The sequence below is a fragment of the Symsagittifera roscoffensis genome, chromosome 6 (genome assembly GCF_963678635.1).
Source record: "Symsagittifera roscoffensis chromosome 6, txSymRosc1.1, whole genome shotgun sequence".
Classification (NCBI taxonomy): domain Eukaryota; kingdom Metazoa; phylum Xenacoelomorpha; order Acoela; family Convolutidae; genus Symsagittifera; species Symsagittifera roscoffensis.
The window spans coordinates 54,094,058-54,159,831 of record NC_087067.1 but is presented as its reverse complement, the minus strand read 5'-3'; the positions used below and the strand labels follow the sequence as shown (position 1 = coordinate 54,159,831).

Here is a 65,774-nt window from a genome sequence, read left to right as displayed (position 1 = left end):
TTGTTCTTCTTCAATGGGTACCTTTGCTGCGATGTTAGGTCCAAACTTTAAATCCTATGAATGTTGTGACTACGGCAACAAACCAATACATTTGCCATTCCTAAGTTGGAATGTCGTCAAGTTTTCATCTCCCTTTGCTTTAAGAAGTTTTTTTTACATTGCTTATTATATCTATATCTTATTAGTGAAATCAGTTTTAGTTATGATATTTATTAGTAGTTTTTGCAAAATCGTTTTTAAATATTTTCGGTTATTTTAAAGAGTTGCTCACTCTGAAGCCAATCTAAACAAAAATTGGGAATCGGGGTCGTAGCCCATGGTTGTCGCATGTTTTTCGAGCAACGTCGTTCTGGTGAGTTAGGCCAGAAGGGGATAATTATTACAGTATCTCTGAGCAGGGTCTCTTTTCGTGTTCAACTTTTTTGTTCTTTTTTATTAGGTGTTTTTCACTTTTCTATATTTGGTTGTGTCCTTTCATCAAAAACAGATTGTTGTGTTTTTGGTTTTTCTTTTGATATTATGGCGTTTTAAGTGGTTTCAATAAAACTTGAAAGTGGGTTTCAAAAGAATAATTTATCCCGTTTAAATCTGGGTTTAATCTGGTCTGAGTACCGTGGGACTTTCCTAAACATGCGGTGGGTTTTGTGGTGTTAGTAAGCTGCGTTGGTTAGTTTTAAGCTTAATTATAATTCCTTCCAACCGGGTTGAGGGACAGTTTGAGACGAGTGAAAATGAGTTAAAGTTGTTATCAGTTAGTGCTGGAATTTGAATTTCATTTATTAAACAATTCTACATTTGCGAGTTGCGCAATTTTGGTAAAAAGACTGCGTGAAATGTGGGCGAGTGAATAAGAATTATTCGTTTATAAGAGAAGCACACAAAAAAAATTAGTTTTTAGTAATTTGTTTGCATTATTAGTTTACTACTACGTATTTTGAATTTTACTAGAGAATTATGAATTCATTGCACTTTTATTAAATTTACTTCGCCAGGATAATTCAGTTTCATTGTTAGATTAAAATTGATAAACATATAGGAAATTTGTGTTGTTTAAGTTGGTTTTATTCTGTAGATGAGTGACCGGTCAAATCTTAAGAATAAAGGTGAAAAACACGTGTAAGATTGGTGGGTGTCTTTTTTATTCGCAATAGTAATCCTAACAAAATTCATACTTACGAGGGTTCGGTTCCAGGGAAAAATCCAAGGGGGAGGCTAGTTTTAATAGTGCTTGATGTATCTAAAAGCTTGGCAAGCATGCGAATTACGTTTTTAGTGCGAAGCAGTGGCCAACGAAGTTCAAGTGCTCTGATGATATTTACTTGTTGGTAATTGTTGAAAACTCGTGATTTGTGTTTTCGATTAGGTTATGAAGCTTGAGATTAAATTTGATGTTGTGGCTATTATCGAGTAGCAATACTTCAACGAGTTGTATAAATTTGTGGGTAATGATGATTGGACGGGCGTCGTCTAGTGAGAAGGTGTTAGTCAAGGGGCAAATTTTATACCTTTGCCGGACATGATCATAACTACGGAGGATGCCGAGCAAGTTGGTATAATAAATGCAATATGTGAAGTTTAGGAAACATGGTGATGTGTATTTTGAGTCAATGAACATAAAGCGAGGATGTGGGTAACGGGATGGTGAACTATGTAAATAATGTTTTTGTATGAATTTAGAATGTGTATGAGTGGGTTAGTTTTGTTTTTAACAATATGTTATGTGAGCAGTGGATATTTCTTTCCTTTGGCGTGAAGAAGTTAAAGGTTTGTGCGAAGTGATCAAACTTATTAAAGATAGACTTATAAGCTTTGGTGCTTGTTAGTGCGTGAGCGATTATATGATCGAGTATTTTTATTAGTGCTGTCTAGATAAAATATGGATTCTGATTTATTGAAAAAAAAATTCAGTTAGTTGAGGATCATAGTTAGGGTCGTCGTCGTGTGGATAATCTTCCATATATTTGGTGACAGCGTGATCGTAATGGTTAATAGAAAATCGATTATTATGTGGTGCTACGAAACTGTTTAGTGTTTGGCTTAAACATATGCTGGTGAATTGATTTTTGTGAAGTGCGGTAGTGAGTTGGTGAAAGATGGAGTCACAAAGTTCGTTATCATCGGGGTTGTTTTTCAAAGGATGTTTTCATGGGTTAGTAAATTTGTAGTAGGTGATTCAGGAGAGTGTAAGGAGTAGGATAAATTCATTGACGTATGGTTTGTATTGGTTTTCATAATCTGCATTGTAGTAAAAAACATTGGAGGGAAAATGTTAATTATAAAACAAAAGTTCTGAGGCATTAGTGTCTTGGTCTTGAAGGTGGTGGCAATATAATCCAGATGAATGTGGGCGATTAATAAAAAATTGCGGTATGGTGTTAGGGTGCTTTCGTTTAAAAACTCTTTGTGCTCATGTGGGTGCAATTTGAACAGAACGGGTAGAGGATTCGGATGTTAAGGCTGAGTGGGTTAGTTGGTGAATTGTTAATGCATTAATTGTGTCATGAATTTGTTGATGTTGAGTTATAAAGTTATCTAAGTCATGCTCAAAATGATTGTCTGTGAAGGGACTGGGCACGTCTGGTTCGTTACTTGACCAAGGGAAAGGAGAGAGGCTGGCTCAGTGTGTGAAGAGGGAGAGAGAGGGGTTTCATCAGGAGTCGGTGGGCGGGAAAGGCGGTTGAGAAAAATTGGTAGGGCTGGGTTCGGAGTCGAGGAATTCGTCAAGAGTTCTTGAAATTAGAAATAATGTTACAAACTGTTTGATTTGAGTCTTCTGAGTCCGTTCGTGGTGAGTTCGAAGAAAAAGTTGGATATGGGAGAAGAGGTGAGGTCTGAAATTGAAATGAGGGAGACTTGGCGTTGGACATTTGACTGATTGGAAATGTAACGATTGAGGGATCCAATTTGTTGGTTCATTGTGGGCCAATTTATTGTGCGTGGTTGTTCTACAAATTGCTCAAACGTGTCGTCACTATCCGGTTGGTGGAAGGTTTTATGAGATACTAGCTTCGTTGGAAATTATTAGATTGAGATAAAAGTTCAGTGATTAGAATCGTGTTTCTATAAATTTGTGGGACTTAACACAAAGGATGAGTATTAAGTAGACTGTGTAATTGTGATGGTGCTGTAGGTGTTGTTTTCGTTTTATTGTGTGGTGTATCGTATGTGTTCGGTTTTGTAGATAGTTTTTCATTATCTTCGCTAATAAATTGCGTGCTACGCTTACGTGTCTATGGACTTGTGTATGTATTGCACATGTATTATAGATTCCTTTTAGTAGTGAAAAGTTAAATCCAAAAAAAAAAATTAAACATTTCCTATAATTTAGTCAATCTTTCTGATATAGAGTAGGGTCATCCAAGAAAAAAAAGGAGTTCGTTTTTGATATTTACAAAACTAAAAATATTAATTGGTGAAACATCTTGAGGACGGTATTTTTTCCGTTGAGACATATGGAGTCTTCAATGTCTTTAAAGTTTCCAATAAAGTCTTGTTTGTAAACATCTGAGAAACCTGCAGTTGCAGCGAGTTTTCGTAAACTTCGGCCAATTGATTGTGTTCGTTTTGTATCCATTTTTGTGAAAAGTTCTTGAAATTGTTGTTCTAATGTGATGCTGTATGTCGGATTTAGAGTAAATATTTTTTGATTGTAGGTCTAGGTTTGGGTTACGAGCAACTGCGCGTATGCTCTCGAATGGAAGTTTCTTTAAAGGTGACTTTAATGTAGGGTATGGAGTGAGAAAGAAGATACTATTTATCGTCGTTTGGGTTGAGTTTTACTACATTGTGGCTAATTTCAGATCCACACGCGACAGCTGTATCCCAAAAAAAGTTTCGTCGTTATTGGGTATCTATAAAACATACCTAACTTTTTAAAATAAAATATAGCTATTCGTTGGTAACATCTTTTGTCTTCAAAAATATAGAGTGGTCAAAATTTATTGGTGCATGTGTAATTTTAAAATAATGTTCCTTCCTAGTCAATGAAGTTAGAGCGGTTGCCTGTTAATAGGTATCCTGCGTACGGTATTTTAAGTACTGCTTAAGCGAGAGATTGTAGTACTTGTGTCCTTTCTAGCTCATATAAATAAGGAAGTGTTTGGATTTCGGAGAGTGACCTTTCTTGAAAAATTCTCTTTTTGTGTAATCTAAATTCATATCAAGATGAATATCTTAATCGATCGCGTCAAAAAAAGTGTTACTCATTGGTGAAAGTTCTTGTAATCTTGTACTGTCTTTGTTTACTGGATGAATTTTGCCAACAGTGTTACCGGTATTTTTGTAACATTTTATTAGTGTATAGTATTTTTCGTTTTCTCTATTTTGATAAGGGTGTGTCATATCGAGTATTAAAATGCCTTTTTTCAAATCAAAATCTTTTCCGATTTCATCAAAAATTTCTGAATAATGTGTTCGGAAAAGTGGTTTGGGGTAATTACATGTTACTTCTGTTTCAGGGTAAACTTGAAAACAATTTAATTTTGTTTTCTATACCATCTACTTTTTATAATTGTTTGGAAATGATCTGATTCGATCAGATTTGATTTTATCAAATGGTATAGATTCTTTTAACTACTTTTTTGTAAAATTTTATCTTTTTTGTGTGAATTTTAGCAACTTGAAAACTGGTGCATGTGTCTTCAGGGAACCAAACAATGATTGCCTATGTTCGTGTAATAGGAGCGCAATCTCCTTGATCGCTTTTACAAGGCAAGCGGGCGGACTCCTTGATACAATGTGGTGTCATCTTTCAAATCTCGTGTTAATTGTATTTTTGCTAACTGAATTTGCCAATCGAAAAACAATAATTTCTTGTAGCCTGAGTTTTTGGTGTCTGTTTCACAGTTTGACGGATTATTTTTCCAATGTGTGGTATCCAATTTTTATCGCGTAAATCATATATTAAAAGATTGTGCGTCCCGAATCCTGAGCGTCGTGATACGGGAACTTATCGTCTAGTTGAATATGACATTCGTGGTGTTCAAGTTAAGCTTGGTGTGAAAAATCTGGAAAAAAATGAAAGTTTACTAATTTGGTTTTTTCATTTTTATTTGTAACTTTTTGTAGACATTGTAGTTCGTTTCTACAATCTTCGGGGTTGAGATGTAAAAAACTTTCGAATTTACTTTGGTAAAAGGGTTCATGGTCGAGTCTGTTTTTGTTACTATTTGAAACTTGTGAACAATGTGATTTCTTTTCTGAGAGAATTTGGCTGTAACTTAATACCCTGTGAAAATTGTAGCTCGGGCTTTTAAACAGAGTGTCGTTGTTGATTCATTATCTCTTGTGCTTAGATTCGCATTGTGTTACTTGATTAATCGCATATTTATTTAAGGTTTATTGTTGTTATCTTCATATTCGTAATGTGTGACAAGGTCTTATGGTCTTATGGGCCAGTTCGGGGAGAAGAGTTTTGATTAGTTACGGGTTCGAGATGTAACAGAAGGTAAAATGTTCTTATTGAAAAAAAACTAATAGAAGGTACATCTGAACGATAGTCCGGAAAAGGGATGACAGAATGTTATATAACCGATAGTCTTTTTTGTAAACCTATCGTATTTGTAGATAAGTTCTGTGGTGATAAAGGGAGGAGGCAAAGATTGAGCTGTTATTTTCGGTGGAGATAGTTGTAATGGATGATGTACTAAATTAATTAGCTTTACTGCTATTTCAAATTTAAGGGTTAAGTTAAGTTGGGAAGGATTTGTATATTATGTTCTTGAATGTCCTTATGAACATCAGGTCGATATTGTAGTCTGTTAAGTGCCCACTTGTGAAGTCGATTGCTATCGAGGTATTGACCAAAAAGGAGAGGGGGCGCTACAAAGGATTTCTAATCATACGTGTCGTCAATACACGGTAGGTGGAGGGTTTTATGAGATACTGGACTGCGTTGGAAATTAATAGATTGAGATGCATGTTCAGTGATTAAAAGCGTGTTCCTATAACTTTGTGGGACTAAAGACAAAGGATGAGGATTATGTAGACTGTGTAAATGATGAAGTGTTTCTAATTCAGAGAGTGGCATTTCTTGAAAATTTCGACTCATTGTGTAATCTAGTTTCATATCAAGATGAATGTCCTGTGGATCGCGTCAAAAAAAGTGTTACTCATTTGCAAAAATTCTTGTAATCTTTTACTGACCTTGTTTTCTGGATGAGTTTTGCCACCAGTGTAACCGGTATTTTTGTAATATTTTATTAGTATAAAGTATTTTTCGTCTTCTCTATTTTGATAATGGTGTGTCATATCGAGTATTAATATGCCTGTTTTCAAGTCGAAAATTTTTCCGTATTCATCAAAAATTTCTGAATAATGTGTTCGGAAAAGTGGTTTGGGATAATTACATGTTACTTCTGTTTCAGGGTAAACTTGAAAACAATTTAATTTTGTTTTCTATACCATCTACTTTTTATAATTGTTTGGAAATGATCTGATTCGATCAGATTTGATTTTATCAAATGGTATAGATTCTTTTAACTACTTTTTTGTAAAATTTTATCTTTTTTGTGTGAATTTTAGCAACTTGAAAACTGGTGCATGTGTCTTCAGGGAACCAAACAATGATTGCCTATGTTCGTGTAATAGGAGCGCAATCTCCTTGATCGCTTTTACAAGGCAAGCGGGCGGACTCCTTGATACAATGTGGTGTCATCTTTCAAATCTCGTGTTAATTGTATTTTTGCTAACTGAATTTGCCAATCGAAAAACAATAATTTCTTGTAGCCTGAGTTTTTGGTGTCTGTTTCACAGTTTGACGGATTATTTTTCCAATGTGTGGTATCCAATTTTTATCGCGTAAATCATATATTAAAAGATTGTGCGTCCCGAATCCTGAGCGTCGTGATACGGGAACTTATCGTCTAGTTGAATATGACATTCGTGGTGTTCAAGTTAAGCTTGGTGTGAAAAATCTGGAAAAAAATGAAAGTTTACTAATTTGGTTTTTTCATTTTTATTTGTAACTTTTTGTAGACATTGTAGTTCGTTTCTACAATCTTCGGGGTTGAGATGTAAAAAACTTTCGAATTTACTTTGGTAAAAGGGTTCATGGTCGAGTCTGTTTTTGTTACTATTTGAAACTTGTGAACAATGTGATTTCTTTTCTGAGAGAATTTGGCTAAAACTTTATACCCTGTGAAAATTGTAGCTCGGGCTTTTAAACAGAGTGTCGTTGTTGATTCATTATCTCTTGTGCTTAGATTCGCATTGTGTTACTTGATTAATCGCATATTTATTTAAGGTTTATTGTTGTTATCTTCATATTCGTAATGTGTGACAAGGTCTTATGGTCTTATGGGCCAGTTCGGGGAGAAGAGTTTTGATTAGTTACGGGTTCGATATGTAACAGAAGGTAAAATGTTCTTATTGAAAAAAAAACTAATAGAAGGTACATCTGAACGATAGTCCGGAAAAGGGATGACAGAATGTTATATAACCGATAGTCTTTTTTGTAAACCTATCGTATTTGTGTCATCTTTCAAATCTCGTGTTAATTGTATTTTTGCTAACTGAATTTGCCAATCGAAAAACAATAATTTCTTGTAGCCTGAGTTTTTGGTGTCTGTTTCACAGTTTGACGGATTATTTTTCCAATGTGTGGTATCCAATTTTTATCGCGTAAATCATATATTAAAAGATTGTGCGTCCCGAATCCTGAGCGTCGTGATACGGGAACTTATCGTCTAGTTGAATATGACATTCGTGGTGTTCAAGTTAAGCTTGGTGTGAAAAATCTGGAAAAAAATGAAAGTTTACTAATTTGGTTTTTTCATTTTTATTTGTAACTTTTTGTAGACATTGTAGTTCGTTTCTACAATCTTCGGGGTTGAGATGTAAAAAACTTTCGAATTTACTTTGGTAAAAGGGTTCATGGTCGAGTCTGTTTTTGTTACTATTTGAAACTTGTGAACAATGTGATTTCTTTTCTGAGAGAATTTGGCTGTAACTTTATACCCTGTGAAAATTGTAGCTCGGGCTTTTAAACAGAGTGTCGTTGTTGATTCATTATCTCTTGTGCTTAGATTCGCATTGTGTTACTTGATTAATCGCATATTTATTTAAGGTTTATTGTTGTTATCTTCATATTCGTAATGTGTGACAAGGTCTTATGGTCTTATGGGCCAGTTCGGGGAGAAGAGTTTTGATTAGTTACGGGTTCGATATGTAACAGAAGGTAAAATGTTCTTATTGAAAAAAAAACTAATAGAAGGTACATCTGAACGATAGTCCGGAAAAGGGATGACAGAATGTTATATAACCGATAGTCTTTTTTGTAAACCTATCGTATTTGTAGATAAGTTCTATGGTGATAAAGGGAGGAGGCAAAGATTGAGCTGTTATTTTCAGTGGAGATAGTTGTAATGGATGATGTTTTAAATTAATTAGCTTTACTGCTATTTCAAATTTAAGGGTTAAGTTAAGTTCGGAAGGATTTGTATATTATGTTCTTGAATGTCCTTATGAACATCAGGTCGATATTGTAGTCTGTTAAGTGCCCACTTGTGAAGTCGATTGCTATCGAGGTATTGACCAAAAAGGGGAGGGGGCGCTACAAAGGATTTCTAATCATACGTGTCGTCAATACACGGTAGGTGGAGGGTTTTATGAGATACTGGACTGCGTTGGAAATTAATAGATTGAGATGCAAGTTCAGTGATTAAAAGCGTGTTCCTATAACTTTGTGGGACTAAAGACAAAGGATGAGGATTATGTAGACTGTGTAAATGATGAAGTGTTTCTAATTCAGAGAGTGACATTTCTTGAAAATTTCGACTCATTGTGTAATCTAATTTCATATCAAGATGAATGTCGTAGTGGATCGCGTCAAAGTAAGTGTTACTCATTTGCGAAAATTCTTGTAATTTTTTACTGACCTTGTTTTCTGGATGAATTTTGCCACCAGTGTAGCCGGTATTTTTGTAATATTTTATTAGTATAAAGTATTTTTCGTCTTCTCTATTTTGATAATGGTGTGTCATATCGAGTATTAATATGCCTGTTTTCAAGTCGAAAACTTTTCCGTATTCAACAAAATTTTCTGAATAATGTGTTCGGAAAAGTGGTTTGGGATATTTACATTCTACTTCCGTTTCAGGCTAAACTTGAAAACAAGCTAAGCCTGAAATACGTGTCGTCAATATACGGTAGGTGGAGGGTTTTATGAGATACTGGACTGCGTTGGAAGTTAATAGATTGAGATGCATGTTCAGTGATTAAAAGCGTGTTCCTATAACTTTGTGGGACTAAACACAAAGGATGAGGATTATGTAGACTGTGTAAATGTGATGGTGCTGTAGGTGTTGTTTTCGTTTTTTGCTAAAAATCTTGCAATAAATTGCGTGATACGCTTGCGTGTCTATTGACTTGTGTTTGTATTGCACATGTATTATAGATTCCTTTTAGTAAGGAAAAGTAAAATCCAAAGAAAGTAAACATTTCGTGTATTATAGTCAATCTTTCTGATATAGAGTAGGGTCATGCTAGAGAAGCTAGGAGTTCGTTTTTGATATTTACAAAACTAAAAATATTAACTGGTGAAAAATCTTGAGGTCGGTATTTTTCTCCAATGAGACGTATGGAGTTTTCAATGTCTTTAAAGTTTCCATTATAGTCTTGTTTGTAAATATCTCAGAAGCCTGTAGTTTCAGCGAGTTTTCGTAAACTTCGGCCAATTGATTGTATTCGTTTTGTACCCATTTTTTGAGAAGCTCTTGAAATTGTAGTGTTCTAATGTGATGCTGTAAATCGGATTTAGAGTAAACACCTATTGATTGTAGGTCTATGTTTGAGTTACGAGCAATTAGGCGTATTCTCTCGAATGAAAGTTTCTTCAAAAGCGACATTAATGTAGGGTATGGAGTGAGTGGGAAGATCATTTTTATCTTCGTCTGGGTTGAGCTTTACTACATTGTGGTTATGTTCAGATCCACATGCGACAACTGTATACCAAAAGTAGATTCGTCGTTATTGGGTATCTATAAAACATACCTAACTTTTTCAAATAAAATATAGCTATTCGTTGGTAATATCTTTTGTCTTCAAAAACAAAGAGTGGTCAAACTTTATTGGTGCATGTGTAATTTAAAAAAATGTTCCTTCATAGTCAATTAAATTAGAGCAGTTGCCTGTTAATAGGTATCCTGCGTACGGTATTTTAAGTACTGCTAAAGCGAAAGGTTGTAGTACTTGTGTTCTTTCTAGTTCATAAAAATGATGAAGTGTTTCTAATTCAGAGAGTGACATTTCTTGAAAAATTCGATTCATTGTGTAATCTAGTTTCATATCAAGATGAATGTCCTAGTGGATCGCGTCAAACTAAGTGTTACTCATTTGCGAAAATTCTTGTAATCTTTTACTGACCTTGTTTCCTGGATGAGTTTTGCCACCAGTGTAACCGGTATTTTTGTAATATTTTATTAGTATTTAGTATTTTTGTGTTCTCTATTTTGATAAGGGTGTGTCATATCTAGTTTTAATATGCCTGTTTTCAAGTAGAAAATTTTTCCGTATTCAACAAAATTTTCTGAATAATGTGTTCGGAAAAGTGGTTTGGGATATTTACATTCTACTTCCGTTTCAGGGCAAAATTCAAAACAAGCACATTTAGTTTTTATACCATCTACATTTTATATTTGTTTGGAATTGATCTAATTCGATCAGAGTTGCTATTATCAAATGGTATAGGTTCTCTAAACTACTTTTTTTGTAAAAATTTATCAATCTGGCGTGAACTTTAGCGACTTGAAATGCGGTGCACGTGTCTTCAGGGAACCAAACATTGGCTGCCTGAGTTCGCGTAATGGGAGCGCTATATCCATGATCGTTTCTACAAGGTAAGCGGATTCCTTGATACAAAATGGTTTCATCTTTTATGTCTCGTGTTAATTGAACTTTTTCTAAATGAATTTGTCAATCGAAAAACATTATTTCCTGCTAGCCTGAATTTTTGGTGTCTGTTTTACAATTTGACGGATTATTTTTCCAATGTGTGGTATTCAATTTCTATTGCGTAAACCATAAGTTAAACGTCCGTGCGTCGTTACACGGGATTTTATTGTCTAGTTGTATATGACCTTGGTGGTGTTCAAGTTGTGCTTTGTGTACAGAATCTGGAAAATGTTGAAAGTTTACTAATTTGCTAGTTTTAATTGAAAAGGGTTTATAGAATGTTTAGTAATCGATAGTCTTTTTTGTAAAACTATCGTAATTGTAGATAAGCTTTGTGGCGATAAAGGGAGGAGGCAAAGATTGAGCTGTTATTTTTCGTGGAGATAGTTGTAATGAGTGATGTACTAAATTAATTAGGTTTACTGTTATTTCAAATTTCAGGTCAAGTTAAGTTGGGAAGGATTTGTATATTATGTTCCTTGATACAAAATGGTGTCATCTTTTAAATCTCGTGTTAATTGAACTTTTTCTAATTGAAATTATCAATCGAAGATCATTATTTCCTGGTAGCCTGAATTTTTGGTGTCTGTTTTACAGTCTGACCGATTATTTTTCCAATGTGTGGTATCCAATTTTTATCGCGTAAATCATAGATTAAATGATTGTGCGTCGCGAATCCTGTGCGTCGTGATACGGAAACTTATCGTCTAGTTGAATATGACATTCGTGGTGTTCAGGTTGTGCTTGGTGTGCAAAATCTGGAAAAAAAATGAAAACTTACTAATTTGCTATTTTCATTTTTATTTGTAACTTTTTGTAGACATTGTAGTTAGTTTTTACAATCTTCGGGGTTGAGATGTAAAAAACTTTCGATATTACTTTGGTAAAAGGGTTCATGCTCGAGTCTGTTTTTGTTCCTATTTGAAATTTGTGAACAAGGTACTTTCTTTTCTGAGAGAGTTTGGCTGTAACTTTATACCCTGTGAAAATTGTAGCTCGGGCTTTTGAACAGAGTGTCGTTGTTGATTCATAATCTCTTGTGGTTCAGATTCGCATAGTGTTACTTGATTAATCGCATATTTATTTAAGGTTTATTGTTGATTATCTTCATAATGGTAAGGTGTGACAACGTCTTATGGTCTTGTGGGCCAGTTCGGAGAGAAGGGTTTTGATGAGTTACGGGTTCGAGATGTACCAGAAGGTAAAGGGTTCTTATTGAAAAAAACTAATAGAAGATACATCTGAACGGTAGTCCGGAAAAGGGATGATAGAATGTTATATAACCGATAGTATTTTTTGTAAACCTATCGTATTTGTAGATAATTTCTGTGGTGATAAAGGGAGGAGGCAAAGATTGAGCTGTTATTTTTGGTGAAGATAGTTGTAATGGATGATGTACTAAATTAATTAGCTTTACTGTTATTTCAAATTTAAGGGTTAAGTTAAGTTGGGAAGGATTTGTATATTATGCTCTTGAATGTCCTTATGAACATCGTGTCGATATTGTAGTCAATTAAATCCCCAATTGTGAACAAAGGAGTTTCAATAAAACCGTAAAGGTGTGCTTGTACCTTGTAGTTCACGAAATCTGTCGTCTAGGTGATTTAAAAACTTGTAGGAAATGTAAATGATGGGGTTTGACCTGTGACTGAAGGTGTTGATGGAAGTGATAGAGTTTTTGGTAAAGATAAGTAGTTATCTGATGAGATATCTACAAGATCGTTTACCAAACTCAGTCCACCTTGGAAAAATGCTTGTGTCATTCAAAATAGAATTCTGTGTGATGAAAGTGGGGGATCAAACGGATTTTCACGACTTTGTTCAGAGGTTGGTGTTGATCCTTAATATTCTAATGGAATATTTGAGATTTTTGTTGGGAAAAATTTTGAAGTGATGGAGGGGTGCTTTCTAAACTATTGCTAGAGAGGTCTAGGGAGTCGATGATGGTAATGAGATTATTTAAAAAGGAACTCTCGTTGTTGTTAGATTCAGTTATGTCGAGAGTGAATAATTTGTCTTTCTGTTGTAATTGTCAAATTTTGGTTTTAGCTCAAGTGTCTGGTTCTGTTAAAGTCTTGTTGGAGTGAGAATTAAGGTTGGTTATATGTTGTTCGTATTGTGGTTCACTTAGGGGTGCTTGCCGAAAAGCTGGTATTAATGGTTCGGATGGTGATGCTCGTCTTTCTTCAAAGGTGTAAGGATTTTCTACAAATGAGATACGTGTTGATGGTTGGGGTTGATTTGTTTGGCTAGATGTCAGTGTTGTCGGGCGGTCTTGCGAAGTATTGGTTGATGGGATTCCTTAATGGGGTTTGATTTAGCAATATAAAATATAATTTATAAACTTTGATTTACGTAGTTTATTTTCTTTAGTATTCTTCTGCAAATATAAATAGCAAAATCTAAAGGCGATTATTGCCTTCCTTATGCATTTGGGAAATGTTAGAATTAGAGAAACGGGAAAAATGAGGAAAATTGTAAAAGAAAAAAAAACCGTTTTTACTTAGAAGACTTTGTATCCTTTATGAAATTGTTATGTTTTTGCAATGGTTTTGGAGAGCTAAAAGTAAGATTCTATGAGGAAATCAAAAAATACAAAATGGCTGCGAAAAAATAAGAAAAAAGAGGACTATAAGTTCTTAGAAGACAGTGATAAAAAAAATACAGAGTTGAAAAAGTGTGATTTGAAAGGTAGAACGGCTTTAGGCTAAGTGATCATGAATTTTGTCTTTAAGTCTAATTAATATTTTTCTTTCGGAGAAATGCGGATTATAAATTGAGACAATTTTGTTGAATTTTCTGTTGATTGATAGGAGGGGGTTGCAATTTTTATATGATATCTATTTAAGTTGTCAAACTTAAGGGTAGTGCTCATTTTCGAATTAGTGGTCTTTCAGTTATAGTAGTTTGAGATCTAGTTGAAGTTTGACATATATCAGCTAATATAAATGGCAGTGTTTATAGAGAGGTAGAATGATATTGAACCAGTTTGTTGGTTGATTTTGAACTAATTATTTTAAGAGAGAACATGAATATTTGTATTTAAAAATTACTTTAAGCTTCTACTAAATTACCATGATTTTGTCTAATTAATCAGGGGGGTTTCGGAAACTCTACCTTCTTTAAAATTTAGGTTGTGGAAAAAGGTTTTGTAAAATTTTTTCGGATGATTTCTAAGACAAAATGATTGGCGTTGTTTTAATTTTTTCTTTATTTCTGGTATTAGGGTTTTTTCTTGTAGTTTAGCAATTCTTTGTTTTTTTGAACTATTTGTTTTGGAAAATTTTCTTGTATTTCTTTTTGGATGATTATGGGTAATGGAGGTATATGAGTGAAGTTTTTTGTTTTTTGTTGTTCATTATTTTCTGTGATTTTGTCAACGATTTTTAGTCCTGTGAAGGAGTATAAATAAAGTAACTCGCGAAGCGCGTACTCTTTCGGGTAATATGGTAAAAAGTTATTTCGATGTTGTACTATTTCTTTTTTGTTAAGATTAATAAGTTTGTATGTGACATCTATAGGTCTTTCGTTTATCTGAAATGGTCTTTCCGGATAAAATGTAGCATTTTGGAGATTCCTTTTTGATTCATCAAATTTGAGTTTGAAACGAATGTTCCTATTTTTAGGTTGGACGACTGTATAAAATTGAACGTTTTAACTTTATAATATATTAAGTTTTTCATCTTTTATGCTATGTTTCTTATGTTTTTGTTATGTTTTTATCTCTGTTTAAAATCCGTTCAGTATGTGCTCTAGAGGCTAATTTTAAAAATTGTACAGGGTAAAAATGATCTTGTTCATGTGTGTGAAGTGATAGATTATAACACATTGAGTCTTTACTGGGTTGACAATAACCTTGTGCGTTCTTTGAGGAGTTTGCTGTGTACATTATTGGTTTATGTGGTTTTTGAGTAAAAACCGTTTCATATGGTGATAGTCTAAACATTAATCTGATTTGAGAATTATACACTAATGGGTAATTTTAAGCCTGTTGACAATTGTGTAATTTTTATCGTTTCCATTTATTATACATCGAAGGTACTCTTGCAGTGATCGGGTCATGCCTTCAACTACTTCATTTATCCATTGGGCATGGGAAGTTCGAGATTTATGTTTGGTATTATAAAGGAGTCATAGTGAAACGATTTCGTTATTTATGAATTCTGTGCCATTGTCTGTGACAAGGATTTCTGGATTGACTTTGTTTAGAGGTTGGTGTTGATCCTTAATGTTCTGATGGAGTATTTGGGTATTTTGTTGGGCAATTTTTTGAAGTGATGAAGGGGTGCTTTGTAAGGTATTGCTAGAAAGGTATTGGGGATTCGATGATGGTGATGAAGTTATAGTAAAATCAACTCACGGTGTTGTTAGATTTCGGTTTTGTCGAGGATGAATAATTTGTCTTTCTATTGTAGTTGTCAAATATTGATTTAAGCTTATGTGTCTGGTTCTGTTAAGATCTTGTTGGAGTGAGGAGTAAAGGTTATATGTTAGTCGTATTGTGGTTCACTTAGTGGTGCTTGTCGACAAGCTGGTGTTAATGGTTCGGATAGTGAAGCTTGTCTTTCTTCAAAGATGTAAGGGTTTTCTACAAATGAGATACGTGTTGATAGTTCGGGTTGTTTTTTTTTGGCTAGGTGTCAGTGTTGTCGAGCGGTCTTGGGAACTTTTGGTTGATGGGGATTCCTTAATGGGGTTTGTATTCGCAATTTTGAAATATATTTTAAATACTTTGATTTACTTAGTTTATTTTCTTTAGTATTCTTCTGCAAATGTAATTAACAAAATTTAAAGGTGATTATTGACTTCTTTATGCATTTGAGAATTGTTTGACTTAGAGAAACGGGAAAGGTGAGGAAAATTACAAAAGATGAAAATATCGTTTTTGCTTAGTAGATTTTGTAACATTTATAAAATTGTTAAGTGTCGTACATGAATAGGTGGTCAATGGTTTTGGAGAGAGAAAAGTAGGTTTGAATGAGGGAATCGAATATTATAAAAAGGCTCAAAAAGTTTGAAAAAAGAGGATTACAAGTTCTTCAAAGACAGTTATAAAAAATACAAAGTTGATAAAGTCGAAATGAAGTCAAAAAAATGAAAGAAGTGTCGAAATTAATATTTTATTTTGTTGAACTGAGTTTGAAAGAAGCATTTGAAAAGTGATTTGCTTTGTCGAAGTATTTTGTACTTTTTCGGTGTTGAAGCCAAGTGTGGTCGACTTTTTTCTTCAGAGTTTTTTTTTCGGAGTTGAAGCCAAGTGTGGTCGATTTTTGACAAGTGGATTGGGCATGAAGAGTTTTTGGTGAAGGAAAGTCTGGGTGTTTAGGTGTTAACTTTCTAAGCTTTGTTTTTCTGTATTGGATGATTAGGGGTTTTTGAAAGGTAGAACGGCTTTAAGCTGAGTGATCATGTTGAATTTTGTGTTTAGGCTTATTTAGTATCTTTCTTTCGGAGAAATGCGGGTTATAAATTGAGACAATTTTGTTGACTTTTCTGTTGACTGATAGGAGGGGGTTCCAACTTTCACAGATATCTATTTAAGTTGTCAAATTTAAGGGTAGTGCTTATTTTTGAGCTTGTGGTCTTTCAGTTATAGTTTAAGATCTAGTTGAAGTTTGACATATATAAGCTAATATAAATGGCAGTGTTTATAGAGAGGTAGAATGATATTGAACCAGTTTGTTGGTTGATTTTGAACTATTTATTTCAAGAGAGAATATGAATATTTGTATTTAAAAATTACTTTAAGCTTCTACTAAATTGCCATGACTTTGTCTAATTAATCAGGGGGGTTTCGGAAACTCTACCTTCTTTAAAGTTTAGGTTGTGGAAAAAGGTTTTGTAATCTTTTTTCGGATGATTTCTGAGACAAAATGATTGGCGTTGTTGTAATTTTTTCGTTATTTCTGGAATTAGGATTTTTTCTTGTAGTTTAGGAAGTCTTTGTTTTTCAACTATTTTTTTTTGAAATTTTTCTTCTACTTCTTTTTGGATGATTTTGGGTGAGGGTGGTATATGACTGAAGTTTGTTGTTTTTTGTTGCTCATGTGATTTTATCAACGATTTTTAGTCCTGTGAAGGAGTATCAATAAGTTAACTCGCGAAGCGCGTACTTTTTCGGGTAAAATGGTAAAATACTATTTCGATGTTGTACTAATTCTTTTTTGTTAAAATCAATAAGTTTGTATGAGACATCTATAGGTCTTTCGTTTATCTGAAATGGTCTTTCCGGATAAAATGTAGCATTTTGGAGATTCCTTTTTGATTCATCAAATTTGAGTTTGAAACGAATGTTCCTATTTTTAGGTTGGACGACTGTATAAAATTGAACGTTTTAACTTTATAATATATTAAGTTTTTCATCTTTTATGCTATGTTTCTTATGTTTTTGTTATGTTTTTATCTCTGTTTAAAATCCGTTCAGTATGTGCTCTAGAGGCTAATTTTAAAAATTGTACAGGGTAAAAATGATCTTGTTCATGTGTGTGAAGTGATAGATTATAACACATTGAGTCTTTACTGGGTTGACAATAACCTTGTGCGTTCTTTGAGGAGTTTGCTGTGTACATTATTGGTTTATGTGGTTTTTGAGTAAAAACCGTTTCATATGGTGATAGTCTAAACATTAATCTGATTTGAGAATTATACACTAATGGGTAATTTTAAGCCTGTTGACAATTGTGTAATTTTTATCGTTTCCATTTATTATACATCGAAGGTACTCTTGCAGTGATCGGGTCATGCCTTCAACTACTTCATTTATCCATTGGGCATGGGAAGTTCGAGATTTATGTTTGGTATTATAAAGGAGTCATAGTGAAACGATTTCGTTATTTATGAATTCTGTGCCATTGTCTGTGACAAGGATTTCTGGATTGACTTTGTTTAGAGGTTGGTGTTGATCCTTAATGTTCTGATGGAGTATTTGGGTATTTTGTTGGGCAATTTTTTGAAGTGATGAAGGGGTGCTTTGTAAGGTATTGCTAGAAAGGTATTGGGGATTCGATGATGGTGATGAAGTTATAGTAAAATCAACTCACGGTGTTGTTAGATTTCGGTTTTGTCGAGGATGAATAATTTGTCTTTCTATTGTAGTTGTCAAATATTGATTTAAGCTTATGTGTCTGGTTCTGTTAAGATCTTGTTGGAGTGAGGAGTAAAGGTTATATGTTAGTCGTATTGTGGTTCACTTAGTGGTGCTTGTCGACAAGCTGGTGTTAATGGTTCGGATAGTGAAGCTTGTCTTTCTTCAAAGATGTAAGGGTTTTCTACAAATGAGATACGTGTTGATAGTTCGGGTTGTTTTTTTTTGGCTAGATGTCAGTGTTGTCGAGCGGTCTTGGGAACTTTTGGTTGATGGGGATTCCTTAATGGGGTTTGTATTCGCAATTTTGAAATATATTTTAAATACTTTGATTTACTTAGTTTATTTTCTTTAGTATTCTTCTGCAAATGTAATTAACAAAATTTACAGGTGATTATTGACTTCTTTATGCATTTGAGAATTGTTTGACTTAGAGAAACGGGAAAGGTGAGGAAAATTACAAAAGATGAAAATATCGTTTTTGCTTAGTAGATTTTGTAACATTTATAAAATTGTTAAGTGTCGTACATGAATAGGTGGTCAATGGTTTTGGAGAGAGAAAAGTAGGTTTGAATGAGGGAATCGAATATTATAAAAAGGCTCAAAAAGTTTGAAAAAAGAGGATTACAAGTTCTTCAAAGACAGTTATAAAAAATACAAAGTTGATAAAGTCGAAATGAAGTCAAAAAAATGAAAGAAGTGTCGAAATTAATATTTTATTTTGTTGAACTGAGTTTGAAAGAAGCATTTGAAAAGTGATTTGCTTTGTCGAAGTATTTTGTACTTTTTCGGTGTTGAAGCCAAGTGTGGTCGACTTTTTTCTTCAGAGTTTTTTTTTCGGAGTTGAAGCCAAGTGTGGTCGATTTTTGACAAGTGGATTGGGCATGAAGAGTTTTTGGTGAAGGAAAGTCTGGGTGTTTAGGTGTTAACTTTCTAAGCTTTGTTTTTCTGTATTGGATGATTAGGGGTTTTTGAAAGGTAGAACGGCTTTAAGCTGAGTGATCATGTTGAATTTTGTGTTTAGGCTTATTTAGTATCTTTCTTTCGGAGAAATGCGGGTTATAAATTGAGACAATTTTGTTGACTTTTCTGTTGACTGATAGGAGGGGGTTCCAACTTTCACAGATATCTATTTAAGTTGTCAAATTTAAGGGTAGTGCTTATTTTTGAGCTTGTGGTCTTTCAGTTATAGTTTAAGATCTAGTTGAAGTTTGACATATATAAGCTAATATAAATGGCAGTGTTTATAGAGAGGTAGAATGATATTGAACCAGTTTGTTGGTTGATTTTGAACTATTTATTTCAAGAGAGAATATGAATATTTGTATTTAAAAATTACTTTAAGCTTCTACTAAATTGCCATGACTTTGTCTAATTAATCAGGGGGGTTTCGGAAACTCTACCTTCTTTAAAGTTTAGGTTGTGGAAAAAGGTTTTGTAATCTTTTTTCGGATGATTTCTGAGACAAAATGATTGGCGTTGTTGTAATTTTTTCGTTATTTCTGGAATTAGGATTTTTTCTTGTAGTTTAGGAAGTCTTTGTTTTTCAACTATTTTTTTTTGAAATTTTTCTTCTACTTCTTTTTGGATGATTTTGGGTGAGGGTGGTATATGACTGAAGTTTGTTGTTTTTTGTTGCTCATGTGATTTTATCAACGATTTTTAGTCCTGTGAAGGAGTATCAATAAGTTAACTCGCGAAGCGCGTACTTTTTTGGGTAAAATGGTAAAATACTATTTCGATGTTGTACTAATTCTTTTTTGTTAAAATCAATAAGTTTGTATGAGACATCTATAGGTCTTTCGTTTATATGAAATGGTCTTTCCGGATAAGTTGTAGCATTTTTGAGATTCCTTTTTGAATCATCAAATTTGAGATTGAAACAATTGTTCCTATTTTTAGGTTGGATGACTGTATGGAACGTGAACTTATTTGAGATTGAACGTTTTGTCTTTATAAAATGCTAAGTTTTTCATGTTTTATGTTATGTTTTTTGTCTTTATGTTATGTTTTTTATCTCTAACAAATTGTGTCTTTAGTGGGTTGACAAAAACCTTGTGCGTTCTTTGAGGAGTTTGCTGTGTACATTATTGGTTTATGTGGTTTTTGATTAAAAAACCGTTTCATATGGTGATAGTCTAAATATTGTTCTGATTTGAGAATTCTACACTAATGGGAATAACTTTACGCCTGTTGACAGTTTGTGTAATTTTTATCGTTTCCATTTATTATACATCGAAGGTACTCTTGCAGTGATCGGGTCATGCCTTCAACTACTTCATTTATCCATTGGGCATGGGAAGTTAGAGATTTATGTTTGATATTATAAAGGAGGCATAGTGAAATGATTTCGTTATTTATGAATTCTGTGCCATTGTCTGTGACAAGGATTTCTGGGAGTCCAACACTTGCTGTCCAATGTTCATAAAGTGTTGTGTAAGCGTAATAAGCATTACAAGTAGGTACAGGGTTGAGTCCTACATAATGCGTAGACGAATCAACAATCATCAATATATCCGAATTTCCTTCTGAGGAGGGTGATATCGGGCCTTTGGTGTCAAATGAAGTTCTATGATTCAAGTAAAGACTTTGTCCCTTAAAATCTTGTTTTTCTGCTATTTGTTTATGATGTGGAGAATTTTTGTTTGTTTGACATATTACGCACTCATTACAAAGTATTTTTTATCCAAATTGGTGCATTTCCAAAAAAATTGGGTGAAATTTGAAAATGTTTTTTTTTGTGATCCTGCACGTCCTTTTGTAAGCAAGGATTTTGAAGTAAGAAAAACAATTGAGCTTTGTGGGAGACTTGGTACTTTTGTATCTTGAGAGTGGTATTCTAAGAGGTCAATTTTTTTTATCGTCGTTTTGTTAAGTTTTCGGAAATATCGGAGTAAGGTTTTATTTCTTAATATTGTGATATCGGCTTTGAGAGGTTTGGTTTTATTTGTGTGCCAAGATTTAAGTTGTCGGATGACAAAGTCAAGATTTTGCTATTTTTGTAAAAACTGAAGGGTGATTGAGTCTGTGTTTGGACGGAAAATATTTTGAATTTCATTTTTTGAAGGAGGTATATTATCTAAGGGGTATTGTGAATTAAAAATTCTATTGACTGTATATTTTTGATCTAGTTCGGGAGGGCCTGGCAAAATTTTGATTTCTATTAGGTTTTCGTTTTCTTTTAGTGGGAATGATTTGTTGCGTTGTGGTTGTTGTTTAGGTGTTTTCTGCTGTATAATATTTTTTATCCATGATGAATATGGTATTGGTTTAAATGTATTTTTCGTGAAATTTCTACTTCATAGTGGTTGTACTGGCAGTCTAGATACAATTGAAAAATCTTCTAAGATGTTTACTTGTTTAGTATCAGAGACAGCTTTTAGTGCCTTTTATATTCTAATCATGATGATGCCGCGTCTTCTGCGAGAAAGAGTTTTATATTTTGTGGTATTTATACAGTTGTTTTTCGTGTTCTCAGTTTAGGTGGTGTTTTACGACTGAGTTTATCTGGTAAAGCAAGGCTTTTGCCTGCTGTCCGAACTACATGTAGGTTTGGAAATTTCACAAAAATAAGTCGAAATCTATATACTCTATGGTTTGAGTTAGATTTTTATGTAAAGAGAAAAATTATAGGTTTATGATATGTGAATAAAACTGTTGGGTATTGTGATCGAAGAATTAAGAATTCATTTTCTGTTAATGCATATTTTTTGGCTGTACATTCTCGCATAAGGATAGCGAGTACCTATATTTGATTGTAAGACTGCTGCACCAATTCCAAATTTGAGTGCATCGGACATAGCGTAGATTGGTTGTTTTGTATCTGAGGTTGTGTTTTAAGTTTATTCTGTGAGAACGGTTTTTATTTCATCAAAGTATTTTAATGTTCTAATGTCCATTCAAAATTATTTTGTTAAGAACATTATAAAATGATCTGAGATAAAGTTGCATTTTTTAAATATATTTACTTAAGAAATTAAGCTTTGCGAGAAATTTTTTGGATTTTATTTTTATTCGATAGTGGTTGAAGTTTTAAAACTTTACCTATTCGTGGTTTTGAAGGTGTGGTTGTGGTGCCTTCAAAAACATGGGTCTATAACAATTCTTAGTGTTTCGCCCTTAGCGAGAACAACTACAGGATTGATGACTGTGTTCCTTTTGGTTGTTGTTTTTTGTTTACTGGTGAGATATTTTCATTTTGTTCGAGAATGTCTAGAAGTCTGTATACTTTGTCGTGTAAGTGAAATGGTTTTTCACTTGCGCGTTGGTTTTTGAAAACTGTGTCGGTTTTAAGGGGAAGATGTAGTGGCGAAAATATTTTTCCAACATCAAATTGGGATGTGGCATAAACCATAAGATAATTTTATAATAATACTGCTATTTGTTCAAATTCTTGTTGATTGATTTGAGAAAGTTGAAAATTGAACACTGTCAAGAGTTGTTGTTGTTCATTTGTATTTGTATATTTTGAGATGTCGAATATTGGTTTAAAATAGGGGGTTTTGGTGAAATTATCTATGTTTCGTTTTGAATGATTTTTAATACTATTAAACAGATAATTCTTCATTAGGAATTGTTGAGCGACAAATATTTAAAAAATTTCAATGATCATTTACTCTGAATGCTCTTTCCTGTACAGGGTGAAATATTGCATTTGTTTTGCAATATCCTACAAGTCCTAAAGGTAAAGTACATTTTTATGGTGAATTAAAATATACATGTAGTGCTATCAAATCTGTATTTGTATCTTTAGCGTTTTCGATATATGATATCGTTACCCTAAAAAGTTTGTGGAACGGCTTACATTCAAGATCAGACATTTAAAGTTTTTCTGTATTTTGATTATTGTTATATTGATGTGCTTGATTGATAGCAAAATCATATACATGTCTTGTTTATGCTTTCAACTGTTTTCTTTGATAATTATATATTGGGTAAAACCTTGAAAAAAAAGGAAATTGTTTGTTTATTCTTTAAAAAAAGTAGGGGATGTATTACTGAGTTTTGTATACTTGTCTTGGATTTGTAATTTGCTGTTTAAAATCTTGATAAATGGGATATACTTAGTTATAAATGGGATTCCAACTATGTTATTGTCCGGTACTGGTAATCTGGCAGAGGTAATTTGGCCATTAGAGGCGTATCTGGTTCCAGGTATAGTCGTCGGCATGGTAGGCATTGTCGGATAATTTTTTTCAGAATTTTCTTTGAGTGCAGAATCCAGAAGTCCTCTTGCACGATGATGCGGCTGTGTTTTAAGCCACAATTTCCATTGCTGTGGTAAATATGCTGCAGAGAGAGAGAGAGAGAGAGAGAGACGAATGGTTTGTTGTTCTGCATCTATGATTACAGGGTGGCGGCTGAAAAGGAGAATTGTTGCTTTGCTAAGTCGTCTTTTGGTTCAAAGAAAATCATTTTTGTCGATTAATGGGCAGAGTGGTTGTAGTCGGCTGCGGGCTGGTATTGATGTATTTTCGAGAAGGCTGTCAATTTCCTTGAGGAAACTGTTTATTTGACATTTTTTCACAATAGAAGCAAACGCATTGGCGAGGTCCTGCAGTGTGACCTGGCGGCGTTCTTTCGCTTTTGAGATTCTGCACAAAGAGGTTGACAAATGCTTTCACTTACAGAGATCGAGTCCTTATGCTGAATCGGCTGTAGTTAATAACTGTTAAGATTTGATGTCTACTGAGGCTTGCTGTCGACTGATTTTGGCTGGCTGTCGTTGGGACATCTGTCGGAGGCTGTAATTTCCTTTGATCCATCGGGAATCGGCTGTCATGTCGAATGCTTTGTATCCACGTGTTCCATCGTCGGCAGGGTTGTCTTTGCTGGGTACAAATCTCCAATCCTGTTGCCATGTCGAGTCCAAGATGAAGTTGAGGCGGTTTAGCATGTAAGATCAGGTGACGCTGATTTGAAGAATTGATCCAAGGTAAGACGCTCGTGTTGTCCATCCAGAATAAAGGTTATGCTGTCAATTTTTATGTCGTGCCATCCTTTGACGAATCGTGCAAGTTTGGCTCCATTTGTCGTAGCTTGTAGTTCCAAGTTCGGTATTGTCATTCTTTTGAGGGGGCTACTCGTGCCATTCCAATGATGAACTGTACTTCCACTATAATGTCGGCGTAGTTGACCCTAAAATGACCAAGTGATGCCAGGGCAATCTCTGAGGCGTCGTTGAAGACAAGAAATTGCATGTCGAGAAAATTTTTTCCTGTGCTGAAGTAATTCCGGGGCAGGTGAATGCCGTTGAGCTGGTTGCGTTCGTCAACCCATTCGCAGAGATCATTTATAGGGTCTAGGTTGTGGGGTTTGTTCCACTGAGGTCGAGTAGTCCACGCAAGTTGAAGTGACTTCCGAAGTGATATAATCAAAGGCATGGTTATTCCAATTGGGTTGAAAATTGGAGATACAAACTTCAGTAGTTGCGCTGTGTGAGGTCATTTTTGTCGATCGTCTCAAATTCATTGGTTTCAACAAGAAGTAGGTCTTTGCCGGGCTTCCTTTCGAACCCTAGAACTCTTTCGAGAGGACTTTTGTTTGATGTGAGGCTGTCGCTGTTTCCTACGTTGTTTTCCTTAACGGTCCTTAGAAACTGCTTAGAGAAGCATGTCCAGTTTGTCAGGTTAAAACGTCCACGGCAAAATTTAGTTTGAAGGTCTTTCTTCAATATGGTGGCTTCGGCAGGTGTTGATACGGCTTTGTGGGGGTCGTCCATTTAGATGTTCTCTAGTGTGCTTTGCACCAAACTGGGGTCTTTGGCACATTGTCGGGTAGCGTAGCAGGCCACACAAGGTGAGTCCGTTGCACCAAAGATGTGGCGAAAATACTGGTAGTTGATAGGCTTGTGGTGATCGTCTTTCCATAGTATTCGTAAGTAGGGCTGATCTTGTGGCTTAACGAAGAATTCCATGAACATTACTTTGATGTCTGCTAAGATGGCAATCTGGTCTTCACGAAATCTAATGACAATTCCGGTGAGGTTTGTGAAGAGTTCCGGTCCAGTAAGAAGGGTGCTCTTGAGAGAGACTCCTTTGAAGATGCTGGAGGCGTTTAGTACTCGGCGTACTTTTCCAGGCTTGTTGGCATTTGTTACTGGGTGGTGAGACAATTGCCATTTTCCAGTCGCGTTGTCCAGGGGGTCGTCTACTTCGATAAGTCCTTTCTGAAGATCCGTGTCGACGGTTTCCTGGTACATGACTTCCATGCCGCGTTTTCTTTGTGGTCGCTGTAGGAGTCTGTCGAGTTGCTTATTGGCAAGCCATCAGTTGTTGGGTAAACCTCGATCGCATTTCCAAAGCATTCCAACCTCGTAGTATCCATTGGGTAGTCGGTGAGCGGAAACCTCTAAAATGTCCAGGGCTTCCATGTCGTCTTCATCCATTCGGCCATATGTTGAAAGAGCAAATTGTCCGATGTGAAGTGAATGGTGTTGGCATCGTTTGGTTTAGTTGCAATTTCTCTTCCGCAAAGAGACTGTCCCAAATGTGTTTTCCATCCAATCGGTATACTCTGTTTTGATGAGATTGTTTCTGTTGCTGTCAATAATTCGTCGAAGTCGCATCCTTTGATGAGTCCATTTTCCTTTGAAGGCAGTGTTGCAATGTGCAAATGTTGTAGTAGTTGATTTCTTTGGCAGATGGAGGTGACAAGCTCAGGGTCAAAATCTGAGACATTCCATTCCAATATGACGTCAAGGTCGTTGAGCTGAAAAGATGATTTTAGCAAGGTGAGTTTGCTAACGCAATCAAGCATGGCATAGGCATGTGCTACATGATTGTCATAAAAAATAATTATTGGGAATGTCAGAATGTGGCGAGTCGATTTCCTTGTTTTTGAGCAGGAGGTGCAATTTGTTGCATCATCATGCCGGTTAGCGTTCCTTTTTGTAATCTTCTTGGGTCTTGTCGAGGTGTTTGAATTGTAGTTGTTACTGTTATGTATTGACGTGTGGTGCGTCCTGTTGCATCTATGTGTCCTACAGGTCTGAGTTGATTGACAATTTCCAATTTGTGAGGGCTGAGGCAGTTAAAGCAGAGTTAAAAATCTCTGGCATGCTGTAGTCGGTCCTTGGGTTTCATGGCTATAAAGTGCTGGCACTTTCCGAGGTAGTTACGACTGCGTTCCTCCGGGCAAAAACCCTTTCGAGGCTCATTTTGTCCTGGCTGATGTTGTATGCCATGAACATTCGGGATGTTGTTGTGATTGTTCAGTCGGCTGGCTGAAAAGGCTTGTTGATTGCTGCTGGGCAGGTCGATGCAGGCTTCGGCGTAGACGTTGAAGCATATGCTCAAGTCAGTGAGCGAGGGCTGTCGTTTTTAAAGTTGCAGCGATTCAATTTCAGTCGGCAGGGTGTCGACAGTTTTCGCAAAACTGTCTGAAAATTTGTTGTAGAGTAGAGATCGTGGTGGGATCCAAGCGTTGTGAAGGTGTCAACCATTGTCTGCAGAAAGTTAACAAAACTCTTGTAGCTTCTGTTGTGTCGTAGAGGTCCGGCTGCTGATGTTGCCCAGTCGTCGAGTCGAAGGAAGGAAGGTACTATCTTTGTCGGGTTTCCAATCTCGTTTTCAAGGCGTTGGAGAGCTGAGTTGTACATTGATACGTTGTATCCATATCCGCAGATGAGAGATTCAGTATCTCTGGAGACACGTCGGTGCAGATTGGTCATTTTCTCCGATTGGACATGTCTCTGGTGTCGATTCTCGCGTTGCAAATTCTGATCCAATCTAACCATTGTTGCTGGTTTCGGTCGAATACAATTGGCTTGACAATTAATAAAGATTTTCTGAAGGTCTTGGAAATCTTCTACTGGTTGCTTAAGTCGTGCAGTACTGCTTCTTGCGTATGAGTCACGTTATCAGGTGCAATGACAGCTGGTAGGTTCTGATATGCTGTTTGTTGATATTCATGCTGCGGTGAGGGTTGTCGGCTGAAAATTGGCTGGGCTATTTGATTAGGCTGGTGCTGGCGGCTGCTGAGCATATCATTCATGCATGGTTCTGACTGCATTATTTTTGGGTTGATTATCGATGCATGTCCTGAGTTGATCGTTTGTAAATCCTGATGTGATCGTATGAGGGGCTGTGTTTGTTCCAAATATCGGTTCTGGCTTCCCGCCCATGATGTCCTTGGTCCATAAGCTCTGCTGTCGAAATTAAGCTTGAAGGCTGGCTGGGTTGTTGACTGTAGTATCGATTCAATGACGGGGTTTTTAACTGTCCGCTGATGTCGTTTGTTAAGGCTTAGTGCGTTACTGCGGGTACAGTGTGTTCTCTGGTGAAAAACATGGGAGTCTGAAAGCACTGAACTGATTGGGAAAATTTGGCTGTTTACTTGAGATCAGAAAGTCTGCAATAGGGCAGTTGCTTGTATGGATGTGATTTCCATGAAGATGATTCGATGTACTGGCATGAAGATCGTATGTTACAGGTGTATGTTGCTGATGAGTGGGAAATTGTTGTTCTGTTAATTGGGGTTGAATTCCGATTGGGGGCATTGATGAAGGCTGAAAAAATGGTACTGAAGGGTTCAGTAACCGCGTCGTTTTAGCTTCTGTCTGTCTTTTGTTAAATTGAAATTGAGCTCCGAAGTTGATGTCGTATTGCGTTTCATGAAGTTGAGCTTATGGGATGCGCGAATGAAGAGTCAAACTTTCTGACTTGTATGCAATGGATTGCGGCATTGATGCGGTGTCCTGAAACATGCTACTGTGGAGTTGAGTTGAAGTGGCTCATCGTGAACATTAGTCAATGATGAAAACTTCGTGTTGAATGTGGGTGAAGTTGACAGGGGTGCTCTGGAAAAGTAAGGCAAGAAGATTGCTGACGGTGGCGGCGGGTGGCGAGTAGGCAAAATTTGCTGTTGTGTGGGCTGATCGCCATGAAGTGGACCGTAGTCGGTGTTGTGCTGTTGGTTCATTGTACAGAGCGATGTAGTGGCTTGATGGGTCGGTTTGTTGTTGATAGCACTGCGAATTGTAACGGGCGTAAACACGTTGCTGTTCAGTTGTGAAGAAACTGAGGAAGTTGAAGGGTCAATCGAAGAGACTTGTCGTAAGTAAGTAGCGTGTAAGTAATTAGCGCGTCTAAATCGCTCTAAAAACTAGAAATTTCGTCGACGTTATTGCGGCATGAAATGAGTTCGGTCATTTTAGAGGATATGGATGCTCGAGTTTAATTAATTGCAAATTTTTGTCGTAATTACAAGATAAAGTGTTGTCTATTGTATTTTGCAGTGGTTTTACCTGAACTTTTTCTCTTACTTTGTGTAGTAGGCATGCTTAAGGCGTAACAGAAGTAGAAAGCAGTAAAAATTGTGAAAATCCTTTGCGATAGAAACGAAACAACTTGTTGTATTAGGAAAATGGACTAACCAACAATAAATTGATGCAAAGCAAAACAGAATCAATAACAAATTTTGTTTTTTTTCTCTGAAGGATACATTAACAATAACAGCAATGATGAAAAATAGTTGGAACAAACAAGGCTAATTAAAGTCGTAGGCTTGAAAAAAAACGTGGGCGCATTAATGTCCCGTACTTATTCTCTAAAGGCAGCATGAGTTTATAAATTAGTGACGAGAGAACTAGGAGGGGGACAGTGAGGAGTGTGGGGGACAGTTACAGTACCAAATATTAAATATCTCACAGGAGATGAGAGAGAGGGAGATTGAGAGTACTTATAATGGTGTACGTATCGTTCTTTACCCAACATTCTTGTCTACATTAGACATGTGAATTATAAAACATAAAAAAGCTACTTAGCTGAGTGACTACTGGATCTTTTTGCTAAAGTAATTCAAATAGTCTTTTTGGGATTTGATTTTAATTGATTTAGTTGAGACTTGACTTTTGTTCATTTGGCAATTGACTTTTGTTATGTTTCTATTGTTGTCTGGAACGTTTTTGAAACGTGCATCAAAGTGGTGCGAACAAAGGTTCATCCGGCGCCAATTGGCGCAATTTGCTTTTCCGGTATCAAGTATTTTTTTTCGGTAAATTTTCTGATTTTCTTTCGCAGAAACTCAGTTATTGGGGTCGTTATTGTGATAAAAACATAAAAATTACAACAATTTTATTAATCAGAAATCTGAGACGAGATTATTAGCTTAGGATGAGCTTGTGTGAGATGAGCAAGGATTTTTGTGCTAAACATAGTCTTTTCAATTTGTTCTTGTTTATGATTATTTTTTTTTGAAGTTAAAAAAGTTAATTATTTAAAGTTAACTAAGTTTTTGCTATATTACAAAAGCTCACCATGTAATTTGTAGTGTGCGTTCGATTTGAACCCGCATTCATATGGTTGCTGGGCACCATCACTACCGATGCGCTACAACGCCACATGCGTATGATGCGTCGTTGGTGTCTGGTTTCAAAACAAAGCATTCAAAGCGCTCACCAAATGGCACCAAAACTCGGAAGGGTGACTATTGTCACTTACATGATTGAAGAACTGTCGAAAGTTTCCAAAAACAAAATCTGGGTGCACTATAAATCATATTCTGGAAATCCACAGTATAGAAAAAAATCTATTAGACAAACGAGAGGACGACATTTTTTCAAAAGAATTTTATTTTCACGCAGGCCTTCGCAGATTTGATCTCCGAACATTTTTCCTCCCATGCATAGATTTCTTCGGTAGGCCAAGTGGCAGCAGAGTGTGCGAAGTTTGAGTTTTCAAGGAAATTGAACACCCAAAATTGTGGAAAATCCAAACAGCCAAAAATTAATTTTAAACTTAATCTGAAAGATAAAAACAAAAAACGTGTAAGGCACCTGTGAAAAACATGTAACCTGAAGATGTGAAATTTGAACTTCAAACTTATTTTTATTTTAAAGTGGAAAAGAAAGATAATTAACTTTAAATTAAATCTGGAGGAGAATGATAAACCAATAGCAACAAAATTTTAAGGCTTCTATATAAGTTATATAAAATAGTGCATCAGAAAAGGCAGACTCGTGAATCGAAACAGAGGCAAAAGGGAGTTTCTTATCACTTCTTATACAACATAAACATAAATAAAAGCCATCGGTCGCAAAAAAAAACGAAATGTTGAAACAAACTAGGTGAGCCAAAAATTTTATGTCTCGATAAAAAGCAACTAGGGCCCAACTAAGGCTGGAGTTACGTGTATGCATTTGTATTATTGTATGAATTTGATAGAATGATTCGGGGCGAAAAAGATTTTTTCAAAAATTGGACTTTGATTAAAACTTCAGTTGTTTCTCTACTAAAATAAGTGAAAAAAGTAAACAAAAAAAAACTGGAAATAATCAATTTTCCCCAGGAGATAACGTTTCTCTTAAAAAAAATAACGGAGTCGCTGTTTCTGTAGAAAAAAAATCAAAGTTCTTTCAATTGAATTTTTCATCTCAGAATTGATGGGTAAATATTAAGAAAATTCAAAAGTTTCTAAAAAACAGTCAAAAGTTCTAAGATACAGTCAAAATAATTTGCAAAATTGATGTTTTTTTACAGAAAGCAAGCTGCCGCTTACGCAGAAAAGGTTCCTAAAATCAGCTTCTCGATTGAGCACAACCTGAGAATTAGCCCGCTAATTTTCCTATTAATGCATTCCGTTTCCAAAAAACAGTCAAAGTTAGCAAGATAGTTAGCAAGAAAAGTCTTAAAAACGGCCAACAAAGCAAAACTTTGACATATCCAAGGTTCATAGATTTTTTTGTCAGAAAATGAGGGCCTCGCATATGTGCAGTAGACATTCACGCAATCTGTAATTTCGATTGAACCCAAAATCTCAGATTTGGGAAGATAATTCTCGAGAAAAGTCTGAAGTTAATTTTTAAAGTTTATTTTAAAATTTTTTCAGGCGTCTGTGAAAACCATGTTGACTGAAGATGTGAAATTTGACTTTAAAACTTAATTTTCAACTTAATATGGAAGAGAAGGATAAGTAACTAATCTGGAAAGAGTGATAACAAATAGCAAAAAAACTTTTAAGGATTCTATGTAAATTATATAAATTATTGCCTCAGAGCAGACAGACCCATGAATCAAAACAGAGGCAAAAGGGAGTTTTGTATCGCTTGCGATCCAACCCAAAAATAAATAAAAAAACATATCAATCGAAAAAAAAATGATTTGTTGAAACAAACTAGTTGAGCCAAAAACTTTGTGTCTCGATAAAAAACAACTAGGGCCAAACTAAGGCTGGATGTACGTGTTTGACATTTAAAGAATTTGATACACTGATTCGGTATAAAAAGTTTGATTTCAAAAAATGAACTTTGGCTAAAACCTTAGTTGTTTCGCTACTAAAGTAAAAGAAAAGTGTAAAAAAAATTGGTGATAACCAACGAATAAAAAAGGTTCCAAGGATCATAGGACATTTCCAATGACATTTCCAAGGATCATAGCTTTTTGTGTAAAAAAAAGTACGAAGTCATATATATGCAGTAGAGGTTCCCGCAACCTGTAATTTTGATTGAACCCAAAATCTCATATTTGGGAAAGTAATTCTCGAGAAAAATCAAAAACTTTTTTAAAAAATCAGCAAAAAAGTCAAATTTTTGACTTTTCCGAGGGTCATAACTTATGATGCGACCAAAATTTGGCCTTAGTCGCATAAACAATTGGGCTTCTCACAAGCCGAGATTTGAATTGAAAATGGCAGGGAGTTTTTGAAAATATTCAAAAAGTTTGAAAAACGGTAAAAAAAAATGAAAAAACTTGCGTTTCCGACCGTGATAATTTTTTTTATAAAATCTTTTAAAAAAACCACTAATTCAGGAAACCTTTCATCACAAGTTAACTCTCTTGAAACCACACCTTTAGATTTGATAGGTTGTTTTTCTAGAAGAGTCAAAAAGATTAACAAAACGGTCAAAAGACAAAAAAATTGACTAATTCGAGATCCATAGTTTTGTGTCATAAAAATTTAAGCGTAACGGAGAAGGGAACTTTTCAAAACCGTTCTTCTCAAGGAAACCAAAAACTCAGATTTGAGACGCATACTTTTCGAGAAAACAAAAAAAAAACATCAAAAAAATATGGGTCAAATTTTCAACCACAGGTTTTTCGAAGAGGGGTCAAATAAAAAGAGGCCTTAGGGGAAAAAGCAGGCACGCAGGGGTGCAGGCATTCTTTCAATTGATACCACCTTTTTGAAAACAAGTAAAAGTTTGTGATAAAAACTAAACTTTCAACAAAACATCAAAAAACAAAACTTGCAAAAACCGATTGGTTAAGATACAACCATTTAAAAAGTGCGAAGGGGAAAGTCAAAATTGTGTTTTCTTTGAAACGACCCACAATTTGGTCATTAAACCAATAAAAAACTAGGTCAAAGTAACTTTGGCCGAGGATGAAGTTTTTTTTAGCGAAACGAAAAAAAAAGGAAATTGAAGTAAAGGTAAGTAAAACTAAAAATTGCCGAAATAAATCAAACACAAAAACGATGTTAAGAAAATGCGCGCAGCAAAAAAAACGATTCCGAGATGTCACAACTACGCCGAGAACTTTTAAACGGACAAACAATTGGCCGACAGTTTTCTTTGAAACACAATCTTTCCCGTTTACAAAGAACAGGTCCCGGTCAGATACGAACTCAGGACTTTTCCGTCGTAGTAAGGTTAAAATTTTATCATAGAAATCAAAAAAGAACGAAAGAACACAAAAAAACGAAGGGAGCGTTCAAGTTGCGGAATCCACTTACAATTCAAAAATATACACTTCGGCATGATAATGCTGAAAAGTAAAAAAAAACTACCAAAAACTGTTATTTACCAACCGGGAACTGATATATAAACACATTGGTTGTGTTTCTACTGCAAATGTTGCACCGTTTAACAAACGGATGACTTTTCAGGCCTCGCTGGTCAAGACGAGTAATGACTTTAAGTATAGAGATATTCCCAACAGTTTTTTTTTCATCTTTTATTATTCTTAAATCTAGAAAAATTGAATACTAGTATTTCGAGAGAATGAAGCGAGCAACCAAGCTTATACACAGAGAAGTTTCACTTCGAATAAACAAGCAAAAATATGACCGATAACCCTGCTGGGAAAAACTGAATGAGTAAAACTTTACATAATTTCTTAAGTGACACATGCCAGTTGTGAGTCTACATAATTACTGTGATGCAAGCCAATTAGACGCATTAGCAGTACCAGTCGATTTGAAAAAAAAAATTACCAACTAACATGCCTCTATTCATACAGCGGACACATTTAACTTGTATACGAAAACAATTATCAAAAACATCCCACCCTGCCCAGGCTCAAACTCTTATTTTGTTGGGGTCTCCTTCTCTACCTCTACGCTACAGATCCATGATACCTTGAAGCTTGAGTGCTATTTGTAATATAAAATTCTGTGTTAATATCCTAAGCATTGGCTGTACTTAACAGCTGGTTATTGCTCCGACTTTCATAACGAAAGTAACATAATATTTCTGCTCGGGTTGGGTTTTTTCTTCAGGCAACTGACTTTTTAAGTAGCCATTTTTGACGGGTTTTTGTTAAAATCCTTCAAAAAGTATTGTTGTCCTGAGCTTAAATTGGAAAAGATATTTCACCTGTAATCATTTATTGTTAAGTTAGGGTGGTTTGAATATTGCCATTTTGGGAGAGTTAACGCGCGACATATTTCGCGCAATTAACGCATAAGCGGAGATTTAATCCGTCCTAGAAATCGTTCCAAATTGGTTGAAGGAAGCTTATTTGCCATAACTGATTTGTTCGAGCGAAAATAATCACTTTGTTATCACTCAAATTTAGAAAAAAAATATTTTTTACAATTAATTTTTGATGTTATTACTGCTCCATAGACCTGAAAAGGCAGTCGGAACATTCAAGGCCTCGCCTTGATACGAGCAGTCTTGTTGATCTTATGCTACTACTGCTATTTTTACAGAACATTTTTCATGTTTCACCTTTTTACGAAGACTAATGCCGATTGAGCCAAATTTGCAATTAATATCGAAAAGTTCTAGACTTTAAAAAATCAAAAGTTTTCTTTTCATGGTGGTCAGTGATACGTCTGTGATACTTTTACAGCAAATTTCTGCTATTGCTGATGCTTTAAAATGTTACGGGTGGGACAGAACAAAGTTTGCACAGGAGGCTTGGAAACCCAAAGGCCGTCCCTAGCATGTTTCTAACACTTCCCTCTAAGGGATGATAGATAACAGCCATTATATATTCACAGCATGATGGGTCCATGACTCATTGGTGCTCTTCTTCAGTTAAATAAGTCAAGTCACCATTTTCGATGAACTACTCTGAGATAAGAGTTGCTGGCCGATTGCACATTGACAAAGCTGCACGTCGTAAATTCAAGGGAAAAAAAGGCAAAACTCGGTGTCTAATGTCTTCACAGCTGCCCCATGGCACCTTCCTCTCTTCCAAATCCCAGTCCTCAAATAAGCAATTAAATTGCCAAACTGAAAAGCAGTTCACAGATACTGAAACTGAGCACTAACTTAACCAAGTGAAACTGGCTGGAAAAACTAAACTCTTAATATAGCTCAAGCATTCGCTTGTGTAGAAATATCTGGCTCAGGTCCGCTTTCTAAGCGTAACTTTTCAATTACTTTTCAGAGTCCTCAATATCCAAATCACACATTTGCTTCCATTCAGCTGGTTGCTTTGCTGATTAAGGTTTAGATACTGTAAGCTAAAAACTGATAATACAATTTGTAAATTAGAAATAGTACATTGGTAGGTGTTGCAATTAATATTTGCAAACTGCACACGCACAACTAGTTTGTACATCAGGCCCAAGTCAACTCCCAATCTGATTTAAAAAAAAAACAAATTTCTCAAAAATATTTCAAATATTTAATTGCTTGAAACTTTTAAACCAAAATAGATTCAAATAGAAACCTGTCTTCTTTAAAGGAATAATTGGTATGAGTTAAAATTCCTACCGTTTACTGGACATTTGAAGGTGAGAAGGTGGAAATATTGGTGAGCACCATAATAGACTAGTTAGGTTCGAGGAAAAGTCGGAGGTAGGGTGTGTCTCTAAACAGAGGCGTAGCAGTCTACAATCGATTGCATTTTATTTTAGGCTTTCACTTCATTCCAATTAAATTCAGTTCAGTCTTGACAACACATGCGCATTGATCATCTGTTACGATATCAGGCCTTGGGGTATTTTGGTCCTCTTTTTTTTCTTCTCTGTTCTGTTCGCTCAGTCGTGTCTTGTCTTCTCTTCTCTTCTCTTCATTATGCCTGGCACTCGCCCAACTCCAGCCGGTCGTCTGCCATGGTTATGATGCCATTGTAGTGAACTATGGCTGCCACTACCACCAACACGTGGAATATCTGGTGACTGTGGCCCCAGATGTCCAGCTTGCCCGGCACAAATCTCTCCGGCACTCTACACGCGTAGATCAAGGCACCTAACACATGAAAAAACCCATAGTCACAGTTCACTCATACACACTCATATAGCTTCAGGTGCTGTAAAGTGAGACGAAATTGTTTGCATTTTGCAGGGATATTCTCTTCTATTACTACAGCACTCGTTATTCTGAACCCATTACTGATTGATAGTAATAACTTAGGCATTGGATATTGAATTAATGAATTGAATGTTTCGCTTTCGTCACGAAGGTGACTGTTTGTTTGGTTCGACCACTGAGATGTTTATCATTTGGTGTGTTTCTGTTTGTTGCGTCTGTCTGTCTGTCGGTTGTAAGAGAGTACCTGCAATGTAGAGCAGGGCCACAGTGATGATGTAGGGGAACTTGGTGTGTTCTAGTCCATTCTCCACCACACTGTGTAGGAAGGGCACCACTCCACTGCACCCTAGGGCTATGAAGGTGCCAGTGCGCAGGGGTCTGTAGATGGGGGAGGAGAACCTGTCCCACAGACTCACTATGATGCAGCCAACAGCTAACACAACACAGCACAATAAACTACACATATCACAGCATATTGCACATACACCAACCACACCCCTCGTAGTATATCACACGTCCACGTCTCTATCTTTACACACATCTCCATTCAATACCTGTCTCATGATGCTCTAACAAATGCCATGTTCTTAATAAGGGACCCAACTATTTCCGATCTCTTTTCCTATGTTAAGCTCTATAAAATAAAAAAAAAACGTCTGAATTGTGTCATTTTTTCATAAACCAAATTTCATATACCGAGCCCTTCCAGACAAATGAAACGTTTGCCTACAACTTCCTGCTCCTCATTCGCTATATTGGGCCATGTTGCCACTTATTTTTGTTATCAACAAGTTAATCCCTGTATATGCGTGATCCGGGTAGACCTATCCAACATGACCTTCTCTACTGTGATAGAGGTTCTAATTAATCTGCATGTGTGGTGGGCGAATAGATCATTGCCATAGTGGGGTGGTTGGGGCGGGGCTACTTACAGAGGAGTATCATGGTGGAGATGTAGAAGAGCATCTGGGTGTGGTGGCAGTAGAAGCCGTAGTAGAGCCAGGGCACGAAGGAGCCCAGGATGAGGATGGAGATGCCGGAGTAGTCCAGTTTGGAGAACAGTCTGCTCATCTGCACAGAGTGGCAGTAGAGAGTGTGGTACAGCCAGGAGAACGTCATACACGCCACAGCCGACACGAAAAACGCCAGAAACACCTAAGCATAAACATATACACGAATGAAGTTAGTCACGCAGAGGTATAATTAAACACGTATCCAGATGAGAAAAAAATATATTTTTGAAATTTAAAAAGTTGTTCACATGAGAGGAGGTAAGAACCTCGCTAGATACTGGTCACACACCTGGCGGGATATTTTGGTACTACTTTAATAAGTAAACCTGTCGGGTACGGGAGGGAAAGCCACTGCATGGCGGGGGAAGAGTCAAACAACCGAAAAGCAGCTTAAAGAAAGCCAGCAATCAGATTGAACTCTTGAAAGCAAGTTCCAAAAGGCTCTGTACTGTGGAGTCCTTAGTTAGCTCCTAAATACGGGAAAAATTTTCTCAGAAAGGCAGCGCACTCGGTCCTAACTGCAGAAGAGCTTCTCAGGAAGTTTTTCGTTTCCCTGACCGAACTCCTGAGCGAAAGGAAATCAGCCTGATCGCAAAAAATGAGCTACAACCCCAAGGACCAGATACACGCGAGTGCATCGAAAATTTGAAACTCCCCATAACGGTCAGAGAGAGGAGTCGGTTTTCTGTATTACTTCCACTAGATATGTCAAATTTGTGGCTCTATCGCCCAAAACACTGTAGGTTCGCGGACAAACCTTATGATTGTCGCGTACAAACCTTATGATTGTAAATAAATAAAGTAGTTTCTTCTTCAGTCATTAGTTTTTCGCGCTAACTGATGTCATTTCATAGTTAACGAGTGAAAAATTTAAAGCGTGGACAAATTTCGATCTTGACTTAGCGGTTTTCTCGTCTAATTTTCTTATTTTTCTCCAATTCGCAGTAAAAAACTAAGTCAAGATCGAAATTTGTCCACGCTTTAAATTTTTCACTCGTTAACTATGAAATGACATCAGTTAGCGCGAAAAACTAATGACTGAAGAAGAAACTACTTTATTTATTTACAATCATCAGGTTTGTCCGCGACAATCATAAGGTTTGTCCGCGAACCTACAGTGTTTTGGGCGATAGAGCCACAAATTTGACATATTAACCCTATTCATCGAATTTTTCATTTTTCTTTGCGGTTTTCTCGTCTAATTTTCTTATTTTTCTCCAATTCGCAGTAAAAAACTAAGAAAAATGAAAAATTCGATGAATAGGGTTAATACTTAAACACAGCGGCGAAGCGGAACTTTGCATCACTTGCGATACATAACAATCATAAAAAATGAAAAAAAAATGTTGAAAAAAACTAGGTGAACCAAATTTTCGTGAAACTTGATGAAGGACACCTAGGGCCCAGCTAACGCTGGCTGTACGTGTTTATTATTTCTTGAATTTTTTATACTGATGCGGTACAAAATGCTTAATTTCAAAAATTGTACTTTGCCCAACACCTTAGTTGTTTCTCTACTTAATTAGATGTAGTTGTTTCTCTACTTAATTGATGTAGTTGTTTCTCTACTACTACTTTGCCCAACACCTTAGTTGTTTCTCTGCTAAATTAAACGTAGTTGTTTCTCTACTAAATTAAATGACAAGAGTGAAACTTGAGATTTTAGAATGTTCCCGGAGACAAAATTTTTCTCTTACAAAAATATCAAAAGCATTTTATGCAGGGAAGATTCGCGCAACCGCTTTTTTCGATTCAACTTATCATTTCAGATTTGATAGAGCAGTTTTTCAGAAAAATCAAAAAGTTTCTAAAACAAGGTTAAAGTTCAAAACCTTCGAACTGTCGATATCCGTAATTTTTGAAGAGAGGATTCCCAAAATTCGATTGATTTTTAACGTGAGAATTGGCACGATAACTTTCGAGTAAAGTCACAAAACTTCCAACAAAGGTCAACAAAAGTTTAAAAACTTTTACTTGTTAGGCGGTCACAAATCTTTTTTAAAAAACTGGGCGTAGCAAGTTACAGAGGTAAGCTTCTAACAATCTGTTTGGTCGGTTAAACCTATGATAACAGATTTCGCAGGATAGCTGTCGACAAAACTCTATGAAACAGTTAAAAAATCAGATAGTTGACTTTTCCGAGAATCATTCCTTGTTTAAAAAATTATGGGTGTAGCCGCTTATGTAGAAATGATTCGCCCAACCTTTAATTTCGATTGAACCCAGAAACCCAAGTTTGGCAGGGTAGTTTTCTCGAGAAAAAACGAAAATTTCAAAAAACGGTCAAAAAAATCAAAATATTGACTTTTCTGAAGGCCAAAGTTTTTTGTGTCAAAAAAATTTGGGCATAGTCGAGTATGCTAAGGATATTCCCACAATCCGTTTTTAGGATTGAACCCAACATCTCAGATATGCAAGGTTATTTTTCGGTAAAACTCATAAAATTTAGAAAACCACCGCTCAAAAACCAAAAATTGTGTAAAAAAATTTGTGAGTCACTGCTAATGCAGGAAAACTTCAAACTGTCTGTTATCTCCATTGAAACCTCACGTTTGCGCGGTTAGTTTTTGCGAAAAGGCAGAAAGATTAAAAAAAAACTGTCAAAAAAATCAAAAATTATACTATTCCGAGAGCCATATTTTATTTGTAAAAAAAATTGGGGGGTAGCTGCTACGCAGGAGAGCTTTATAAGCCTTACTAAGCTGTTAATTTTATACTACGCTATCAAAAAGCCGTACAGGTGCCTCAAAAGTCGCACCAATATTTGCGACTTCGGTTAGAAAAAAAAATAGTCATAGTAAAAATGGAAATCTTTTACCGAGCGGAAAAAAGGGACAAACTTTGTGTCGAAATCTTTTGAGCCGAAAACAAAACTTCAAGTTTTAGAAGTTTTTACGACCCATCAAACTGAAACACATAGTCGCATAAGAACATATTTTGCCTACGAAAATACGCAATATAAGTTGACTAAGTCGATATAACATGAACTGAAGATGTTAAAAAATAGATTAATCAAAACGAAAAAAAAATTAAAATCAGACTTGGAACAATATTTGGAACGATAGAAACTAGGACGAAAACCAGGAACCCGAAAAAAATGAGAACTTTTTTTTGAAGAGATAATTACAACCTGGAACAGGCTTGAACTAATTACTAGCTAAGTGATAGCACTTTTTTTGGAACGTTTAAGAATCTCAAGAAGTGAAGACCCTCTAGACTTGATTTCTGTGAAACCGAAAAAAAAACAGAACAATAGCGATGACGAAAAGTCAAATTTGGGCTGGGGAGCCAGTATTGATTGTCTGATTTCTGGTGAAGTTCGCGATGGGGTGGTAGGATTTTCGAAAATTTTGTCGGCCTTTTGTTTAGGTCAATCAAATTGATTTTCCTAGCGCTCCCAGAACACATTATAAAAACCCTATTTTATTAAAACTTTTTCCCCCGGAAGCAAATTTTTGAAAAAGGAACAGGTCAAAAATGCCGTTTATCGACACTTTTTGGAAAATTTTGATTGAAAAAATCGCGTTCAAAATTAGTACATATTGAACGAAGACGCCTTTAGAGAAAATTAAGGATTAGTCGACCGAAAATGGTTTTCATAAAATAATACTTAAGGGAGGACCCTTTGATTGGTAAGGGGGTTGAATCCCTGAGGAAAAGGTGTCCACATTCGCCCATTCTCATATTGTCCTTAGGGGGGTCTAAATGCAGCTAGCGAAACACAAACCAGTAACCACAAGCCAAAAATTATCGGAGCTCATACCTTTGACGTTAAAACGAGGGAAGCTGAAATTAAATCTGAGGCATGCATCAACCCAAAATGCGGATGAAATACGATGAGTATGTCGGAGATATGGCATTCAGAGAAAGGTGATCTTACAGACGAATACTCCCTATTCCTCCGTCAGGCCCTCAATGCAGCAATAGTCAGAGACACTAGCGCACTCATAACCAAGTTTATTGGATATCCTGCTACTGGTAACAGCTACTGGTCAGATTGAAAAACTGCTGACAATCTATTAAGGATAGACTATGACATCATCGGCACAAGCATGTTGAACTTGACTGAACGGGCAATTGAGAGAAGGGCAAAGAGACGAGATAAAGAAAACCAAGAGAAAACAAGGAAAGCCAGTTACTGTGCAAGTAGCACAGAATGTTCCGACCAGCCTTATAAAATTACAAATTATTTTTCCAATTAGTGTCGTTTTTCGGCATGGTGTGATAAATGAATCTGAGCGAAAAAGTAGAGCTCAGGCATTTTCATCAGTCATGTAAAACATGCAAATTGGTAAACAATTTTTGAAGACAAATGACAAACAAAATTTTGAAAAAAAATAAAAATTTCAAACCGGTTTATCTCGACATGGGCAAAACTTTTTAAAATTTTTTGATGTCGTTCGAATCACGACTGAAAGGGCTTTAATATGATATATCACTCAACCCAGTGCGATCATTATTAATGGTACCTATCAATATTTTGCGTGGAAAACAAAAAAACTAAAACACCCGAATCAAAATTGCTCCCCATTTTCAATGGTCGGAACAACAAGAGCTAGTGCTCAAGAATACAAATTAGGAAAACTCTCCTATCGATGGAGCGAAAGTCTTCTTCATAAGCAAAGCCAGATGATTTGACAAACCATCAACGAGGACAGATCTCAGAAGAGCCAATGGAGCATTTTTTCCTATCAAGTCGGAATGTTGGGCTGCTAACCAAACAATGATCTCTTTGAACCCAGGACGTTCAAAATGACCCATGACACTAACTGGAGAGATCAATCTAGAAAGGGACATGGAACTGGCTGTCGAAGGGCATCTCCAAAAAATCCAGCGAAAGAGGCGAACAGAGTGCAGATGCAGAGCGACACTCAGGACTTACGGCATTACGTGGTTTGATCGATTCAGGAAAACTATCGGGTCAAGTAACGTGCAAATTCAAATACACTAAATGGAGCTCTTATATAAAAGCTAACGTCAAGCATCGGATACTGAACGAGGTCTCTGGGCCGAGACTTAATAGCACACACAAGCCAAAACAAAGCTCGCATCACCATTCATTCCTCCAAAAGACACAATATAAAAGAGATTTTGCCACAGACCTACTTGAGGCTTCGCGGGACCAATTAATTCCAATCGAAGCAAACTTGCCTTATTTATGAGAAGGAAAACCACATATCCCAAAAGCGTTTAAAAACGCCAAAATTATAGTCTGTTCAAATGCACGCTTGATTATGTGAGAAATTTTGATCAAATTGTTGTGTAAACTACTCAAAAAGCGAGTGAAAAGATGCACGGCACTGATTAGGTACTAGGCGCCCTGCGAATTTGTCCAACAATAGGAAGAAGCATGTTGCAAGTGATATGCACATTGGGTAGAAAGACCTCAATTCACGTGCCTTGAAGCAAAAGCTACTACTTGTCTTCCTTGACATAGTAAACGAATTGTGCTCAGTGGATGGAACAGCACTATCCATTTCCTCACAAAATGCAAAACACCCTGGAAAGAAAAATTTGCATACTACATGAGCAAGCAGGAGAGTTATTGACAACCGAGAGAATTGTAACCTTGAAATTATCCAGCTAAACCGACGAGGGCGAAAGCAAGTATTAAATCCCCGAGTGGGAAAAAAGGCAGGAATGGAAGTTTGACAGACAAAAACTGAAGTGATGGTTGTCAATGGTAATGAACCAAACAAATTCTACAAACAAATTCAAGGAAATTGAAACATTGCCAAAAGACAGTTGGAAAAGAGTCAATGAAAGCAAAGAGTCGATGAACTTTCGAATTTTAAAGAAAACTATAGATACCCAAAGAGGTCTTTGAATTTCAAGAACAATTGATGATTGACACTTTTTCGATAAAATTAACCCAATTTGAGAAAACTGGATTAATAGTTAAATTTTCTATTTTGCTGGAAAATCTGGAAATTAAATTCCACTAGATTTTATTGTAGGAATCTTACCCAACCTTAGTCTTAATCTAGTCTTAGTTTAAGTTACCACTCTTAATCAACTACGAGTTTTATCCTAATTTTTTAACATGGCGATGTCAAACGAATCGAACCTACGAGGACTAGAGTTTTTTTGGAACAACTCATCAAACGAAAATCAACACGACTGGGAAAGGTGGTCGGAAAAGTTTCAATTGACAATTATCGCGAAAGATTCCGTAGACATCGAAGATGTAATTAACCCACCGATAAGAAACGAACTAGCTTACCCTACGGCAGAACCACCGGACCCGTCCGATGACCAAGCCCGTCGGGCCGAAAAAGAAGAACACCACAGAATAGCAGTACAAAATTATAACGAAGAAGTGAGAAGGAGAAGGGCGGAAGATAACGCAAAATTCAACGGACTCCAAATCGGAGACATTGAAAAGAAGCTAAAATCACAGTTATACCTAGCACTCGGAAAAGAAGGACAGAAATGCTTCTCACATAAAAATCCTGGGAAAAGAATTCTGGATATTAATTTCGCAGAATTTTGAGAACTACTAAAAACTACCTTCACGATCACTACAAACTTAACATACGAAGATTTAAATTTTTTGGCCGAAGACAGAAAGAACATGAGTCCTTAGAAAAATTCCACGAAATACTTTCTGAACTATTAAAAAATTGTAAACTGGGGGAACTCGAGTCAGAATTAGTAAGAGACATTTTCATCACAAACATGAGAAATGTCGAGATCCAGAAGAAACTCTGTATAGAATACTTGACCCCAGAAAACGTACTATCCTACGTATTAGTTCACGAGAAAGGTACTAAAATCCATCAACAGTACCTAAAATTCCCAACTTATAACCCAGTACCAAGACCACAATACGTAAAGAATGAACCAACCCTAAACATTGTTGAAAATAACAAATGTCGCAACTGTGGTCAGCAATTCAAAAAAGGACATTTATCCACATGCCCGGCCAGAGATAGAAATTGCAATACGTGCGGACGCAAAGGACATTTTGCTAAACATTGCAGGAGTTCAGCAAGGACACAAACAAACATCGTCGAACAGAATCGAGTACCTCAGGAAAACGAAAATATCCGGGCCAATCCGCAGGAAAATCCCGAATTTGAGGTCAACTTAGACGATTTCCTAGTTCTAACTGTAGACACGGATAGCCAAATAAATGCCGTAGAAGACAAGATAGAACGCGGAGTGAGAACAGTATTCAATCACGAAGGATTAGAACTGAAAAAGACACTAAAGGTGTCTCTGGGAAATTTCAACCCTTACTATACCGAAATTCAAATTGACTCAGCAAGCCCAGTTTCATTCATGAAAAAAGATCTACTACACGAATTGAAGATACGAGATAGATTTTTAAAGCTAGAACCTGTGGACGAAATAACAAAGAAAGCATACCAGGGTTTCGGGAGTACAATCAACATTATTGGAAGAGTTCGAGTGAGAATCCGATCGAAGGGATGGGAGGCTAGCGACCAAAAACTCTTCATCACCGAAGGGGCTGAAAAAAATCTATTGGGAAATGACATCTTACCGAATCTGGGAATCGTAGTATTCCAGAAACAACCTCCACCCAATGGGCCAAAGTCATGGAAAGACCAGAAAGGATCACCCATTGGGATAAACGTCAACCAAATAAAATTCGCATCGGATAACAAACAGGATCAAAGCCAAGAGACACCATCTCAAAGTGAGTTTAAAACATACATATCAAAACATTTTTCAGACCTCATAAAAAGAACTGGTAGATCAAAGAACTTCGTAGTTAATACTTATTTTAACGAACCGATAAAACCGATACAGGTGAAAGGGAAACGTATCCCGATCCATCTTCTCCCTAAAGTCAAATTATGTATTGACCAATTACTAAGAGACGGACACATTGAAAAATTATCTAGATGCTCTGAAGATTGTTTCATCTCCCCCATCGTGATTACAGCAAAAAGGGACGGATCAATCAAACTAGCATTAAACTCGAAACTATTGAACAAACAGATATTTCGTAATAGATATCAAATGCCGAACCTATTCGAACTAATTGACAACGTAGCAGTTACGATTAGCGGCCATGATGAAAGAAACATCTGGTTTTCATCAATTGATCATAAAATACGCCTACAGTCAAATACCGCTTTCTAAAAAGGCAAGTAATCAATGTAATTTCAACATCGTGGGGGGGGGGGAGAAGTAACGGGTTCATAGCGTTTTAAAACCGGATTTTACGGACTAGGCGATATGCCTAATGAATTTCAACGCATAATGGACCGTTTGACGGAAAAATTACCAAATACCCATTGTTATCTCGACGACATCCTAATCGCCACCGTGGGTAGCGAGGACGAACATAAAAAGCTAGTTATTAACGTTTTAAAAACGCTAGACGACAAGGGACTAGCCATAAAATGGGAAAAATGCACATTCTTAACTCACAACATAGAATGGTTGGGATTTAAAATCGATGCAAAAGGGACAACACCATTAATACATAAATCTGACGCAATCAGAAATCTGAAAGAACCAAACTGTATCAAAGATATTAGATCATTAAAGGGATCGATTAATCAATTTAATAAGTTCATACCAAACTTAGCGTCCCTATCAACACCGTTTAGAGAACTTATGCAAAAAATTAAACCATTTAAGTGGTCCACAGTACACACGGAAGCGTTTGAAAAAATCAAGAAAGAAATTTGCAATACGGTGACGAACCATCATTTCGATGTAAAACTGAACACTCGAGTGAAATGCGATGCTTCACATTTAGGATTGGGCGCGTCCATCGAACAAGACCATCGGGGGAATTGGAAGACCATAGCGTTCGCAAGCAGATTTTTGAATATTGCCGAATTAAAATACAGCACCAATGAACTCGAACTACTGGGATTAGTGTGGGCACTAGACCATTTCAAAAATTACCTATTGGGCAAACAATTCTCAATTTTAACAGACCACAAAGCCTTAATAGGAGCACTGAAAGGCGACAAATATACTAAAACGGCCCAATCACGTCTCACCCGTTGGGCGGACAAATTACTACCGTTCAACTTTACTGTCGAACATTTACCCGGTAAAGATATGGGATTCGTTGATTATATATCCCGACACCCATCGGGTGAACCCGTACCAGTTTCTCTGGATGATGAAAAATTTGCTATCGCATCATAAATCAGATTAGTATGCTCCTAGGTTTTGATCATCTAATGCCGAGAAACTCGTGGTCGCAAATAAGAAATAAATTCTCTCAACATTTCTTAGCACATGACGTCACTTCCTGCAACATGATTGGCCAGTCGACAGATCATATGACCAGCCGAGAAATAGAACGTGAGAAACGAATTGCTAATGCCGCTGAAACGTTTCAAGCGATAGCTAACTATTCCAACATTTCAGTGTGCCAAAATTCTCACTCGCGGACGGAACAGTGTGATTCATCTTGCAAAATAAAAGACTTTTTTTACGAATTTTAACATCTTGAAAGAAATGACAGAACAAATTGAATTTAACCAACAGAAAGAACCTATTACTAATAAAAACATGGACTCTTTAACACCAAGTACCAGTAACCCGTCGGATAACCCCGTGAAAAGATCACCTAGTAAAAAGAAAACAGTCAACATATTCCCTTTTTCTTGGCCAGAAATATTTGATTCAAAATTTATGTCCCTCTTATCAAAACAAGATCTAGTTCTGAAAAAGATAATTAAAGCAATTGAGGAAGACCGCAAACAAGATATTCTACAACTGGGAAATTACTTTAAATCGTACTTAAATAATTTACACGTCAGCGGAGGATGTCTTTATCTTGACAATCGATTAGTTATCCCAGCATGCCTAAGATCGACAATGCTCAACCGACTACATGAAGCTCACCCTGGCCAGTTTGCAATGAAAAGTCTGGCAACTCAATACATCTAGTGGCCGAAAATTTACCGCGAAATCCAAGTCCACGGCGAAAACTGTATTGAGTGTGTAAAAGCAGGTAAAAACTTGAAACCTCTTATAAATCACAATACCCTAGGGAAACTCCCAACGGTCGAAGAACCAAACCAAGAAATGGAATTAGATTTCGCCGGTCCGTTACCTTTAGTATGGGGAACAAAAAAATACATATTGGTGTGTGTGGATAGATTTTCAAAATTCCCATCAGCTCAAATAACATCCAGCACATCGGCAAAATCTATCATAAACTTCCTTAGTAAATACATTGCTTTACACGGGATACCTAGAACCATTAGAACAGATCAAGGATCTGGTTTTATCTCCAAGGAAGTCAGAGAATTCTGCCACGAACACAACATAAAGGTGATATTTAGCCCACTGGGTGCTCATAGAGCTACCGGACTAGTGGAACGCTTAATCAGAACCATTAAGGAAAGGCTCTTGGTTATGGCACAAGAACGTTTAAAACCTTCGCTAGAATCTGCACTTCTGAAAATAATAAAATGCCTAAGAACGGTAACTCAACAGTCGCTTAACTGCTCTCCCTTCGAAGCACATTTCGGTAGATCCCCAAACACCATCTGGCATAATTTGGTCAAATCACCCTCTTCAAATAACCTTGATTGGAATAAAACTTTGTTATGCATAGATAAGGGCAAAAAACTAATGAGTCGAGAGCGAAGACACGACTGGGACGCCCCCGACGACATAGAAGATGGAGACGTTGACGAAAACTCCTCATCCTTGGAGGATATCTCAAATGCAGTGAGATACGTACCAACCAGTGCTGGATCCCCAGTAAAAGTGCTTTCTCGGGCAGAAAAGAGAGATGCCTTGGGCATAAAGGACTCAATACTGAATAACCCGCCGGGTAAGACCTTTATTTATCGAAAAGTCCAAGATAGAACGAAAAGTGAACCATTCTATAGAGTACTCAAGGATGAAATTGTAAGGGAGTCAGACCACACAGTTACCTTAAAAAATGGTAAAATAATACGTAAATCTGATTTAGCTATTAAAAGACAACTCGCTCAGAAGAAACCCAGCCCGAGAAAACGAGATCAATTAGCTAGATTCTACGCGACTAAAGGACTGAGGAAAACTGTAAAACCGCAGAGAAATGTCGGGTTCAAAAGCTCAAGAACGACGCAAAAGAAAAGAAACCTCCAGTCGAAATTCGAAGAGCTTGATATAGCGAGGCGGAATGCGGCCATGAACAGCTCTAGGGAAACTCTTCTCAGAGAGGAAAAAGAACAGAGGAAGAGATTAAGAATCCCAATAGGCCTCGAAAGTGACCAAGAATCAAGCCCGTCGGGTAAACCCGACCATCGAAAAAGTTGCGATAATGAACCTGGAATGATGAACGAATCACACGAAGAGATCTCAGACGATAACGCCAGCGACCTAATTTCGCTAAAAGACCTCAAGAATAAAACATCACTTGAAGCTACAAAATCTCAAGAACACCTAATCTCCGACCGAACAGATCGTAAGCCAGAAATACCGGATCATGTCGAACAGAAGGTCGAGTTGGACAAGATTCCCCTGATCGACTTGGATTCACGTGATAATGAAAGGGACCCACAAGTGACCCCACAGTTGGTTTTCCTGGACATTATTGAGGAGGCCAATCAAGCTAATCAAGAAAAGCCGTTTCTTCCGGAGAATCCTGGAGGGGAATTTACCGCGACTAGTGTAGAACCAATCGCCATGGCGGAGGCGGAATCTAAGCAACCATACTCTGACCTTGCCACTAAAAAACCGAAACTGTCCGGTACCGCTAAGAGGAAAGCGTCATCTCCGATGAAATCACCACCCCCGAAGAAACTGCCAGAAATCTTTACACGACAGAACACCAGACCTATGCGAACTAGACAGCCTCCCAAGATGCTAGATGAGAGAGTGTTTACCAGTGTAGTTGATTTAACAAATGAAGATCAGGACGGCCCAACATTTAATTCACCTAGTTCTCCCCCAGCTTACACAACGATAGAAGCAACTACCGTCGAAATGAAGAGCCATCATGTCGACTTGGTAGACTTGACAACCTTAACACCACCCTCATCTTCGCGTCCCACTATAGTTCACTTGCGGGAAGAAAGCTCTGTGTACCCTAGTGATCCAAAGCCCTCGGTATCAGATTACCAACATACTCCTCGCAAGAAGGTCAAATTTAGTCCTGAGGTCTGTACCACTCAATTCAACCCATCGGGCCTACCCTCCGAAACCTCTTATTCAACATCTGCTCCCATTGTACTTGACCCAGACTGGCTGAACACTTCCTCCATCATCTCGGCGATAGAACTCCTAGGACGGCCAATGACGCTGGAGGAGTTAAGGAGATGGACAGTCAACAAAGCGGCAAATCGGGAAGCGAATTAGAAGGAGGAGTTTCAGTCTAGATGCTAGCATAAACTTTCATAAACTCTCATAAACTCCGTTAAAAACTTTTAGTTCTTTAGTATTCTGTCTATTGTTGAATGCTACGTAACATTCTATCGCCTTTAGAGTCATATAAACCCTCAGTGCTGGCATAATACGCCAAAAACTTAGATTACTTCTGACAAGACTTAAATTTTTAATTGAGCCCCATAACCTCGTTTTCAATGATGTTAAATTTCTCTATCACCCATTGGGTGCTACCACTGGATAATTACTAGATCTATCCATCATAGTACTACCCTTCTTAATTGGGCCGGCCTTTGGGGATACTGCCCTGCCTACCCTACTGCCTCAATCACCCCAGCGCTATTTCTTTTCTTTGCTCGGCTATAGTAATTGGACTACATTTAATTTCGCCTGATGAAACATGTTATTTGATCTAAGGTGCTTTGTTTTTTTTTCTTTGTTTTCTCTTCTTTTGTCTTGTTACTTAAAGAATACGTCTTCCAGCCCATCGGGCCCGTTTGCGCGGTCTTGCCCGACCCGTACACCCGTTCCTTCGACCTGGTAACCGTGCATTAAATTTTTGTTCAGCAGGAAACACGCTTTCTTGGTCCTCGGTGCTTTGTCGATATTAATGCCTTCTAGTAAATCAGACCCACTGTTGGGGTCTTGGCTAACGAGCCCACTTGTTCATTCAACCTAGCGTCTAAATACTTTTTTTTTGCGAGGCGAAAGTAATAGGTTTTAGATAAATTTTCGCGGGGAATGTAAAATGTATTATTAATGTTTGATCGTTTAACCTCTGAGCTATACTGTTCGTTGACCTTTACGTTATTAATTTATATACACCTGCCAAAAGCGCAACGGCTTTTGGTAGACTTGGAATTTGCGCACAATCTTTTGTGATAAGCAACAAATCAACAGGAAACTAATTCAATCTTTTTAACCTCGCTTACTTTAGTTAGCTATCACCGTCTTTTATTTAGTCTTAAATAAAAGCCTATCTTACCCAACCTTAGTCTTAATCTAGTCTTAGTTTAAGTTACCACTCTTAATCAACTACGAGTTTTATCCTAATTTTTTAACAAGTCGATCACGTTTTTCGTGACATTTGCACTTTTTCGGTTTGATAGAGGACTTTGCCTTCCTTTTAAAAAAGCAAATGATGAAAAGAAAGCCGCGAAAAAGTACATTTGAGCCTGAACAAATTTGAGCTTTCCCAGAAAAAAAATCAATCGAAATTCATCGAAGGCTTGTAGGCTAACTATCAACTATTGTGGTGAAACTCGTTCTTTGACTCTCGAACTCAGTCACTCCAGTCACTGGTTGTAGTCTACAAGCCTTTGGTAACTGGCAAACCATACACTGATCAGGGTGGATCTCTAGTTTTGAAAAAGTTGTCATCGGAGGATGACTTGTATGTGACACCAAAGGGGGGGGGGGGTAGCTTAAAATGATGAAGTGTGAGTGACTCACGAGTATCTTCTGCCAGGAGTAGGGGGCGTGAGAGGGTCTGAAGAGGAACCACCAGAAGCAGATGCCGACTATGATGAGGGAGCCGATGAGGTGTGTCCAGATGTTCACAGTCTCCGAGTGGAGGGAGAAGACTGACTTGAAGCACGTCACCACACAGGGGATGGGGGGTCTGTGGTTCTCGTGCAGGTAGTCGTTGTCCTTCAGCCACTCGGGCAGATGCGCGTGGGCTATCAACTACACACACACAAACAACGCACAAATAGAACCACATTTACAACTAACATCATTGCTAATAGATACAATACACACAATACAGTTGGAATGGAATATACCGTACGCAACAGGACCACCTGCACATCCCCGCCCTTTGCATTGTAACACTTGGTTAAAATAATTAAATTACTCCAGTATTTGATGCATTTTAAATTTTCTTGGGGTGGCGGATTTTCAAAAATTTTGGTCGGCCTTTTCTAAGTCGACGTAAACGATTTTCTGAGCTCTTCCAAAAAAAACAATGAAGACCCTATTCTGTGAAATTTTCAGCGCCATATCAAATGTACAAAATTATTCAAAAGAAACTTGTTCCAGGTTCGCTACTCAAATATTTCAAGCTTGCCTGTTTGGGCAAGATCAGGGGCGGATTCGACCCCCTGCCGACCCAAAGGGTCCCCCCTTTATACTACTTTAAGATAACCATTTATGGTATCGGACCTTAAAATTTTTCTAAAGGCGCCTTTGGCGCCAATATATACTAACTTTGAGGGGGGAGTGCGCGCCAAAAAACGCAATTTTTTGGTCAAAATTTTCCATAAAGTGCCTAAAAACGCTTTTTTTGGCAGTTTTTTCAAAATTTTGCCTGCGGCGCAGAAAATTTTACCAAAACAGGGTCTTTTTAGTGTTTTGGAAGAGCTCGGAAAATCAATTTGGTCGACCTAAAAATTTTTTTTGGAAATCCGCCCCCCCCCCCCCCCTCGAGAAAATCCTAGGTCCGCCCCTGGCCAAGATCATATTTCAAGTTAAAATTCATGGGTGCAAAATGTTAGATGCAACCTAACTGTGTTTGAGACCAGGTTCATTTTAAAAAGTGCACTCAATCTTTGTCAAAATGGACTACCTGAACACTCTTATTTTATAGTAGTCCTAAAAATCCTAACTCCTCTCCTACCATTCCTAACACCATGTGGCACAGAAAGCTTAACTATAGCAAGGACAAAGTCATTATAAATGATGAAATTTAAAATATTTTTAAAAGGCATTCAAACCAAAACTTTACCGAGGCATATGAATGATTTGAACTTGGTCCCAAAAACCAAATAACAAGGAGAAGGTATCAGAAAAACGGAGTCTTCATTCAACCATTCTTAAAACTAATTCACATTGTGAACGTTTCGATAACCTGTCTGAATCAGGACATCTTCGGACAGCCTGTAAAAAGTAAAAAAAAAAGATTGAAGCGACTCAAAAAGAATGTTTTTAACTTCATTGGGACACTTTTGCCCGTGGTAACAAAGGAATATCTTTAAGGAAAGTCAATCGAAAGACTTTGTTTTCAGCAAACCATTTTTCTCACCTTCAATTCCCTGACTTCGCATCTAATGGTCTCGGCTAGTGACTGTGGTTTACAGGGATGTCCCGGACTAGACTCCCCCTCCACCCCATACTCAAAGTGATGCTCCTCACGTATAGAGGGAGGGGAGGTTGATGCAGAATGCTGCTGCTGACGATGACGCAATTGTTGCTCGCCCCCACTGACACAAGTAGAAGAAGTGTCACTAGTGTCCACTGTCATTTTAAGGGGAGCAAATTTTGTTACCACTGATGATCAGAGAGTCAGAGTAATAAAAAATAAGTTCCCACTCGAAGATAATTCTCTACGCTTGCGACCGACCTCGAACTGACTGAAACGTCAAATTAACACATGTTGGTCAGTTGTTCTCAGCAGCAGTTAATTCGTTCTTTGATAGCTATTTAACTGATCGGGTCTCTTGTTGACTAGTCAAACACAATTTAAAATCTGTTCTCTCTCGCCTCAGCTCCGATCACATGAATTTAAAAGAGCGAAGCAACGCCTGCGCCCTTTTGTGCGATGGTAGACTGCTCTGAAGTTCAGAATATTAAACTAACATCAACTTGTCGTTCCAATTTTGTATCATTTGCTTGTCTTGGTTCGAAGATCTGTTAACATTAAAAGGGAACTTCAAAATCTATAACTGAGTTCAACCTCATTAATTGGTCTTGACTAACAAAGAGTGAAATATTATTGGGGTCGAATTTAAACAATTTGGTTGTTTGGTTCTTTAAATAGTTTGACTTTGATTGCACAGTGACGATAAGCAGTTTCTAGGCCCAATCAGAGCTGAGAATTTGATTCAAGGTCGCGTTAGTAAAAGTCAAATTGGGATCCCAAGAAACAAAAGATAGGATGCTAGCACCAGGGAAGCTTCCATACACCATCAATTCAATCTATATACAAAATAAATCTGAAACGAATCAGAGACCACAATTGATTAACACGAAGGACACAGTTGTTGTTTCATTTTGGTAGCACAGTTGATACAATTTGACAGCTTGTACTAGACTAGCATATCAAGCACCATATCACCACTACCACTGAATCGCATCTAACTCTACAACTAGATAGATTTACATTGCATACACTTGGATATCTGCTTAAGCTTCCTTAAACTCAACCAAGGAGATCCAACAACAACAACAGAATCAGTGTTTTCCTCATACTATCTGTTCAACCACATCCATATAGTTAGTTAGCTCAACACCAGACTATATTTCAAACTCAACGCACAAAACGCCACTCACAAATGATGTCTTCACGTCGAGCATGACAGACAAAACTAACACTACTAAATCTAACGAAATATTCAAAAAAAAAACGTAAAAAACGATTGGTAAATCCGAACAGCAAAAAGTTAACGGAAATAGATAGGAATCGAACTCCACCCAGCCACTCAAAAGTCCAACGCATTAACACTTAATAATTTAATCAATTACAACGCAAGCAACAAGAAGCCTAAAAGCTTATGCTAAATTCGTGTAGAAGGCATTAGTTTTGCTCTAATCCAAGTTCTTCACTTGGCGTCACAATATTACACAAAAATTGGCTTCACAATATTACACAAACTAGGGTTGAGCTATTGTAGTTGTCAGCCGGTCCGAATTGGTAAGCGTTATATATTTATGGACTCACTACTTTGAGCAATTTATGTTGGTCATTTGACCTTGTAGTGAGAAAAGATAAGAAACTGTGCTGAAAGCGCAGAAGATGCATTTACGGTTTATAAACCAGACGGGAAAATTCTGATACACACACCACGCACAGCTTGGGTGCAAACACAAAGGAAACAACCAAGGTTATTGAGGAACAGCGGGTTTAATTTTGTTGCTAACCCAATGATTTATGGGACATGCAGACCGTCACGGCTAAGTGACTATGTCGCATACAAATCCGCGCGGAGAACGGGACCTAGTTGGCATTTTTAAGACATAGAACATCCAAATGCGCCTCAACATCCGATGTTCAAGGAAGACACGGCAACAGGGCTACCAAAGACGCTCACAAGGTAAGAAAAACAGGAGAATATACAAGACAGCCCAAAAAAAGAAAGGCGAAACCAACCGGCAAAGAACAGCTTGAAAGCCGCAAAGAACACTAACACAGGGTAAGAGCTTTTAGGCATAGGGGAAAATGTCAAACACAATGGACCATACAGCTCAACAACCAGTAACTCCAGAAATAGGCAACAACGTCAAGCGAAGACTGTTCCTCGTCAGGGAACACTGCCCCATCGCCAAAGAGACTAAACCAAAAGAAGACACCCAACGTAGAAAATTATCAAACTAACCCAAAAATCAATACAAAACAGAAAATCGACCCTAGCCGGAGCACTGGGAAACCCGATACCGATACATACAATCGAGGACACAAAGAGAAAAAAAAATAGAAAAACCAATTTGCCATAGATTCACCAGCGGATATAGTATCAACGGAAATTAAGTCTAACATTAAAAGCTTGATACAGGAAATGGGTTTCAAAGAAAATACGCCAGAAAATCAAGCCCTCGTCAAATTTATCGAAGCCACAAAACCAAAACCAAAGGAAAAGTCAATCGACATCGTCGATCTAGTTTCACCGATGAACAGCCCCAATAGAGACACCATACAAAATCAAAACGAAGTACTTTTTGTCATTGATACACAAAACCAGAAAATCTAGGTACAAAAGATCACGAAGAAAGACGCAGACTCACCCGAAGAACACGCGAAACATTAGGAAGAGGAAAACGAAGGCGAGACTTACAAGACAGACAAAACTGACAAACGCCAGACAACACCATGCGAAAAACTTCATACCAACCAGTCCCACTGGGACTCAAAAACTCAAAGTAGTCCCATAGGGACTGAATAAACTCTAGTCCCTGAGGGACTTGAAACTCATGAACTTTAACTTTCCCAGGGGAATGTCATACGTTCCGGATTGGCAAACGTTATATATTTCTAGACTCACTACGTTGAGCAATTTATAATGGTCATTTGACCTTGTGGTGAGAAAAGATAACAAACTTTGCTGAAAGAGCAGAAGATGAATTAACGGCTTAAAAACAAGTTGTCTTACTTGAGTTACGACCAGAGATTGTAGTTTACCAATCCGTTCGGATTCGGTATTTCACATACATCATACTGCATGGTATGACATTAGTGAAAAGCGCCTGCGCAAGGTCATTTCAGCAAAACGCTAAGACTAATAACCGCAACTTGAACAAAGGCGAAGCAGTACTCGCAAACATGGAACGAAAAAAGTTTTAATTTCCTTACTTTTACCTTTTCTTTCTTTATTTCAATTTTTTTTAAAACTATTTAGAGCTTCTTTCCGCCGTTTTATCAATTGTGTTTGCAAAGCGCAGATGAGAGGATGCAAGACTCTGAATTTCCAGGCTAGGAGTTTGAAAATTTATTTATAGCATTGGCATTTGAATAACATCTCTTGAAATCACCCTGCTAGCGGCTAGTTTTGTAGATTGACAAGTGACCATGCCGCGATCACGTCATACTCTGAACCTCACTTAACATGACACTGCGATCGCTAGCAATACTTAAAAACAAAGACTTGAAGATCCTTCCAAAAACAGGCACAGAAAACTATCATTGCAAAAAAAAAGAATTGACCAACACACAGATTAAAGTATGCTGCTAGAACATATAAATCATCCAAAATTCATATGCCTGTGAGTTTAAAATCTTTCATCGTTGAAAAAGAGAGACCTCTGATTCTACAGAATATTCACTATATACTAAACTTAAGTTTAAAAAGCGACATAATGCAGACCAGTTTTCTCGACAAATTCCTTTTGAATCACGACTGGTAGAACTTTACCTCAACCGCACTTTCTTCAACGCAGTAAAATCAGCTAAACATCTAGGCCATAGTTCTTTCCCACTCTTTGGAAGCGCTTGGAAAAAAATCTGCATTATGTCGGCTCAGCGAGCAATTTCTTTCAAGTTTTTAGGCCAAAATAATCTAAGTATACACATCCCGAAACAACAACTTCAAAATCACAGCACTTTTAATTGATTTTTTCTCTATAGAAGAAAACAAAAATTTGCTTTTATTATGAAAAATTGCCAATCAGAGAAAAAATCTTACACAAACTGCTGCTTTTCAATCAAGTCAAAAACCAGTTTCTTAGAAACGACGTGTCAAGGAAGCCTAAACCCTTTTTTCATTCTACGCAGCTTGTTAATCAATGCATTCTTTTTAAAATTTTGGGTTACAATAAAATAACTATATCAAATACTGCTTTTTAAATCAGACGTGCGAGTATTTCTCAATTGAAGGACTTTAATGTAATCCCAGGCATAATCGTTACCTCCATCCTAAGTTGGCCGGGAACGCATAGAAGTTTGAATTCAATATGAACCAAGATATAACTGATTCAAGTTATTCTGTTAAACAAGTGGTTAACCCGAAAAAAGTCTATATTCCAGTTTGATAAGAAAATACAAATATCAGAAAAAAAATTTAAAAAAAAAATTACCCCCATGGGTTTCTCCAGAAATAGAGTTTGATGTCTTTCCGAACTCCCCATACTACTTTCCTATCTTCCAAATACCAGCTACTATTAAAGCAGATAAAAGACATGCTATTTCACTATCGGATAGTACTGATTTAAATTATACGGATAACACAAAAAAAAAACTAAAATTAAAAGATGACTACAAAAAGTGCGTAGAACTTTAGCAGATTTATTACAGTGCAAACAATCTGAAAAATTTGGGCCCAAACTTCGACCCCATAAAAGATCATTTTTGGCCTTTTCTAGTTATTGAAAAATTATGCTGGAACTACCGGATCAATTGCTGATGAAAATTACATCAAAGTGAGCATCTTATGTACCCGAACAAAGTTAAAGAAGGGTATAATCTCTAAAAAATGAACAAAATGTTTCAGCATGGTTTTCATATAAAAATTGGGTTATTTATATAGTAAAAATGACACTTATTGACTATCAAAGAAAATAAATTTGTTTATACTAAAGTTGAATGATTGCACCCATCTTCAAGTTTGTTGGGCTATATAAGAGGCTCATTTTGGTATATTTTTATCAGCCTTTGATTCGTTCGGTAGTTCTGGCGTAAATTTTCATTGACTAAAAAAGCCAAAATTGATCACTTTTGGGTAGAATTTCGGACCCGAATTTGGCAGAATGAACTGCACCATAATATTTCTGCTAAAAATCAAGGCAAGTTTTGGCTCCATCATTTTTTTTTTGCCTCAAGTCAACCAATTTAAAAAAAACTAGTTTAAAATTTGAAGTTTTATTCGTTTTGTCCGGATATTTCAAATCAGCACTGTAATTACAACCGTAAAAACATCACACCTCTGTACAGCTAAGTAAGAAATATCCGACGTTCAGTTTTTTGCAAACTCTCTCAGAGTTGTCAGCAAATACTCTAAGACTGTAAAACAAAGCCTCTTAGCGTGAGGAATTTTCCGACTTTTTAGCAGACCTGTCAAATGGCCGCTTCACATATACTTGCGAATGGCACTCAGTTGAATCTAGGCTGACTTAAGCTGTCTGGAATTAGAGGGAACAGCTAAGAAAGAGGAACACACACGAAGGAGCGGCTGGAAGGCAAAAAGCAAAGAGAGAGAGAGAGAGCACACGGGCAGATAGCAATCAAGCCATGCTGTAACCTAAACTGCCATTTAGAAAATCACAACCAAGGCTTGTCGGGCTAAATAAACCAGTGCAACATGCATTAATACAAGAGACCCACAAGGACGACGCCTACTCGAATTGAACTGGATTTCGAGGGATCCTATCACTGAATTCACAGCTGCAAACCCAACAAAAACACCCCCGAAAGCCACGAAGCAGACCATAACTTCTAATATTAGCATTTTGATTACGGAGGAGCGCCAGTTTAGAGAACTAGCCAAGTGGGAATTAGCTTTCGAGGGATCTCTCTCATTCAGTTCTCTTCACGGAAGATCGTAAAACAGATCTAATGCAACATGAAAAAGATTTCGACCAATTTAGAAAAGGGAAACTAAAATAGGCACAACCAAATCCGTCTCTTATTGAATACAAAATGAATCGCAATAAATTATTACAAAGCATAATTTAAGGAGGACACCTTATTGGGACCAGGGTCCACACACAACATCAGAATATTTCGAATACTCAACTCTATTTGTCGGTAAGTTTTGATAACCTAACCGGTGTGTAATTAGCACAAGCTGCAAACCACCGCACGAACACCACCTTGTAGAAATATTAAAACAGCAGAACTATATTTTCAATTCACATTCAGTCATTTGAGTAAATACTCCCTTTCTATATTTCGATCAACTTCCATAAACAAGTTGAACATATGGAGTCCATAAATCTCAAAAGCACATTGTTGGACGCGTGTTACCAAATTCATAAACTGGATTAGGACACATTCTTATCGTCAATAAAACTGTTTGAAGTTGAAGCACAAAATCAAAATAATAACAAGCGACTGCAACTGTCAGCAGAATGACATCAGAGCGAAGTGAAGAAGCAGAGACACTGATGGCGAAAGAGACACCTGGCGACCTTAATTCACAAGGGGTTATGGGCGACTCTTCTGCAATTGGGAAGAGCAACAGTGCTGGAGGAGGGGAGGGATCCACACAACACACACGGGACAGCCAGGAGGAGACAGCGAAGATGGAAGAAGAAGAAGAGGGGCAGAAGCAGCTGGAACATGCCAACTCATTCGGGGACATCGCCACAACAACACCAGCAGTGTCCAGTGGCGATAATAACACACTTGCACTGCTGGCATCTTCATCCTCAACAACAACTACAACAACAACTACTACAACAGCAGAAGCAGCTGAATACAACGAGGACCATGAACCACCACCACGACAAACAGATCACGCGGAAAGTCTCAGCATTACAATAGAAGGGGACGCATATAGAGACCGAATATTGTCCAAAGAAGGAGAACCAGTGTCACCACTGTCACCCTATGGGGGATCAGAGAGCTCTTCTTCGATTGATATTGAGCGGGACTGTTCCAGTGCATTCTCGACAGTGGCCAGTCCCAAACTGAAACTGAGTAGCTACTCGTTATCAGCAGCAGACACTAAGTACAGGTACAAGTACACGACACTCCCCAGTGGAGGCGGAGGAGGAGGGGAGAAGAGGAACAGATTGTCACTAGAGAAGTACAAGACAAGCAGCACAAGAGGCGACTATTCCAGTTCTCTTTCCAGATATGAAGAAGGGGGAGGAGGAGTGGGAAGTAGCAGCAGTAGCAGACGGACAAGAGAGGCGAGAGAGACTGAGAAGAAGAAGAAGAAGGAAGAAGAAAAAGAGATTGAGAAGAGTATAGTTGAGAGTGGTGCTGTTCGAATAGTGGAGTATTTGAGGATGGTGCAGACAGTGGACAAGGAGAGCATCACACTCTACTGCAGGTAACAAACCACCACCGCCACCGTTACTACTGCCTCTATACTCTTTCTTTACTCCATTTTTGCTTCCAGTCACAACACGCTCAATATGCCACTTAGTGTTGTTTAATGCAAATGACCCCCAGTTTTAGCTTAGGTAAACTAACGGTCAACCGGTCGAATCCAGTGTCTTCGAGCCAATATTCGCATATATAAAACGGGCGTCACTCATAAAACGCCTCTTTTGAGCAAACAACTAGCATAAAATTGGAACACAAAATTCAGATATTGTGCAAACTAAAATAACTATACTCTAAAAACATACATACAACTTTTTATGGACCGAATCAGTTCGCAATAAGTTCAATTTTTTTAGGCAATGAAAGTTTGAAACGATGCGAATCGGACAGCCAAAAGTTTCAGTTTTTCTTTTAGAGTCCTTCAACAGATGAAATTTTGAAATGCTTCAAAGTATTTCACAGAGCGAACTGATTCGCAAAAGATTCAAGTTTTTCTATTCAAGTTATCCAAATTTATAAAAAATGTTTTTCAAATTTTTTTTCAAAACTCAAGGTATTTTTGAAATATTTCGAGTTATTTAGACCGAAATTTTTTTGAGCTAACCGAGCGATGAGGAATTGAAAAGATACAAAGTGTTTCTTAGAGAAAACCAGTTCGCAAAAAATTCAAGTTTTACTTAAGCAAGCTATTGAGGCTATGAAAAATGAAAAATTTCCAAGTTTTTTCTTAAAAGGGAACGTTTTGCGAAAAATTAGTTTTTATGCTAACAATTAAAGCTTTCCAAAGCAAGATATTCAAGCTATGAATTTTTGAAGTATTTCAGTTATTTCATAAAGAGAACCGGATGGAGAAATATTTAAGTGTTTCTAAAAGAGCTATTTTAGCTATGAAACTTTGAAATATTTCAAGATATTTCATGAAACGAATCGGTTCACAAACATTTATAAAAAACTATTCATGCTATCAAACTTTGAAACTTTTCAAGTTATTTCATGATGGAAATCGGTTCAAGAAAAAATTAGGTTTTTTTAAGCAAGCTACCGAAGCCATGAAACGCCGAAATATTTCCAAATGATTTCATAGACGGATTCGGTTGGCAAACAAATTATGTTTTTCAAAGCAAGATTTTAAGCTAAGATTTTAAGCTGAAGATATTTCACAAAACGAATCAGTTTGAGAAATTTAAGTTTTTATAATCATGCTATTAGAGTTATGAAACTTTGAAATATTTCAAGTTATTTCAGACTGAGTCCATTCGCGAAAAGTGTAAGTTTTTCTAAGCAAGCTATTCAAGCCATGAACTTTTGAATTAATTCCAAGATATTTCTTACACTGACTTGGTTCGTGCAAAGTGTAAGTTTTTCTAAGCAAGCTATTAGAGCTATGCAACTTTGAAACATTTCAAGTTATTTCATGAACTGGATCAGTTCGCGAATAGCTTAAGTTTTTCTCAGCAAGCTATTCAAGCTATGAAGCTTTCAAATACTTCAAGTTATTTCATAGACCGAAAAGTTTCTCTCAGAGCATGGAGATTGCTGTTTTTAGTTGATTCGTTTCAGACTGAAATAATTCTGACAACGCAAAATTTTGGACAAAAATTAGGCAGGTATGTGTAGCCTTGAAGTTAAATCGAGTTCATCTTGCACTGATTGATTCTTAAACATTGCGCTCGATACCCCCTTAACCATTGCGCCTTATGTCAGCTAAAACATGGCATTAACTTTTCTGTCATTCGTTTAACATATAGGATTTCATGCTCATTTGAAGCTATTGATTGACGAAGGACTAATTGCAAATTAAGATCTGGTTCAGGTTCGAGGGTAAGGTGGATTCGATTGTGTGGCTGCATGAGGGGAGAGTGATCCGGAATGAGGCGGACTTCAGACAGTTCCACACTCCGGACGGGTTTGCCTGTCTCGTCATACAGGATGCCATGCACCCAGAGGACACCGGCACTTACACGTGCACACTCACAGCTGCCCACTCGTCTTCTACTTCAACTACTACTGCTGCTAGTGAGAAACAGACAGCAGAGAAAGAGGGTGAGGAGGAGGCGGGCACAGACACAAAAAGAAAGAAGGACGCCAGTAGCTCCACCAGCTGCAGCTGTGACATGTTCCTCGATGTCAAGAGAGGCAAGTATAGACTCAAATTACACATCTTTTTCGAAGAAGGAAAAATTCCAGCAACCATTCACCACAAAACAAGAATACTCGTTTCGGCTGCTCAGTAAGTTGTACAAACGGTTTCAATCATAGTCAGGGGCGGATCTAGGATTTTCTCGAGGGGGGGGGGGGGGGGGGGGCAGACTTTCAACAACAAAAAAAATCGAAAATTTTGTCGACCTTTTTTTTAGGTCGATCAAATTGATCAAATTGAAGAGACCCTGTTTTGGCCAAATTTTCTGCACCGCAGGCAAAATTTCGAAAAAAAACAAGCCAAAAAAGCGTTTTTAAGCATTTTTTTAAAAATTTTGACCAACAAAACGCTTTTTTTCGCGCGCGCTCCCCCTTCAAAATTAGTATATATTGGTGCCAAAAGCGCTTTTACAAAACTTTTAGGGTCCGTCAGCCAAAAATGGATATCTCAAAATAGTACAAAGGGGGGACCCTATTGGTCGGCAGGTGGTCAAATCCCCCCTGAATCCGCTTCTGATCATAGTAATCTTGGGAAAAAAATATTTAAAAAATCAAAAGAAACTGTCGGTTTTTTCATTAATTTTTTTGTAATTGTCGTGAATCGTGAAATTGAAACGGCTCGATCAGGAACTTAACACTTATATATCTTAATAATGATTGAAGTTCTTTTAAATCAGTTTGCATTACAGTTTTTTATTTCAGAACTCGATAGCTTAGTTTTTTACAGCTTTATAAAAAAAATTGAAACAACTGTAGGCAAATTACTTCCGATCATTAAAAATCAAATAGATACGAAACGAAGCTCCAACAAAGCATGATGCAAAACGAAAAGTTAGCAAAAAGAGAAGATGCAGGGTCATAAAAGCAAAAACGAGAGAAGGCGCCAAAAGACAATGTAGTTCATAAAAGTCATAAATTGTTGCTTATTTTGGTAAAACGCGAGGTCACTTCGACGAAGTAAATGTCCGCAGTTTTGTGGTACTTTTACATGACAACTAATAAGCTCAGCAAAAACTCCAGATTAATTGCAAGTGATTTGGATTCGATATGCAGGTGGTGTTTTTAGGCGGTGGTGGCGATTGCGTGCAGCGGAGGATGGATAGGAAGATAGAATTTAATAGGAGCAGTGATCTCCTCAGGGCAACTCAGCAGATGTTGAGGGGCCCAGTGGGACCCCCTCTGTTCACGTGTGGCCTACCCGCAGACACTCACGCACACGATGGGGACAGGGTCACTCTCAGATGCAAAATACAAGGTATCTAAATAATATGCATCTCCTCAACAATCGCCCTCCCTTTGGTATCTACTGAAAAATGGCCACCCCTTCAAATAAAAGTAGTAAAAGAGCACTATAGCGTTATAAATTAAAACTTGAACTTTGCTGCAATCTGATTGGTCCAAAATCCGCCAAGTTACTCTACTTAACAGTTTCCCCCCTTTACAAGTAAAGTACAAGTAAAAACTACAAAAAAAATTGGTCAGATTGCCAAACTGTCAAAATTAGCGAACGCAATCTGACTTTTTCCTGGAAACAAGACCAAGCGAAATTAATGAAAAATCGCAGTGTTTACTTTCAATTGTCAGCTAAATGAGTGTTTTGAGGGACTGTGTTCTGTTGTGTTTAGGGAGTGAGCCGATGAAGGTGGAGTGGCTGCATCCGGGAGGTCAGCAGTCAGGCGCACCAGGCGGAGGAGGTGGGGTGGAGGGGGAGGACTTCTTGACAGATGTGCAGCAGACAGCCACTGGGGACTGTGTGAGGGCCAGTATGACCATCCCAGACTGTGTGGAGAGTGAGGACAGAGGGGAGTGGACATGCAGAGTGAGCAACAAGTACGGAGTGGCCACCACACTCACCACACTACATGTACAGCCCCAGACACAGCCACAAGGCAACTATACTTACTATTACTACATCTTCACCCCACATTACCCCCACCCCACCCAAGGAAAGATAACAGTCTAGGAACAAACACTTTTCAGGCGTTCCAGCACAACCTGTAACGAAGCACAACATCCACACAAACACCCACGGCGTCCCAGTGGATAACTATGAATTCATACTCGCTTCACCAGCTAATCAAGCCTTTGCTACGCCCAGCAACAACGACCAGTACGCTAATCAACTGGGTAGAGCTTCCTCCCAATTGAAATCTGTTCAAACTGCTCCCAATGCGATGCTGTCTTCTGTCCCTTTTGCCACGGTCAAAGTGCGAAAGACAAGTGAGCCCCCCATGTACAGTAACTCTAGCAACAACACTGGCCTCTCGGTGCTCGCTGAGTTTGACACAGACCCGGTGCTGCCCAGCTACTCGTGCAGACCGAAGAAAGTGCTGCAGAAGTCGCAGTCTCTGAATCCTTACAGCGTGGACTACATGTCTACCAGAGGAAGTGGAGTAGCCGCACTCCGACCTGTGAGGATGATGGATCCAGGGTCCGGTGCAATGGCTCCAGTGGGAGGCTTCGAGGGACTGCCGTTTGGGAAAGTGACTATTGACAAGGAGAATGCCAATGGCAGGGAAGTGGGCAACAGAGGATCCATGATATCCATCGAGCTCGAAAGCAGCAGCAGTTCCTCATCAACCCTTTCTCAGCACAGTGGTCATGATAGGTCTTATTTAGATCCACCAACAACCAACTACAGTGATAGGCTCCCAAGCTCAAGGCGTAAGCCTCATATGCCCATCGCAAAACAACAATCTCTTCCCTACACTTACACCAACAATTATAACCCCATAACTTACACACCGCTGGTTTCTAGACAATTGTCGCTTGATAAAGCTCAAACTAGTCTTGGTGTAACACCTCCGTTCGAGAATGCAGTTCCGAGCGAGTCTAATAAGAAAGAGGATTTGATCCGATATCTACAGAGCTTGCCAGATGCACTGTTCGACCACGGATCAGTCAGTGAACAACTAATTTCTCAGGCTCTGAATACAGGACAGATAGGCAGAGTTGATCCAAAAACTAGTGCGGAATCTCAGAAAGAGTCGGAATCCAGACGTTCACTATTTAATTCAGAGACTCGTAACATTAGCCAGGAGCTAACACGAAGCTGCAATAAGTTTGATGACGCAGAGCAAACCAATCGAAATATTAATAACTTTCTATCACATACAAAAGACACTAAAAGCAGCAGTAGCTTTCAACCTCAGACCGATTCAGAGCTCATATCTAAGAATTCAAGCCAGCTAGCTTTGACACAAGATAAGGAGGAGCCACCAGGAAACAAAACTCAGATCTCAACTTGGACTGGACCAGTAACAGCTTCCACGGAATCACAAGGCAGGGCTAGAAAAGAATCTCAACCCAGAGAAAAACGGGCCAAGTCTGCGGGCAAGATCCCCGTGCCAGCCAGACTGGCCAGATCCAAAACTCCTATCCCCACCACCACTCTCAAGGCTACAGAGACGACCACAGATCGCTCAGCCAATCAGACGACGCCGTCTACAAAAAATACTGAAGGGAACCCAAGCAAAAACAACCCCACAGGAAAAAATATTGGACTGCAATCAAACCAAACAAATATTCCCTCAAAAACTGGAGCATCTCATAAAGCCGGGACCAATCCTAAGCCAGATGGATCCGCGAAAAGTCTGGACATTAAGACCACTCGTGCAGCTAATTACCCAAGACAGACATTTAGACGATAACTGGTAGTTAATCAATAATTCACCCCTATTATTCATTAACATTGTTTTTTTACTCGAATCAACCCCAGAGTAGTGTACCGCTAAAATGAAAGCGGTAAGAAAAGCGGCCAATCAACAAGTATAAGCGAAAACAGCATAAAAAGCAATATATTTAAAGCAATTTTAACCAGGACAGCCGTTTACTATACAAGTACCACATACTGCTCTGACAATTGTCTTAAAAAACACAAATTTTTGTTTTCAAATTAGAGTTGTTTTTTTTTCTGCGTGGAGTGACAAAAGGATCTGAACGGAAAACTAGAGCTTAGGCATATTAGACGGTCATAGTAAAAATAAGCAAACTTTCAATAAACAGACTAGAAAAACTTTTTAAAAATCAAGAAACTAATTTTATTGGAGTAAAAGAAAAATTAACCACAAATAAGCTATTTAAACGGCTTAAACTAAGCTTAAATAAGCCTACTTGCTTGCTTTTTTTGCTCAAAAAATAGCTAAATCAAATACTTCATACGTGTTTTTCTGGACACTGAAAAACAAATAGCCTTCAAGCAATCTTCAATTATTTTTTGAAAAGACAAGGATAGCCGGTTACTGTGCAAGTAACACAGAATGATCCAACCATTGTCTTAAATAAACATTTCATTTTAAATTAGGGTAGCTTTTTTCTGCGTAGTGATAAAAAAAATTGCATAATTTTTCAATTTTTGATTCGCAAAATGGCGTTAAAAATCTCTGAAAAAAAAACAAATTTCGCTCGAGTAAAACTAAAACTAAGCATAAATGAGATACTGTATACGGCCTAAATTAAGCAAAAAAAAGCATGCTCACTCGC

The 65,774-nt window shown here is 37.3% G+C and overlaps 2 protein-coding genes across 2 annotated transcripts; one reads left to right on the top strand and one right to left on the bottom strand.

Moving 5' to 3' along the window:
- Positions 1–34,620: 34,620 nt before the first annotated feature.
- Positions 34,621–52,766, bottom strand: LOC134848870 (adiponectin receptor protein-like). The gene is made up of 5 exons (XM_063866384.1): positions 51,759–52,766; positions 50,189–50,422; positions 36,335–36,557; positions 35,647–35,835; positions 34,621–35,339 (listed from the first exon to the last, which is right to left on the bottom strand). Exons 1-5 carry the CDS (start codon positions 51,975–51,977, stop codon positions 35,164–35,166), a joined length of 1,041 nt encoding a protein of 346 aa, XP_063722454.1. The 5' UTR covers positions 51,978–52,766; the 3' UTR covers positions 34,621–35,163.
- A 4,728-nt stretch (positions 52,767–57,494) lies between these two features.
- On the top strand, positions 57,495–64,981 carry LOC134848020 (uncharacterized). Its single transcript, XM_063865350.1, has 5 exons — positions 57,495–59,157; positions 60,967–61,289; positions 62,359–62,547; positions 62,918–63,181; positions 63,273–64,981. The coding sequence occupies exons 1-5, from the start codon at positions 58,229–58,231 to the stop codon at positions 64,940–64,942; spliced, it is 3,375 nt and encodes a 1,124-aa protein (XP_063721420.1). The 5' UTR covers positions 57,495–58,228; the 3' UTR covers positions 64,943–64,981.
- Positions 64,982–65,774: the final 793 nt, after the last annotated feature.

What these genes read in the sequence shown, in the direction of transcription:
- LOC134848020 (XM_063865350.1), top strand. Translation starts at nt 58,229, where the DNA reads ATGACATCAGAGCGAAGTGAAGAAGCAGAGACACTGATGGCGAAAGAG. An exon ending in AGCATCACACTCTACTGCAG is followed by an intron (nt 59,158 to 60,966) that starts GTAACAAACCAC and finishes GATCTGGTTCAG; the next exon opens with GTTCGAGGGTAAGGTGGATT. An exon ending in GCCCCAGACACAGCCACAAG is followed by an intron (nt 63,182 to 63,272) that starts GCAACTATACTT and finishes AACACTTTTCAG; the next exon opens with GCGTTCCAGCACAACCTGTA.
- LOC134848870 (XM_063866384.1), bottom strand. Translation starts at nt 51,977, where the DNA reads ATGACAGTGGACACTAGTGACACTTCTTCTACTTGTGTCAGTGGGGGC. An exon ending in GCGAAGTCAGGGAATTGAAG is followed by an intron (nt 50,423 to 51,758) that starts GTGAGAAAAATG and finishes GTGTGTGTGTAG; the next exon opens with TTGATAGCCCACGCGCATCT. An exon ending in GGCCCTGCTCTACATTGCAG is followed by an intron (nt 35,340 to 35,646) that starts GTACTCTCTTAC and finishes TTCATGTGTTAG; the next exon opens with GTGCCTTGATCTACGCGTGT.